This window comes from Euprymna scolopes, chromosome 11 (assembly GCF_053919585.1).
Source record: "Euprymna scolopes isolate OS-2025 chromosome 11, ASM5391958v1, whole genome shotgun sequence".
NCBI classification, from domain to species: domain Eukaryota; kingdom Metazoa; phylum Mollusca; class Cephalopoda; order Sepiida; family Sepiolidae; genus Euprymna; species Euprymna scolopes.
The window spans coordinates 101,506,205-101,578,293 of record NC_136492.1 but is presented as its reverse complement, the minus strand read 5'-3'; the positions used below and the strand labels follow the sequence as shown (position 1 = coordinate 101,578,293).

General features: G+C 35.7%; 2 protein-coding genes across 3 annotated transcripts in view; both read left to right on the top strand.

The window, feature by feature from the left end:
• The window catches only part of LOC145288012 (quinone oxidoreductase PIG3-like), a 34,427-nt gene extending 32,300 nt beyond the window's left edge, over positions 1 to 2,127 (top strand). For both annotated transcript variants that reach the window (XM_080136016.1, XM_080136015.1), the window contains one exon: positions 1,733 to 2,127. In XM_080136016.1, coding sequence (XP_079992142.1) covers positions 1,733 to 1,945 — 213 coding nt within the window. In that variant the 3' untranslated portion in view covers positions 1,946 to 2,127. The remainder of the gene's footprint in view (positions 1 to 1,732) is intronic.
• Positions 2,128 to 29,615: 27,488 nt separating this feature from the next.
• On the top strand, positions 29,616 to 43,051 carry LOC145288015 (uncharacterized). The gene is made up of 3 exons (XM_080136019.1): positions 29,616 to 29,771; positions 39,298 to 39,470; positions 42,686 to 43,051. The coding sequence occupies exons 1-3, from the start codon at positions 29,747 to 29,749 to the stop codon at positions 42,905 to 42,907; spliced, it is 420 nt and encodes a 139-aa protein (XP_079992145.1). The 5' UTR covers positions 29,616 to 29,746; the 3' UTR covers positions 42,908 to 43,051.
• The last annotated feature ends 29,038 nt before the right edge of the window (positions 43,052 to 72,089 follow it).

Genomic DNA, 72,089 nt, shown 5'->3' with positions numbered 1-72,089 from the left:
TCAAACCCTTCTTCCTCCTCCCTATGTTAAGAATGGCTTCCTAAATTTGCACAGATGATTAAATTTTTAAAAATAAAACTACTGGATGAACTTGTAAATTTTAGTATACATTTTTTTTTTCTTTAAACCTAACAGGTATGCTATTGCTACTACTATCACTGCCCACTTATTGTCACATGTTCCCCGAGTTTGAGGGTTGAACATTTGGGTTCTCTAGTTGGTTGAGTGGCTTATCTCCACTTGATTCAATCTATTGCCAATGATTTTGTTAACATGTGATGTTTCAGGTCCTGCTTAATATTATCACTCCACCTCTTCCTAAGCTGATCTCTTGGACAGGCTCCAGGGACATCAAAGTTTATTATTCTTTTTGGCTACTTGCCGACTACCATGCATTGGATGTGGCTAAACCATCTTAATCGATTCCAACATAGTCTCTTCTACTAAACTGAGGTTGAGCTTGGATCTCTGCTCATTTAGAGAGGTTCTATCAGCAGGTTTTGCAGAGCATAATTTAGGCTGGCAATGTTCTATGTATATAATAGTTTTGTGCAATTATAATTTTTAAATATTGGGGTAAAACTAGAGAAGCACCAAATTTCGTTCTTTATTCAATCAGCAGTGGATATTTTTATGAAAAATGTTTGATTTAACAAGGTCAACAGAGAAAATTATTTGCTTGATCAAAAAATGTTTTAAAATCTTTATTTTAACTAGCTGTGTCTGAAAAGAATTGAGATTATAATCAATCGATGCCTCTGTTCATTCTCAAGAGATGGACACCCCTGTAAGGGTAACTGTGCATGTGATTGTGAGGCAAGAGTTGCACAATCAATAATCACACCTTTTCTGAATCTGCACTGTTTGGGTCCAGTGGCAAGAAGAGGCATAAGACTTCTTGGAAACAATGCCAAGATAAGTAGAGAGCACATGGAATTCCCAAATCGTCACTCATTTTAATATTGACCAGACTCGACGTTGCTTAACTTCAGTGATCTGACAAGAACCAGTGTGTCAATGTGATTATGCTGTAAAGATATTGTAATAAGTAGGTAATAACTGAGGCTATGACAACAGCATATTATCGTTTTGACTCTAAAGTACAGAACTCAAATTTACACATGTTAAGGCCCAAAACTGCACCGTTTGTTCATTTTCACCAGGATTTGACGTCCTCTGGAAATTTTTTGGGCTAAATAGGGGTGGGGAGATGCTGAACTTGGTCATTTTTATTTTTTAATTCTAAAATATTGTTCTATAAAATCTTAAGCAGATTTAATGAATATGTTGTCTCTGCTAATTTTGTTAGATCTTTTGGTACTTGTCCAGAATTCTCTTTATATAAAGAAAATTTTATAATACGTGTACCCATAACAAAAATAGATTGTATTCTAAAAATCATGTAAGTTGATCAAGCAGTTCTATTTTTATAAAGAAATCATTAAGTGACTTTGAGGGGGGGGGGGGGTTCCAATGTTTCCCTTATGTTAAGAATGGCTTTCTAAAATCTTGCAAATTGAAATTATTTCAAGTTAGCCATAAAATTTGACTTTTTTTTTTTTTAAATTGATCAAGTAATTTTATTTTTATGCGATTTTATGTATATTTTTTTTTCCATCATGGGTACACACATACAGACTCTTTCTGTCTTTTAACATAGGAAAAATTCTGGACGAGTGTTAAACTTTTGTATTTTATTTTTAATTTAATGTTTTAATTTTTTATTTTACAGTATAAAAGTGAACTTGTTGAAGATTTTTCAAAGAAAATCTTGCCACACATAATCAATGGTGATGTGAAACCTATTGTTGACAGCACGTTTTCTCTGAGTGAATTATCAGCTGCTCATGACAGAATGGAAGGCAACCAAAATATTGGAAAGATTGTGATTATAGTTAAAGAAGAAGATCCTAAGGAAGGGGGAAAGGCTGGACTTTCTTATTAATTTCATTTGGAACCATTACCTTCAGACAATCAAATGAATCCAGATAACCGAATAATTTTCTACCTCAAAAAAAAAAAAAATTACTAAAATCAATTTTATAAATCAAGGTTTTTAAGGTTTGATTTGTTTTTGGATTAGTTTCTTAAATTTGATATGTTAGTATTATAAAATTATAAATCTTATCTTGTGTTTGGGTTAATTTTATCCAAATGAAATAAATTTTTGTAAAGTTTTTGATTAAACGTTAGCAAATGAAATTTGGAAATTGAAAAAACATGTTTACATTTTATCTATGGTTGAAAACGTGCAACTGGTTTCAGTGTGAAAAAAAATATTGCTAAAATCAACTTCACTAATCAAGATTTTTAAGATCCAATTTGTTCCTTAAATTGGATATGTTACTAAGATTTAAACATTTCCTAAAAGTTACTGGTACTGTTGCATCTTATGCACCAGATTCTCACAAATGCCTGTTAAAGCTCGACCAGAAGCTGACGTAAACTGACTGAATATGCCGAGCAATGATAAAGTTGATCAGCCAATCAAAAAGTGATGATAAATGCAATTCTCCCTCGATACTAGCACACAAATACATGTATTTGGTGACTTTAATGTCCACCACAGTAATTAGCTGTGATTCTCTAATCACACAGACGTAGCTGGTAGCACAACACCTAGCTTCTCTATATCCCATTCCCTATTCCAGATGGTTACATTTCCGACATGTTTCCCAGACCAGCAAGATCAACATGCCTCCCTTCTAGATCTTTCTGACAACGGTTCCCGATGATTGTACAATAAATGCCCACAGCCCACTCGGGAATGCTGACCATGCTGTGATAATGGTAGAAATCAGCCTAAATTCTCGCCCTAAAACTGAAGACCCACTCCTCAAAACAACAAGGTATTACAAAAAGGCTGATTGGGAAGCCATCATGGAACTCATCAGAGATGCCCCATGGCAAAATATCTTTACTCTTCCAGCAGAACAGTGTGCAAATGAGACCACTGAATGGTTCAAAACTGCAATTGAATCGCATGTTCCAGCACGGAAATTCTATAGCAAGCTCCACTCTCCCCAATGGTTTATTTCTGCTTGTGCAGCTGCAATTTGTCAAAGGCAGCATGCATCTCAAATAAACAGAAGTATATAGAAGCTAGAAATAATTGTAAGAGTGTTAAAGACAGCTAAGACAGATTACTCTGAAGCCACCAGAAAATGCATCGAAGCACAGAAATTAGGAACCCGTGATTTTTGGAAAATCTACAACAGCGTAGTAAATAATGGGCAGTCAACTATTCCCCCACTATCAAACAATCATGAGGTTACTTGCACGGCAACTGACAAGGCTAATCTGCTTGCCAGTCGGTTTGTCTCAAACTCCACACTGGACCCGGTACACCACTCCCTCCCTGATTTTCCTTTGCGAACAGACGCCACACTAGACGATTTGAAAATCACCCCTTTTCAGGTACATGCTATTATAAAAAACCTAGACACCTCAAAAGCATGTGGACCAGATCTCATCCCGGCTGTGCTATTAAAAAAAATGCTCTGCCGAGGTTGCTCCAGTTCTCTCCAAACTTTACAATAAATGCCTTAACGAATCTTGCTTTCCCGACTGCTGAAAAACCGCTTCTGTGGTACTAGTCTTCAAGAATTCTGGTGAAAGAACTGACCCACTAAATTATCGCCCCATTAACATCCTCCCACTTTTCGCCAAAATATTTGAGTCCTTAGTTAATCAAGCCCTAGTCCAGCACCTAACAGCCGCTAACCTCCTGACTGACAAACAATATGGATTCAGGCAAGCCCGTTCAACAGCAGATATCTTAACTGTAGTTTCTGAACGTATATACCGTTCATTGGACAAAACAGGGGAGGGTAGAGCGGTAGCCCTTGATATATCTAAGGCTTTTGAGAGGGTATGGCACAATGGTCTTCTAAGGAAAATTAGATCATATGGAATCACTGGAAGAATTCATAATGTAATTAAATCCTTAAGAGAAAAATCCAAGTTGTCCTCGACGGTCGTACATCTAAACAATATGACATAAATGTGGGAGTACCTCAGGGGTCTATCCTTGGACCTCTATTCCTGATATTCATAAATGACCTCCCTGATAAAATTGTTTCGGAGATGGGTATATTTGCCGATGACACCACTCTCTATAACAGATGAGGGGAAAACAAATGAACACATATGTAAGGAAATGGCAGAAACACTAGAGGATGACCTCCAATCTGTAGTGGAATGTGGACAAAAATGGATGGTCACATTCAATGCTGCCAAGACTAAGCTTGTTTCCTTCAATAATTACAAGAAACCTTCTCTACCACCAATAGCAATGGCCAAGAACACATTGCCTGAAAGTACTTCTTTTAAACTCCTCAGCCTAACGTTTACAGGGAATATGAACTGGAATAGATACATTGAGAGCATTGCCAAGGCTGCTGCAAGGAAGGTTGGCTCCCTCTACCATGCTAGAAAACTACTTATGCCTGAAAGTATCCTGTACCTCTATAAGGCCACCATTCGCCCATGTATGGAGTACTGATGTCACATCTGGGCTGGTGCATCTGCTGCTTGTCTTTCGCTCATGGACAGGGTTCAAAAGAGTTGCCAACCTGATAGGTCCTGAACTGTCATCTAGGCTTCAGCCTCTGTCCCATCGACGAGATGTTGCATCCCTCTGCCTGTTCTACAAATACTTTAATGGTGAATGCTCTGACGAACTGCAAACACTTGTACCTCCTCGACGTAACTACCCCTGACAAACCCGACAAGCTACTAAGTCTCATCCCTTCACAGTAGAGATCCCTAGGTGCAAGAAAGCCTTTTACTCCAATAGTTTCTTCACCAGAACTGCAGGTCTTTGGAACTCCCTTCCGGGATTATGCTTTCCCAACTGTACTGATATGCAGAAGTTCAAGTGTAATGTGAACAAACATCTTTCTACTCCTCTCCCTTCATAATGCCCCTGCAAATTAAGTCCCTGATAGTAGCCCCTTGCTTCAAAGTGGCACTGTGCCTTGTTTGAGGTGAAAATAAAATAAAAAAAAAATTTTTTTTTAAATTAGCCAATAAAAAGCAAAGCAGATGATCAATAAATTGGAAGAAGTGCTTACTTTATAATAAGTAATACAGTTATAACAAAGCACATAACGATGAATTTAATGAGTTTAGATAAAATATTAGGCGCCAGAGTATTTTCTAAAATATTGTGAAAACGAATTAATACCATCGGAATTGAGGTGCAGGACATGTGGTAGGAAGTGCAGTAAAAGAAAAAAAGTTAGCCCCCCCCCCCTCAAAAAAAAAATAACTGGTGCTTAAGGTGGAATAGTACTTTTTATTTTTTTAATTGTGCAAACAAGTTTCTACTTGTTTGCACAAAAAATAAAATATTTATTCATGAAACTTATGGTAGGTTGTTATATTTTATTTTATTGTTTTTCCACTTTTTTGTGTGCAATTAGTATCTGATAAATGTTATTTTCCGTTTTCTAGTTTTTTTTTTATTGGTTCCCCAATAAAGGAGGGATTGAATTTAGTAATTGACTCCCATTCATTTGTTTGCACTTTCCTCAATAACCGTGCCTTGAATTTTTTTAATTTTGCACTAACATTAGTCAAGGTGAAAGTAAATTTTTCACTTGTGGAGGGGGACCCCACATGCTCGGCTTGTTTTGATTGGAGGTCAGTTTATTCCAGCCGTTTACGTATGCTTCTGGTCAGACCTGAATGAACAGTGACAAGAATCTGATGTGTAAGGGGCAACAATATCAACTTAACATTTGTTGACATCTTATTACCTGTGATATTAATAGATCCGGTATTGTTTTGGTGTAAAATATGCTGACATATTTTATGTGTTTGAGATCAGAATTGACTATTTGAATGATTTGGATTATTCTGGCCGCTGTTTTTATCTTGAGTGCTTTCAGTGTTTTGGTCTTTCAAGTGTATCTTGTCAAATTCAGGAATCGGAATTTCAAACGGATCTTTTTATTTATAGCATGCTCTTGTTCAGTTAGCCATGACCAAATGAGAATCTGGAGTAATTAGCAATTGTATGCTGAGTATTGCCTGTGCTGAAGATTGAGCTTTCAATCACCAAAAGAGTGTCATTTCCTACTGAACTTTTATCTAGTATTTTATCCATTATGCCATGGTCTGTGTGGCATTAATGAATTCGTCATTGTAGGTGTAAAATATGTTGACAGATTTATTTTAACATTTATGAAGGTCATCTGTTTATTATACATACATGAAACTACATGAATTAAATTCTTCAAAATCCTCTACAATAGCAGATTTTATCACAAATTCTTAAATTGAACAAATGGAACACCTTTGGATTCCTCATAGAATATGACCTTAGAGAAATTGTTTGAATTGTGGACTGTATATGCATGTTCACAAATAACTGAAACCTGACAACATAATTTTAGACAGTTGTTTGTTTTTGATGACTGTTTTCAATCGTATTATCAAATTATATATAGATTAGTATTTAATAATTGATAGGATTATGTAGGGATCAGAATTTCAACAGGTGATTATATTTGTATAAGTTGACTTGAATCAAATTGTTAATCTCTATTTGTCAACAAGGTCAGTCTAATGTCTTTATTCAAATTTTCTATTTTTTTCTTTTTTCTATTATGGAAATCACTCCAGACAAGGCATGAAACCACTTAATGTAAGAAGCTAAAAAAAAAAAACTAACTACAAGACCAAAAACTAAGCAATAATAACTGTTATCTGAATAGATTTCAACTAGAAAACAATTCTTCTCCTTTTGTCAGAAACCTTGCTGATGGAATGTGAGGACAAAATAAGAGAAGCAAGAATCATGAGGTTGATGAAAATTAATCCAAGGTTCTCTTTCTACTTCCATCTATTTGAAAGCTTATTTTCACATCCACAATGTAGCAGAATTTTGGAATAGTGAAACTGCCACTTTTTCAACTTCGAAGATTGTTGATTTAACTTGTTAATTTCATTTAACACGATAGATGAATTTTTTTTTTTTTTTTTTTTTTTTTCATTAACTCCTTACCAAAGATCTTTTGTAAATACAATATTATCATCTTAATGATACAATACAATGTAACACCTTAATTCAATATTATTGCCTTAATGAATTTTGGTTTTCTGGCTGCTGGAAAACTGCTTCTCTGGTACGATTTTACAAGAACTCTGGCAAAAGAACTGACCTATTAAATTATCGCCTCATTAGCCTCCTCCCTTTTTTCACCAAAATCTTAGAGTCTATAATTAATCAAGCTCCAGTCCACCACCTTACAGCTGTTAAACTTCTATCCGACCAACAATATGGATTTAGGCAAGCTCGTTCTACTGCAGATATCCTAACTGTAATCTCTGAACGTATATACCATGCACTGGATAAAATAAGGGAGGTAGGGCAGTAGTTCTAGATATATCTAAGGCTTTTGACAAGGTATGGCACAATGGTTTTCTCAAAATCAGATCATATGGTATTACTGGATGAATACTTAACATAATAAATCCTTGTTTTATCGTTATTTTCATGGCAGGTACTTGTCTGAACTCCAATCTCTGGTCCCCCTCGCCAATCTTTCACGAAAAACACCCGTCTAGCTGAATCCACTGTGAAAAATTTCCCCCACTCTATATCTGTGCCTAAATCAAAACGTGGATTCCATGAACAAAGCTTCTTTCTTAGAACTGCACGCCTGTGGAACTCTGTTCCGTCTGCCTGCTTCCCTCCGGACTACAACTTGGATGTCTTCAAGTCCAATGTTAACAAATTCCTAATGAACCGCCCCCTTAATTAAACACTTCATCAAATCTCCACACTAACGTAATGTACTTGCAATAACCCTTATCCCTGAGTGCCTTCCGGGCCTTGATAAGTGGTGATCACTGTAAAAAAAAATCCTTCTTAAATAAAAGAATCAAGGTTATCTTCGATGGTCATATATCAAAACAATGATATAAATGTGGGTGTACCTCAGGTATCAGTCCTTGGACCTTTTTATTATTCCTGATATTCATAAATGACCTCCCTGATAATAGTCTCTGAGATGGGTATATTTGCTGATGAAACCATGCTCTATAACGGGCACAAGAGGAAAACGAATGAACACGTATCCAAGGTAATGGCGGAAACCCTAGAGGAATACCTCCTGTCTGTAGTGAAATGGGGTCTAAAATGGATGGTAAGATTTAATGCTCCAAGACTAAGCTTCTTTCCTTTAATAACTAACCTGGGTGCCCGGGTGTTTGGAGGTGTGTTCAGCAAAAGTGGTCGTAGGCAGGCAGGCTCAAACCCGTGCCGCGAAGGTAGAAAAGAAAGTGAAAGAAAATTTGACGCGGCCGGAAGTCAAGTGTTGAAATTAACCAGTCAATCCAACGATGACTTGCTAAAATGTCGGCGAAAATGACCCCTCCTTGTACAAAACGGCCGAGTTTAGGGTGAAGGAATATTTTTGGCCAATTTTTCGATATTTGTCGTCCAAGACAAGCTTCAAAATGATGCCAAGCTTGTGAAAATCTCTTGCCTCTGTTGAAAGTTTTAGCGAGACATACAAACATACATACATTTAAACAGAGGTGAGACTTATTATAGATTACAAGAAACCTTCTCAACCATCAATAGTTATCGCTAATGATAGATTACGTGAAAGTACTTCGTTCACAGGGAATACGAGTTGGAACCGATACATTGAGGGCATTGCCATGTCTGCTGCGAAGGTTGACGCTCTCTACCATGCTAAAATGTTAAGCTTGAAAGTATCTTGTACCTCTACAAAGCCATTTGTCCATGCATGGAGTATTGTCACATTTGGGTTGGTGCATCTGCTACTAGTCTCTCCCTCCTGGACAAGGTTCAAGAGTTGCCAACCTAATAGGTCCTGAACTATCAGCTAGGCCTCTGTCCCATCAATGAAATGTTGCATCACTCTGCCGGTTTTACAAGTATTTTAATGGTCAATACTCTGACGAACTACAAGTTCTTGTAGCCCCTTAACATAAATATCCCTGATAAACCCGACAAGCAGCAAAATCCCACCTCTACACAGATGCTAGAAAGCCTTCTACTTATAATTTCTTCCCCCAGAACTGCTAGAATTTGGAATTCCCTTCTGGATTTCTGCTTCCCCGATTGTACTTTGTACTGACATGCAGAAGTTTAAGTGTAATGTAAACGGACATCTTGCTGCTCCACTCCCTACATCTGCAATATATGTCCCAGATAGTAAGCCCACTACATTAAAACGGTACTGTGCCATGTTTAGGATGAAAATGCAATTAAAAGGAAAAAAAACATTGAGCAAAATTACTGTGTGTGTGTGTGTGTGTAAAAAAAAAAAAAAAAAAAAAAAAAAAAAAAAAATTGGTTATAAGGAAGCAAAAATGTTTTATTTAAATAGATGAAATGGACTGTATATTTCCACTCTGGATGTTTGCATTTTATACTGAAAAGTGAGACATACTCTTGCCAATATTCATTAGATAGTATGTGTGATATTTCAAAGACCCTCGAATCTTTATCTATATGAAGTTGAGTTTTTTGGGGCATCTAAATTGATATTAAAAGCCTACTTTTTCTATTTAAAAATTAAAACGAACTTAATATACTCAGTCATGAATATGCGAACTATTAAATAAAGGTAAACTAATTTACATATCCTTTACAAAACTATAATTATTCATTTTTTTATGGTTTATTATTAGATGATTGGTTTTCATTTAACTATTACGCTGTTCCATTTATGCATATTTTCTACATTGTGCACTATTGTGTAGTATTCAGGATGAGAAAGTTCTAGCACACACACATATATATATAAGTGACTTTGAGTGTGTGGAAAGTCTTTAACAAACTCCTCTCTGAATTTTTGGTCTAAAGATTTGAAACTTGATATATGGGGGATTTGGATCTGTGGAACAATTTCAGTTTTGTTTTTAGTCTGTGATAATGGTTGCAATGGGGTCAAAATTAAGAAAAAAAAAAAAAACAGTTGACCTTGGCAGGGGAAGTCGAATAAAGCTGTTACTTCTGCTGTTATTTTTGTGCATGCACAAAATTAAACCTTCATAACTCAAGTTTCTTAATTTTAAACCTTTCGCATTTATCTGTCAGTAACTCAAATAACTAAAGGTGGAGTGCTAAACGTTTTGGTTTCAATTCTAGTGAATAGCACTCTGTTTACTATATATTGGATAATAATAAATACAAAAATTAAAATATTTATGCATATTTTGCGATCAGATAATACCTGTCGTCCTGCTAGTGATTAACTAAAGATCTCTCTGAAATGTGGTTAATTATTCTTCTGGCTCTAGTAAAAAAAAAAAACATTGGGCGCCAATGAGTTAAAGATTTTTTTTTAGATGATACTTTTGGTGTATTTGTGAAACTCCATCGCATGTCTCTTCACCTCTTTCTAGTTATCTCTAATATACCTCTTAAACTCTTCCATCTATATACTGCAGCAACGTTAATCGTTTCAATTGCCATTTTCAAACAATTCTTTACATCATACTAATAAATATATCCAAGTTTTGATTCAAGAAACCTACATGCTTTGAACATTTTTCTGATTAGAAGAGACAGAATTTGCATATATGGGACTTTGTCTTGTGAGAATTCCTCTGAAAACTAGATCGTTTTTCTATAAATTCTTGCTCCAAAAGCAGCCATGTGTGTGTGTGTGTTTTTTTTTTTTGTTTTTTTTTCAGGCAAAACTTGTATAGTCACATTTTTAGTCCAAGTTGTAAGTCAACTCTTTTGCTCTAATTCTACCGATAATTTTAATACACAATTGTTTGACTCTTTACTTTTTTTCTTCTTATTCTAAATTTAATGGAAAGAAATTAGTCTGTTTTGTTTTGCTTTAATTTTGTCTTAAAATTCTAAAAACGATTGTTTTACATAAAATGTAATGAAATTTTATTAAATCCTTAACATCTCTAAAATTACTTTTATCAAATCAACATGAAGTGAATATGTTGACACTGTAGACTATATATTTTTGAGATGAAATATATAACCTGTACATCCAGATTATTTTGATTTTTCTGAGGTCAATCCTGAGCAAAGGCAGGAGGACAATTAATAAGTTACAAAACCTGGAGACTGGAATGCGAAGAGTTTATCCCCAAGGCTCCAAGTAATACGCTAGGTTAAAAATTCTATGACAGTCACTGAGTTTGATACAGAAGGAACTTAAAAGCTGGAAGGCAAAACGATGGAAACATTTTGATAAGAATCTGAATGGTGAAACAAGTTTAAAAATTATAATTTTACATTATATATATATATATATATATATAATATATATTTTTGATATTGTACAAATAAAGATTTTAATAAATTGCATTCTTTACTTTTCCTTCTTATTGAAGGCATCTCTTAGATTTAAATAAGTTTCCAGACTTTTTATATCGGCAGTTTTGATAGTACACGCATGAAACTTTATTCCCTTCGAAGCAATCTCCTCCAGTTGCAATGCACTTGTTTTACCATTCCAATAACTTCTGGAAGGCTGCAGAAAAGCCCTCTTGTGTGAACGTGTCGATGGCACTCATCACAGCCTCTTTCATATCTTCAATTGTCTTATGACAGCCTCTGAGGTTTTCTTTAAGCTTAGGGAATAACCAAAAGTCACAGGGAGCAATGTCTGGATTATAGAGAAGGTGAGGAACTGTCTTGATACCCATTTTGGTCAAATAGTCTGTAACAAGGACTGAGCACAACTTTGCACAAATCTTCTGCATCTTCAGTTCCTTGTAAATAACTGTGTACATAGTTCCCACACCGATATCAAACTGCACTTATTGTCTCATGAAAATATGACGGTCCTTATCCATGAAATTCTTTATTTGGTCAATCAACTTTGGTGTTCTAACTTCCTTACTCCTCTCATCATTCTGCACCGACTTCCTGCCTTCCTTATGTCACTCAAAAACTGATGCTTCATTCATGCAAGATGGTCCAAAAGTAATCTGATGCATTCTGTTTCTGAGGCTTTTTTTTTTTTTTTTTTTTTTTTTTTTTTTTTACATGGAGGTCATACATTGAGAGCATTGCCAAGGCTGCTGCAAAGAAGGTGGGTTGTCTCTACCATGCTAGAAAACTATAGAAGCCACTCGGGGATAAGGGTTATTGTGCGTACAGTAATCAATGGGATAGTATCGTAGTAATAGTATTGGAGATTTGATAAAGTGTCATTACTTAAGGGAGCAGTTCATCAGGAATTTGTGGACTTGAAGACATCCAAGTTGAAATCAGGAGGGAAACAGGCAAGCGGCAGGGAGTTCCACAGGCACGCAGTTCTAAGAAAGAAGCTTTGTTCATGGAATCTATATTTTGATTTAGGCACAGAAAAAGTGGGGAAAATTGACAGTGGTTTCAACTAGACGGGTGTTTTTTGTGAAAGATTGGCAAGGAGGGGACCGGAGATTGGAGCTCAGACGAGCACTTGCCATGAAAATAACGATAAAACAAAGATAGGCTTTCAACGTCTTTTCTGTGGGAGAGAGGTTGCAGGGAAGAGAAAAGGGCATCGCCCACAAAGTCTATTTTGTACTCTGTCTAGGCAGGATAGGCTGTTTTGAGCAGCTCCTGCCCAGATGTGGCAGCAGTACTCCATCCTTGGACGTACTTGGCTTTTATATAGAGAATTGTATCTGCAGTGAGATATCTTCTGGAGCGGTAGAAGGATCCCACCATTTTCCAAGATCAGATTTTTTTTTTTTAATCAGATTTTATCAATACTTATCAAAAATTCTGATACAAAAACCTAAGAACACTGCAAGATATGTAAAGTACATTTGTGTGAAAGTTATAAAAAAAAACAAAGGGAACAAACACAAAGTTCCTTTTAAATTATAGTAGTAGAGATTTGAACCCAAACTAACAATTCTTTTTTATAAGAGCATATTTTATTAAAGTATAACAAAGTTGCGACAGTTATCTTCTGTTCATACATAAATAATCATGGTATACATAATACTTTGAACGTATATACCGTTCACTGGAAAAAACAGGTAGAGCAGTAGCCCTCGATATATCTAAGGCTTTTGACAGGGTATGGCACGATGGTCTTCTAAGGAAAATTAGATCAGTGGTATCACTGGAAGAATACATAATGTAATTAAATCCTTCTTAAGTAAGAGAAAAATCCAAGATGTCTTCAACGGTCATACGTCTAAACAATATGATATAAATGCAGGAGTACCTCAGGAGTCCAACCTTGATAAAATTGTTTTGGAGATGGGTATATTTGCTGATGACACCACTCTCTATAACAGATATGAGGGGAAAACAAATGAACACATATGTAAGGAAATGGCAGAAATACTAGAGGATGACCTCCAATCTGTAGTTGAATGGGGACAAAAATGGATGGTCACATTCAATGCTGCCAAGACTAAGCTTGTTTCCTTCAATAATTACAAGAAACCTTCTCTACCACCAATAGCAATGGCCAACCAAGACCACATTACCTGAAAGTACTTCCTTTAAACTCCTCGGCCTAATATTTACGGGGAACATGAACTGGAATAGATACATTGAGAGCATTGCCAAGGCTGCTGCAAGGAAGGTGGGTTGTTTCTACCATGCTAGAAAACTACTGAAAGTATCCTGTACCTTTTTAAGGCCACCATTCGTCCATGTATGGAGTACTGTTGTCACATTTGGGCTGGTGCATCTGCTGCTTGTCTCTTACTCCTGGACAGGGTTGAAAAAAGAGTCTCCAACCTGATAGGTCCTGAACTGTCATCTAAGCTTCAGCCTCTGTCCCACCAACGAAATGTTGCATCCCTCTGCCTGTTCTACAAGTACTTTAATGGTGAATGATCTGACAAACTACAAGCACTTGTACCCAGTCGACGTGACTACACCCGACAAGCAGCTAAGTCCCACTCCTTCACAGTAGAGATCCCTAGGTGTAAGAAAGCCTTTTACTCCAGTAGTTTCTTCACCAGAACTTCTAGACTTTGGAACTCCCTTCCAGGATTCTGCTTTCCCAACTGTACTGACATGCAGAAGTTCAAGTGTAATGTGAACAAACATCTTGCTACTCATCTTCCTTCATAATGCCACTGCAACTTATGTCTCCGATAGTAGCCCCCTACGTCAAAGTGGCACTGTGCCTTGTTTGAGGTGAAAATATAGATTTTTTTTTTTTTTTTTTTTTTTTTTTTTTAAAGAAACAAATTGCAGAATGTAACGAGTCTTCTGTGTGTGGTCTTTTATTGATTCTCCAACAACTACTGGCTTGGAAAATAGTATGCTTTTATATAGAAGAAAAATTGAATTTGTAAGAAAGTTGAAAGTAACAAAGAAATGTATTTACAATATTAGCAAAAGAGGCTTATGGTTAAATTTAACTCTTTACCACCAAATTGTACTTTCAAGTCCCCTTTCAAAAAAAAAAACGCCTGTATAGGAAATATTTCTTACTCTTATGGCTGTCAGTACAGGTCTGCATGGTTCAACAAGTGAATGAGAGGTTTGTTTATTTTTGTGCTTCAGTTTCATGCTAACACTTCCATCACGTGTGGGTTTCGTGATTAAAAAAATGTATTGCATAAAACATTCTGGCAGCAAAGGGTTAAGCAGCATAGGGAGACATGTGCAGAACAGAAGACTTTGATCATATGATCACATTGAAAAAATGGATGAGAGTTTTCGAGTCAGGTCAAGTTAACAGAGGAAGGCCAAGGAAAACATAGAGGAAATGATAAAGAGAAAGCTGGGGGGGGGGTAAATAAAAACCTGGCCAAAGGATTAAACGAAATGAGTCATTTCGTACATCAATCCACAACTGAAGTCAAGTCAACTTCTAGCTGCATATTTCAACCGATTCGAGGGAGATAGACAAAACAGTAACACCAGAATAGAGAGATATCAGCAGCATAGATGTCAATTTTCTGAATAATAGTCACTGAAAGATTATCAATATAGAGAAGAAATAGCTGCTCCTAAAATGGAGCCCTGGAGAACACCGGCATTGATATGAAAAATAATGAAAAGGTATATCCAGAGTTATTTGTAAGCTTCAATCAAAATTAAAAGACCTTATAATGTCAAGAACCTTACCACCGATACCATAACCTTGAAGTTTGTGCAGAAGACCAGAATGACACACTGACAAAAGTCTTTGAAATGCCAAGTGTAATGGCCCTGCTCTCTTCCAAATTATTCATAAATCAAGAGATCCACTCCGTTACAACAATTAAAAGATCAGTAGTTGAATGAAAATCACAGAAACAATACATACTGAACATCACTTTTTAGAAAATGGATAAGCTTACTGTTAACTAACCTTTCAAAAACGTTGCTCATAACAGTAAGGAGATTAACAGAACGATACTTAGTTGGGTCAGACTGATCGCTAGCATTTTTAAAGATAGGGACTCTTTCCAACAAGAAGGACAATAGGATTGTGACAAACAAATTGAATAATTTCAAACAGAAGAAGGTTCAGGAATACGTTTGTGAACAGCAACAGGAATTGAATCAGGACCAGAAGACTTAAACTGGTCAAAATCAGAAAGAATCTCAGCAAACAGCTTCAGAATGATAATTACAGAGTGAAGAGAGACAGTTTTAAAAGGAAAAATGGCACCAGAATCAGCAAGAGAAGAATTGCCAGCAAAGGGCAAGCAAAGAGATCAGATTCATCCTTAAAAGATGTAATAATGTGAAGCCCGTTGAAAGGAGGAATAGCAGACTTACTACTAGAGTAGATTTCCTTTTCTTATATTTTATTTCAATAAATCGCTTCACAATAGAAATACTGAAGAACAATAAAAGTGAAGGAACTAATTTGCCTTGTCACCACTTCCAGTAGTAACCACGCTGGAAGTGAGGAAATACGTTTGCTAACTATAACCAACAAAATAAAATGTTGTTTGTCTTGTTTGAAGTGTAAAATGTTGTTTGTCTTGTTTGAAGTGTAAAGACAAGTGAAGTAATCTGTTAATGCTGGTTTGGGGAATGTTGGAGTTTTCTTTATTTGGGGAGACTTTCATCTCAGTCATTTACTCACTTGTCTTTTTCCTTGGTTCAGATTTCTTTGTGTTGCACTCTCTAATAAATTAGTTCGTTTATGGACAACTTTCATCTTATGCAGCTATTTTGGTTGGCTAGTCGTCCATATATTAGTTTTGTATTTTTCTATTTTACGATTGGTTGGTCAATCAATCAAACCGTTCTATGCTAGTAAAAGGGCTAGACCACAATAACATGCCTTTTAATTTTTCACAGGTAAGCTTGATTATCTGATATGAGCTGGTGTCACCAGTGATCATATCAATTATAAACACACATTAAAAAACAATTATTTTGAAGAATTCCACACGATTTTCAATATTATTTTGATAATTCGACTTAGTATTTCATGGATGCAAACTTTATTGCAATTGTGCTGTGATACTATGACAATAATCTTGGTAATAATCGTCGATCCCAACACTATTCCTGTGATCTTCTTCTCCTTCATGTTCTTTTCAGGCCACATAATTGTTCATAGGTATAAAAAATAATACAAGAGAAAATAGAGACAACATAAATGCTGTAGATATCAGTTGGCCTCTGGATGCATGTGAGACACGATTGTGGGAAACGACCCTCTAAATACTAACGTCCAAAATTTAATCATTTATCGAGGCATCTTTGTCGTCAGTTGATGTTAGCTCATCTTGGTCTCCTAAGGTTCTCTCGATCTGGTCCAAGCCACAACTTGCCTTCAGTTGTCTCCAACTAGAAACTGTCCTCAATTGTCACAAACTCAAAACTCTCCATTAACTGTTCCTAACTGCTGTAAACTGACGCAAAACTAACTTTATATATATCAGCCTCTACACCTGGTCTTTTGTCCTAGTCACTGCCATACCTTGATTAACAATTCTATTTGAACTACCTTTGTGTTCCTTGGTGAACAACCTCCTCTCCATTGAATTTCTACTAACCTCACTCTCTGTAACCTTTTGTTCTGCTGATCAACTTATTTCCGCTTTTTGTTATAGTTTTTCCTCTTTTGTTTTCACTTCCTAACACTTTGGGGGGAGGGGGTGTTCATGGTATCACAGTGCAATCGATATGAACTCTCCCAGTTTTATAAACAAAGTTGAAACTTGAATAATTCGTTTCAAATGATAAAACTGAAAATAATGTTTCGTCTACGCTACTCTGTCAAAGGAGTGTTGATCCATTTTCTTTTAATACATTAATTCCGTAATTTAAACTAATTTTAATTAACAAAACTAATATTGCTAGTCAACCTTTGTTACTAGTAATCAAGTTTGTTAAGAAGTTTGCAGCACCATCTAAAACACACTTAGACAACTTGCTGTATCAATTTATGAGTTAATAGAATCAATCGCCTGTTTGTACATAATCAAATATGCATACAATATAGTGGCTTGTCTATTTTGATGAATGGCTTCATTATCCATCATTGGACAATAAACTCAGTGACCCGGTTAAAGCATCGTTTTTGTTCAGAAGTAAAGTTAATTTTGTTTTTTATTTCTGTTTTGTAATTTCAATATTATTTGGTATTGTAAACCTGCTTGTGACCACTAATAGTCTTTATATTTTTCATGAACACATTTTGAATTCTAATGCCTATGATTCATTAGAAAAAGAACAAAAATATTCTTTCACCATTCATTAATGAGAGCCATTGTCATGATAAACCTGAAGAAAGTAGGCAGTTACATCGGCAAAAATGCTGTGATGTAACAAAGCCGTAAACACATATGTAGCAGCAGTAATATCTCAACGTATACAAATGACCAAGCCATGGTGCGAGTTGACGTCACAACAGAGGAAAAGAAAAGTGGGCAGAGAGTTTTTTGGAACCATGTGGCAGTGACAGCATGAGAAGATGTGTAACTCCGTGACAGCATGAGAGACGGGAAAAGACATGCCGAGATGGCAGAATTTTGTTAACCATATGGCAGACGAGAGGAACTGTAAAAATACAAGATGAAGGTGTGGTTAATAAATGCCTTTTGTTTCCTTTGTTCCTTTGCGACTGTCACAGTGTGAATAACAACCAAGATGAGAACAGTAGTCAAAAGAAGCCAAAATAATGCATATTATAAATCCTCATCTCAAAAATTCAGAAACAAGATTTGATATGTCTTGGAGAATCAATTGTTTTCCAAGTTGTCATTTCTAGTGCGATATTATTTCATATTGCTTCTTATGCTGTTCTTTATTTTGTTTGTTTGTTGTTGTTTTTATATAATATAAGAATCTGCTGATGGTAGGGGCTTCTCTTTCACCTGATTGTATTTAGTTGACGTTTTTCATGTTGATATCAACTGGATCGTTGTTGTTTGGTTAGAATTTTTTGTTTTTTTAATTTATCATGTTTCCTACTAAACAAATGGGGTTAGTATTTAGTTCTCTTCCACCTTGGAAAGATGAGGTACAAAGTTTGAAAGGATAGAAAGGCTAACACTCAAGAGGTAGAAGTTTTTATTTAACGCTTGTATACACTGGCCAATTAGAACACTTTATGCATGCACCCCTTTTCTCATTCCTACCCAAACCGTTTGGCACCCAAATATAAACACTTCCAGCCGAAATGGCAACATGAATAGACATATATTTCCTTTCCTGGCTCACATCTTGTCAAAGTCATATGACTAAAGACCTAAATTCAGTTTTATTTTTCTAAAATACATGTTTATCATTTGAACCGACCGGTCTTATATCCTTGTGTTTCTGTGCAGAGTAAACTTGAATAAAGTTATTATAAATCATAGAGAAATTGTTAGTTTTTTTTAACTGAAACTCCTTTTTATTTCTTCTTCATCTACAGCATGACCAATCAGATGATTATAGCCTTTATGTCCAATTCCTTTTCTCTAATAGATACCGTCCTAACCAATGTGTCTTATATTCTTGCGTCCCTGAGTTAATAAAACTGTTAAAGTTAATATAATAGAAAGTGCATGCAAAAAATACCTGGGCAGCTCTGCTGGCATTCACTATTAGAGATACAACAATAAATCAATAAACAGCCTGAAAGGGTAGCCTTCCTAGAGCTTTACCTCAGCCAGACAAAAAAAGAAAAAGACCACCTGATTGAATGTGTGGTGATTGAATTGCAAAGTGATTCTTATGGGAATTGTCTACGCTCTTTCGTTCTTTGTTTCATTGGAATTCACTTTCTTCGTCACTCTCCAAAGCTAGTAATTTTGACATAGATATGTGAACTCAAAAATATTTTCAGCAAATGGAAATCTTTCCAAATCTCAAAAGTAACACCTATACATGAATGTAGTAAGCCAATGTAAACTTAGAAATTCCTTTATGACCTGGTCAAAATCAGTTAAAAGAGAATCCACCACCTGATCAAACAAAGGGAACCCAACTCAACACCCAACGCGGCCTTTGGCCAGGATGGAAAGGCAAAAGAATTCAATGATTCAGTGGATTCACGTATGAAGCCTTTCATCACTCATGTACATCTACACACGCACAACAAGAACAACGAGCATATATGTGATGATCGGTGTAGTAATTAATCAATTCTTGCTAAATATCGATTATTACTGTCAAGAGGTTGAGGGATGGATAACAATTAAGGAGAGAGAGAGAAAAACGAACACCCGAAATCGTGTTTGGTAAATATACAGACTGACGATCCTCAGATGTTACTAAGGGCCGTAACTCCCGTGACAGCAGAGGTTGGTTATCTCCCTTTATTGTTTAAGGCATTACAATGCTTTTTTGTTTTTTTGCTTTTTATATATATATATATATATATATATATATATATATATATATATATATATATATATATATATATATATATATATATATATATCAAAGAGCTTATTCAAGCATGATGTGTCTGGAGTACTTGCGCCGATGGGTCCGACTTCTGTGGAAGGGGAGATCTGTCAACCTAAGTGAAGAAAATGATAATTATGAATTATTATGTACAGAAGTGTTTGGGCATTTAGTAATCAATTTTTTGGGGTGGCCGTTTTATCCGGACTGAACGCCTGAGGTTTGAAGTGTGTTGTCCTTGGTTGTCTTTAGGTTTTGGTGGTATTGTCGCTTGTGTGGGTCCCTCATCCTCAGATGAGGAGTATTCGGGTTGGTTATGTGTAGGGTTTGTTAGTGGCTTGGGGATTTTTTTGAAGAAGCTGGCATTTCTTGTAATTTGGTTACCCTTGTGTGTAGTAGTGATCATAGATCCCTTTTTCTTTGTTATAGTCAGTGGGTGAGGTTGGTAGGGTGTGAGTGCCTTTGAGATGAGGTCGCTTTTTATGATGACTGTGTCACCCACACTCCGGTTATTAGGCTTTACATATATTTTTCTGTCAGCGTATTTCTTTATTGTTTCCTTGGCGTGGGTGTCACGTTCCCTAATGCTACGGTCTCCAGCTATAGGTGTAACTAAGTGTGTCCAGCTAAATAGGATTGAGGCTGGGGAAACGCCTGTGGTAAAGTGTGGTGTTGTCCAGTAGTCTAATAGGAATTTGAATAACTCTTGCCTCCAGTTTTGACCTTTGATTAGGGCAGCTTTGATGGATTTTTTACAGTGTGCATAAAGCGTTCTGTTTCAGTATTAACCTGGGGTCTTAGAGGTGTTATCTCCCTGTTTCTGAATCCGGTGATGGAGGCGTATGCTTTGAAATCATAGCTGTTGAAGGGTAGGCCATTGTCTGTTTTGAGAAATACTGGTACCTCAAATTCAGCAAATGTCTTATCCAAACGGGGTATGACTGAGTTTGTTGAGATGGAGTCCAGGATGTCGACAACAACGTAGCATGAGTACTCATCTGTGAGAACAAGAAGATACTTTCCATTCTGGAGGTGTACAAAGTCAGCACTGACTTTTGTCCATGGGGCTGCTGGCAGCGGAGACATTTTCTGTGGCTCCCTTGACGTTTTGTGGGTGCTGATCTGGCAGGTGTGGCAGTTCCTGATATTTTCTTCTACCAAAGGCTGCATGTTTTTGAACCAGACCTTTTCCCAGAGGAGGGCCATGGATTTCACGATGCCCTGATGACCGGTATGTGCGATTTTGGCACCTCTGTCTTGTAGAGCCTCAGGTAGTACTATCTGGCGCCCCTTCAGAATGATGCTGTCCTTGTATGCTAGTGATAGTTCATCATGGTTGGCGTGTAAGGTGTGAAATGTGACTTTGTTTATGCCATCAATGTCACCATGCCATTTGTTGGTGAGAATAGCTTCAATGACGGTGTTGAGTGTCTTATCTTTTGCAGTTTCCACTGCAACTTCATCGATTGTTATTGCTTTGGGAGTTGAAGTTGAGAGAATGTAGTTTATATATTCCTCCGCGATTTTCTGTTCCCTGTTGCTTGGTGGCAGATGCATTGGATGGAGGTTGAGATAGTCAGCTGGGTTGTCATGTCCTGGTCGGTATATGACAGTCATATTGTATGGTTGTGTTCTCAAAACCCAATGTTCAATGCGTGCTGATAGTTGGGAGCATGTGTTGTTGAAGATTGATGTTAATGGCTTATGATCCGTATGGACCGTAAATGGGGCTCCAAAAATATATATGTGAAAGTGTTCACATGCCCATGTGATGGCAAGTGCCTCACATTCTGTTTAGGAGTACCTTTGTTCGACTGTGGATAGTGCCCGGCTTGCGAATTGTACCACCCGTCCATCTTGTGATAATACATCAGATATACCTACGGGACTGACATCAGTATGAATTTTGGTGTGTTTATTGGGATCGAAGTAGGCAAGTAAGCATGTTTTACTCAAGGCCTCCTTGAGGTTTTGTAAACATTCAGCATGGCGTTCAGTCCAGGACCACTGGGTGTTCTTTTTTGTTAATTGACGTAGTTCATGGGTCAGGTTTGCGTAGTTTGGAATGAACGGTGCACCACAAAAGTTATTCATCCCCAACAAACTTCTGACTTCTGATGCGTTTTTGGGGTCTGGTATTCCAAGGATTGTTTTTATATTAAAGTTGCTTGGGCTGATACCTTCATTACCGAAGGTGTGCCCGAAGAATTCCAGTGACCTTTTGTTGTACTCACATTTACTGCCATTCAGGGTGAGGCCTTTTTCGCATAATCATTGGAATATTTTGTGGAGATTCTGGTCGTGATCTTGCTGGTCTAATTCAAAGCAAAGGATGTCATCACTGATGTTGATGGCTCCCTCAATCCCTGCAAGTGCTTGGCTAATTTCTTCCTGAAATATCTCACTGGCAGAGTTGGCACCAAAAAATAGCCTCTTGTACCTATATAGCCCTAGGTGTGTTGCAAATGTGGTTATGTATCAGGACTCCTCAGCTAGTTCCAACTGGTTGCAGTCCTGCTTGAGGTCTAACTTGCTGAATACGTTGGCTTCTGATAGAATGGCTTTCAGCTCATCAAGTGTGGGGGTTGGGTGGCGTTCCCTTTTGATGGCTTTGTTTGCTGCTCTCATATCGATTTTTTAGATACCACCACAATAAGAAATATCCACGGTCCTTCTACTTTTTCAATCACTCCCAGTTCCTCATCTTTGCGTAGTACTTCTCCTATGTCCTTCCTTATGTGAAAGGGGACTCTGTGGTATCTCTGAGAGACGGGTGGTATATTCCCATCTATGTGTCGATGAACTTTTTTTTCTGTAAGTCTGCTTAAGCCATTGAACAGGTCTGCGTAGTCCTCCAGAAGCTTATGGGTTGACTGTGGGGTTTGTGTCTCTGAGTTGCTGATGTAGTTGGCTGGGAGTTTATTTGCTGATAATAATTTGAGCCTTTTACATGTTTCCCAGCCGATTGTGAGTTTTTCTGGGCTCTTGAATACGTGTATATCAGCTTGGCAGGAGATGCCCCCAAACTCTAAGAGAGTACTGAATTGACCTAGAACTGAAGTAGTTTGTTTAACACCAAATCCAGATATCTCAGTTTTTGTGGGTTGGAGATAGGGTGTGGGTCTTATACGCTTGAAGTCTGCCTCAGACAAAATGTTGATAGTGGCTCCTGAGTCAGTTAACACATTGAACATTTGGTGGCCATTGCCAAAAGACACATCAAAGCAGGGAATGTTTTTCACCTTACCTGTATGGAATACATATTCCGTGTCACTACCACTGGTTGAGTTCTGTTGGTCATCTTCAATGCGGTTCATCGGCCGGCGACTGGTTTGGGCTTGTGGACGTGAAGGACGATTTGTTCTCTGTTGTCTATTCTCGTCGTTTAGTTTCCTGAAACAGACACAGGTGAAATGTCCCCATCTCTGGCAGTAAGCACATTGGTTCTGGAATGTAGGGCAAGACATCGGTCTTTGTTCGTGTGAGTATTTCCCGTTGCAATTCCTGCATCGAATCTGCCGGGGATAGTCATGTTGCTGCCGCTGCTTGTATGCGACTTTGTTTACTACTGCGGCAGTAGTTTGTTTTGTAACGTCCTCTACGTGCATTTGTTGGAGGTGCGCTGTTATTGTTTCTGTAGTCCTGGCATAGTTCATCAGATCGTGTAGTGACATGTCTGAGTTTATTAAACCCTTTTGGCGAACCTTTTCTGATAAACAACCTGTTATCAGTTGTGATTTTATCTCAGTGTTCGTGTCTGCCAAGTGGCACGTAGCTGCTGCTTCTTTTAATTTTCGGTAAAAATCCTCTACATTAGGTGTAGTTTGTTTGATGTTACAAAATACGAACCGGTTATATTCTGTGGGTTAAAATGATCCTGCACAGCTGAGATGAATTTGTCAAAGTGAGTTTCGCTTTCGCCCGGTGTGGTCTTTTAGGGAAATTTCCCTAATAAAATAAAATAACACAATTCTATGAACAAATGACAAACAACTTCTTCAACTTAACAAGGGAAAGGCTTATTCGCAAAGCGTACTTTAGAAAGAAAGGAAGGAAGAAAGTAGAGTCGGGTCTCCACTGCCTTACGAGATATTTATAGCCCGTGGCTGTCGTCGATACCTTTAGTAGGGGCAGCGAAGCGAACAGACGTCTAGCACCGTCGAAGGCTGGTAGCGTAAGAGCGAGAGTTTTCTTCTGGGACCGAAAGCTGTCTGGTCCCTAGGGGTTAATTCGTATTCATGTGCAAGTCCTCAGATTGGACAGTTTAAGGCCACATCACTCACTCAGAGGAAGCGAATGCACGAGAAGAAAAGGGGTCTATTTGTGTCTGCTAAAGTCTGTTCGGCTGGCAATTCATCAATGAGGTTTTTCACCCACAAACGTTAGCAGAATTGCTTTTTGTCTTTTATCACTTTCTATGTCATGGGCGATGAAATAGTTCCTTAATCTGCTGATGTATTTTGTCCATCTTGCTGATTTGGCTTCTGACTTGCAGTCGAATTCCAGATAGTGTGGTAAAGTAGCCATATTTGTTTTGTAACATGTGGGACTGGGACACTGTTTTTTTTTTTATGTTTTCTTGTCTTTTTTTTTTTTCTGAGTAGGTAACTCTGTCCTCGTCGCCAATGTGATGATCAGTGTAGTAAGCGATACTTGCTAAATATCGATTATTACTGTCGTGAGGGATGGATAGCAATTAAGGAGAGAGAGAAAAACGAACACCCGAAATCGTGCTTGGTAAATATACAGACTGACTATCCCCAGATGTTACACTAGGGCCTGTAATTCCTGTGATACCAGAGGTTATCTCCCTTTATTGTTTAAGACATTACAATATGTAATGCCACCAAATATTCAAATACGCACATATTCATACAGTGAACATTTTGATTTGTAACTACTCACTCAACTGTTTTACACAAACATGTGTTAAACTATGAACATTTATTAGCAGTAAAGTAACTTTTATATTCTTATTTCTTATATCAAAATGTTTTCTTATAAACTTATATTTCTCACTTTTCATTCATAAAACTCTGTTTATGTTTTAGCTAGCGTTTGTTATTTGGTGACTCTTCTATTATTTCAATGTTTCATTTTATTCCATTTTTATTATGCATGCTTGTATATATATATATATATATATATATATATATATATATATATATATATATATATATATATATATATATTCATCCACATACAGTACTGTTTCGCTGTTTCACAGCTCATATATATACACACACAGAGTGGAATGATAAAATTGTCCCCCCCACCCAAAAAAAAAACAACACTACAGCTTTATTTTTTAAACTTTTATTGAAAAATTAAATTTAAGTAACTTGATTATGGAGTAGAGCTGACATGTATTCAATGTAGCCGCCTTCAGCCTCAATCACCGCCTCAATATGGGCCCGGAACTGAGAGCATGCCTTTTTCACAAGCACTGGCGGGAGCTTGGTGAATACTCGGCGGATGGCGACAATCAGGCTGGCTTTGGTGTTGTGGGAGGTCATGTTGGTGATGTTCTCGACATATGATTAAACAAAGTAGTCCAGCAGGTTCAGGTTGAAGGACGGTTAGAGGCAGTGAGAGGAGGGTACAAAGTTGTAGCACTCCTTCTGAAGCCAACTCTGGGTCTCTTTGGACTTGTGGGCCAGCGCTGAGTCTTGTTGCCACACCTAGGGTCTACCAGCGGCCACCTGTGCTGACTTTCAAGCTGACTTCAAAGATATGAGGTGGCATGATGTGGCCTACTTGAACCCACACTATCCTGGCCGAAAACTTTGTTTTCGTCATCCTGGGCATGTGCCTGTTATTGAGATTTGCATTTTGAGGGTGGTCGCAATGATCCTGTTGTCATAGCTTGGATTTGTAGAGAGCATATCTCCAATCTCGCTCATTGAACATTGTGTCACTTTCAGACATGATAGAAGGCTCCTATCACACTTGAGATCTGTACACAACTGCCCAACTGATACATCCTAAGGTGGCCTATTAATTCGGACAATCAAAGATAAAGGATTCCATGAAAGGAATAAATAAATATACACTGTGGTTTGAATACTGAAAGAGAAGTTTATTTATGTATTTACATAGAGACAAATAAAGCATGTTAATCTTTGTCTCTTTTCAGTGAAACCGGTGACTCAGTTCCTTATGTAGAATGTTCCGGGTTGATTACCTATCTCCACATAACACCTACCCCCAAACCAATTTCTCCTTGGAGAATTTTGCTTAATACCGTTTGTTTTTAAGTCTGGAGCTCAGTCGGTTAACTTTTCTTTTCACCCTTGTACTTTTTCTCCTCAATACCGTTTCAGGGGGTGGAGCTGGTGGTGAAACTGGTACTCTTTGACCTGGAGTAGAAGATACTACTCTCGGAGTAGGTTGTGCTATAGGTAGAGGAATATTAAAAGAGTCATACAATACCTCTAAGGACAGTTCATTATCTTCTGCCTGTTTGTAGTCATCAGTGTGTCAAGGTCTTATCTGATTCATATGCCTGCAACAGTCAAATTTACTACTTCTTACCGAATATAGCATGTGCCCAATTCTTTTCATAATCATCCTCTCTTCCCAAAAGCTTTTCCCAGTCCTATAGTTCAAAAAGAACATTTTGTCACCAGGTTTGTAGAACCTTGTCAAATGATTTTCTTTCATTGCTGTTGTCTTGGTTGCATTTGGTAAAATTCTGTCAAACGCGGATCTGATTTTCCGTGTGAACATTAGTTCAGCTGGTGACAAACCGGCATTCGTGTTTGAGTTAGGAGTGATCCTGTATACAGGCCAAAAATTCTCAAGACTCTTCTTATCAGTGTCCATGCCTTGGTATTTCATTAAAGTGTGTTGAAATTGAATAAATCGTTATATGGACTAAAACAAAGTGCACACAATTGGAATTTAACACTCCATAATTATTTAATAGAACAGGAATTTGAGCAATGTCCCATAGACGCGTGCATGTAAACCAAAAACGTAGGTAATAAATTGTTGATTTTGTTTTTTTGGGTTGATGATATATTACTCGCCTCAAACTGTGATAACACTTTAAAAGATGTTAAAAATGAATTAAATAAAAAATTTAAAATGGCCGATCTTGGACGATTCTCATGGTTCCTCAGTACAAAATTTACCTATGAAAATGAAACTATAACTATGAACCAATCACGATACATTGAAAAAATTCTGCTCAAGTTAGGAATGCAAAATTGCAAACCACGTAAAACTCCCGTCGAAATGGACATAAATAAAAATATAAAGACCGAAACAAAATTCATAGATAATCGATTATACAGAGAAATGGTTGGGAGCCTCATTTATTTGATGACCGCAACTAGGCCTGACATATGTTACATTGTAACAAATCTATCTTAAAACTTATCGGGACCAACAATTAAGGACCTTACTTGTGCAAAACAAATCTTTCGTTATCTAAAAGCAACCAAGGAACAATCTTTCATATTTAAAAAGTCTACATATCCTCTAAATTTAGAAGGATTTTCAGATTCAGATTGGGGTAACTCTGAGAATAGAAAAAGTATAACGGAGTATTGTTTCAGACTAAAAAGCAACAAATTGTTGCCCTTTCTACTTGTGAAGCAGAATATGTGGCCCTTACCCATTCCACAAAGGAGGCAATTTTTCTGAACACCCTTCTAAAATCTATTTTAAAACCTGATCTAAGTAAAAAAAAAACTATAGTAATTCACTGTGACAATCAGAGCAGTATCTTATTAGCAACTAATTCTATGATTCATCAAAGGTCGAAGCATATTGATATCAGATATCATTTTATAAGGGATGAAATAAGTAAAAAATCTATTACTCTTAGTTATGTGACATCTGAAAATAATATAGCCGACATTTTCACTAAATCTATAAAAAGAATAAAATTAAAACCTTTTATAACCGAACTTTTTAGAATCTAATTATGAATAAACCTCTTTTCAGAAACCCAAAAAGAGAAGCATGAACAGTCGAAATCACACCAAAAAAAAAAAAAAAAAAATTGTAAATTGTCCCGGGCACGACGTTAAACTGCGACCATTTCTATCTTACTAACCAAATTAACCAACTAATACCTAACATAATGTTTCCAGTTTTTGTTTAAAAAAAAAAGTCACTTTCTTTGCAAATTTTCTTTTCAAAAAAGTCACCTTTTCTTTGCAAATTTTCTTTTTTTCAAATAATTTTTTGTATCATTTTTTTTTCTTTTGGCAAACATTTGTTAAAAACAAAACAAAACAAGATGTATATTTGTGAATTTTTGTGCATATGTTTATATGTATTTGAAAAGTATTCTATTTGTATGTATATATATATTTGAAAAGTGTTTATTTTTATATGTATCAAAAAAAAAACTCAATGTGATTTACAAAAAAAAAATGGCTTCTTTTTGCACACATTATACCAATATATTAACAATTCCTTTTAACCAATGATAATAAAGACAAATTCCTCAAAAAAAAAAAAAAAAATTATTTTATTGTCAAAAATTCCCCCAAAATAATTTTTAAAAGATTAAAGCGATTAAAATTCCATTATTTCAAAATGTTCCGTTACAACATAGATTTTTAATTAATTATGTTTGAATTTTTTTTTTTAAATATCAAGTTTTTACATAAACATGGCTCTTGTCAGCTATTTTATCGCCAGATTAAAACCGATTTGAAAATATTATTGCACAAATAATTAAGCAGTTTGTAGCCCCCCCCCCTCATTTTTGTTCGTCTCTTTTTACCCGAACAAAATATGGAAGCCCGTAGGTAACCAAAAGAACATTCAGTAAAACCGTATTTCATATTTAATATAGAAATGTTTATAATGTTATTAATGATTAAATTGTGTAAATCTTAAAACCTAACAAAATTATAACAAAGATGAATTATTAATTGCAGTTTGAAGAAGATAAACAAAGGTTTTAAAAAATCGTTAAGTCGCTTCTGCTTTTCCATGGTTAGTATAGTTAACACAAGTCTGACGTCTCGGGAACATGCACTTCGTTTTTCACATTGTTTTGGGGATACCTAACACTCACATATATAGAACTAGTCGCTTTGCTCTGAATATATTTTAAGAAGCATTCTGCTTGTATTCCTATGTTAAGGAATTATATTGGTTGACGTAGGAATATAGTTACTGTTGTAACCCTCATAACCTCATTCGGTTCTAGTCCAGAATCCCGCCTACATTAAAATAAAAACAAAAATAAAGAATAATCTGTGTGATATACGTATCCGTGCCGAAAAAATATCATATTCCAAAAACCACATAAATTGATTAAGTAGTTTTATTTTTATAAAGAAAATCATTTTAAACGATTAATGAGAATTCGTAGGCATTGCAACATAAATCTAGTATGAATTATTGTTGAGTTATCTTTCTTTGTTTCTTGAAAATTTTGTTCAAAATGGCGGACAAGACAGCCACTACTTGAATACTTATAAAATTTTATTTTCTTATTTAAAAATAAAACTACTCGATCAATTTACGTAATATTTGGAATATGATATTTTCGTTTCATCACGGGTACATACATCATACAGTTTTTTTTTTTTTTTTAATTTTTGTTTTTTAATATAAGGGAGAATTCTGGACAAGTACCCGTTCATTTGATCATTGGCCAGAATTTTACGTAAAGATTCATACAGTTTTGGGTTTTCCATTTTAAAAAATAATTTTGTCATTGTTTCTTTCCATTAACATCAACGATAACATTAAAAGTTTTATTTTCTTATCTTGAACTTTATCCATATTAAAAGAATCGATTATAAAAACAAAATCAAAGTGTGTCATGCTGTTTATGTGAATAACAATTGCCTATCCTTCAGGATCAAGGTTCAACGATTTGCATCAACGCCAAACAATCGGTATTCGGTGAGATGGCGTCACTTCATATTGACTACAGTACATAAATCTTCTTGATTCTGTTTTCGCTTTTTATAATTAGAAAAGTTACCAACATCTGAAAGAGAAATGAATCCTTACTACCCAAATCAAAGTAAGTGACAGCAATTTCTAAAATTATGAAAGTTGAGCTTTTATATAAAAAAAGGTTCAGTTCAGTCAGTTTTTCTTAAGTTCATTTTCAAAATAATTGTTAAAATAGATTTTTCTAGAAAATTGTTTGAGGCGAGTAGAAAGTGGTCATTGTGTTTATTGTTAACAGTCTCAAAACTCTTGCTTTTCTTATTTTGTCCTTTAGTCCTCACATTTAGCAGTGTTTCTGACAAATAGGGAAAATTGCTTGTTTTCTGGGTCAAATTCTACCTATCTAACACTTATTGCTGATTGTTCTTGAAGTAGTATTTTTGAAATCCCTACATTAAGTAGCTTCATGCCTTGTCTGGGGGGCGATTTCCATAAAAAAGAACCATGAAGTTTTTTATTCTGTATTTTTATAAAGTTAGGTATGTGTATATATTTATATATCAGTATGTTCAAGATTCACTCCTAAACTAATTAACCGAGACTTATGAATTTTGGAACATGACTGCGAAGTGTAAAGAATCCAAATGTGGGCTATATTTAGCTTAATTTAGCTTTAGTTTTATGCAAAAGAAGTAAAAAGGGATGAAATTTTAGCAATAGATATTAGACATCAATAAAAAAAAATATATATATATATATATATATATATATATATATATAACTACTTAATTTACTCACATAAAATTAATATACGAAAGTATAGATTTATGCATAAACTTTAAGTATTTACTTCAAAAGTGCTCAATATGTAGGTAGAGCTAGTTAGTAATTTATAAAATATATATGGCGATTAAGCTATACTGAATATTCCGCGTTTCAACCACTCTAGGACTCATAAGCCTGAAGAGTCCTAGAGTGGATGAAACACGGAATATTCAGTGTAGCTTAATCGCCATATATATTTTATAAATTACTATATATATATATATATATATATATATAATTCGTATTCCTGTCTATTGGTGTGTTTGTTCACAATTTGATTAATATATAAAAACGTGTCTTACTTTAATCTTTCATTTATTTCTATATATAGTACGATACTTGGAAAATATACAATTAAGAGATCGCCTTATTTGCATATGACATTAAGAAAAATTGATTTTACTAAATAGCGGTATCTTAGTTAATGTTTTTAGTGAGAGAATTATTTTAAGTGTTCTACTTAAAATTGTTATTTAATAAATTTCAAACAGCAATTATATTGATAATATATTAAATTTAATTTATTTTGGAATTAATATTTCCAACAGCGACCTTCTTTTAAAATTTTTTTTAGAGTTATTTGTCCCTATTTGCTATCCATAAATAAAAAAGACGTTTACCAAATATCATTTGGTAATTTCATTAAGTTTCTAGCTGGAAAAATAATTCCGTGTAGATAGAAAAAATGTTTAGCTTTTATTGTTTTTTATTAAATATTAAAAGAAAAAAACACTTACAAAAAAAACTAAAAAGATTTCATTTGTTTGTTTTATTTTATTCCTTACAGCAATAAAGAAATCGGTAAATTTTTACCAAGTAATTCAGCGTCGTTTAATACCTAAAAAAATGAAGATCTACTGCCCCCCCCCTCTAAATTCCACAATTTACACTTTTTTTTATTCGTTTTTTGCGTTAATTTCATCGATTACAAACTTAATTTTCTAATTAAAAAGGTAACTTTATATGACGTGACCCAGCGGCGTTTAACCCCTAAAAAAATGGAGATCTACTTTTTTTCTGCCTAATATATTTAAACATCCTTCATAAATATTATGAGAGAAGAAATTTTGAAAAAAATAAAAATAAAAAATAACATGTTAGAGTAAGGGTGATCACTTTTCTATATAAATTTAACGTAAAATGAGCACCCACTTTTTGGCCACCAAGTGTTCAACGAGACATGTTACCTCTAGCAGTTTTTTAAAGTTTGGCGATTGAAGGTGGGGGCAAAATCTGGGGAGGAAGATTACATTGGAAACATAAAATAACGATAAATTTAATTATTTTATGAAACCATTCTCTACTTTCACCTAACAATTTAATAAACAAAAGAAAGCCTAAAATATGACAAATTCAATTTTTTTCTTGGGGGGAGATTATATTAGAAATATAAAACGACAAATAAAAAGCAAATCGAAAATTTCCTTTAGTTACAAAAAAAAAAGCCAGTAAAAAAGAGCCCTTACAAAAAATAAAGACAAATATGTAGTTTAGCGGCGTAAATTATTTGACAGACAAAAAAATTATAAAAGCTATTTATTTTTATATAAAACATTATTAGACCCAAAGGCTGAAATAAAACAAAAATAAATTCATTTTTATGTTTTTATTATCATTTTTTATTCGACTAAATATGCACGCCTTACATGTTTAAAATTTGGCTATTTTTAGGTTTAGCAGATTGGCTTTTTTAAGGCCAAATTTGGTCTTTTTACGCTCTTTCATTACAAAAAAAATATGGCAGCCAAAGACATAGTTCATGATAGAGTTTAAAAAGGCCAATCTGCCAAACCTTAAAAAGGCCAAATTTTAAAAGCAATATAGCGGCCTCGAATAATAAATATAAATGATAAAAAAATAATAAAAATGAAATTTTTTTCTGGTTTTATTTCAGCCTTTGGATCTTACAATGTGTTTTATATAAAAATAAATAGTTTTTATATTTTTTTGTCTAGCAAATAATTTATGCCCTTAAACTACACATTTACCAAAATAAAAAATAAACGCACACATTAATGTTTATAAACGTTATTTTTTTAGGTTCACAAAATCGTGATCCCTTCTGCCGAAATATCTGGTGGAGAGGGTATCAGATACTTCTTTTAGGGAGCGATTACATTTGCATGTTTTTATCCGTTCTTTTATTTTTTAAATTGTTGTGGGGGTATCCACGTTACCCATGATGAAAATAATTAGTATAGCAGGTGTGTTCCAAACGGAACTTCATCTCAACCCAGGCAATGGCGGGTAGCTATGCTAGTATATATATATATATATATATATATATATATATATATATATATATATATATATATATATATATATAATATGTAATATATATATATAACACAGCTAAACTACACATTTACCTTTATTTTTTGTGAGGTCACTTTTTTTACTGGCTTTTTTTTTGTATTAAAGGAAATTTTAGATTTGCTTTTTGTAGGGTGGGGGGTTCGATTTGCTTTTTATTCGTCGTTTTATGTTTCTAATGTAATCCTCCTCCCCCCCCCCCCAAGAAAAAAATTGAATTTGTCATATTTTGGGCATTGTTTTGTTTATTAAATTGTTAGGTGAAAGTAGAGAATGGTTTCATAAAAAATAATTAAATTTATCGTTATTTTATGTTTCCAATGTAATCCCCCCCCCCAGATTTTGCACCACCACCCTACACTTATGCGCCAAACTTTAAAAACTTCTAGAGGTAACATGTCTCATTGAACACTTGGTGGCCAAAAAGTGGATGCTCATTTTACGTTTAATGTATATAGAAAAGTGATCCCCCCCTCTACCATGTTATTCTATTTTTTTTTTCAAAATTTCTTCTCTCATAATATTTATAAAGGCTGTTTAAATGTATTAGGCAGAAAAAAAGTAGATCTCCATTTTTTTAGGGGTTAAACGCCGCTGGGTTATGTCATATAAAGTTACCTTTTTAATTAAAAAATTAAGTTTGTAATCGATCAAATTAACGCGAAAAACGAAAACAATAAAGTGTAAATTGTGGAATTTAGAGGAGGGGGCAGTAGATCTTCATTTTTTTAGGTATTAAACGACGCTGAATTACTTGGTAAAAATTTACCGATTTCTTTATTGCTGTAAGGAATAAAATAAAACAAACAAATGAAATCTTTTCAGTTTTTTTCGTAAGTGTTTTTTCTTTAATATTTAAAAAATAAACAATAAAAGCCAAACATTTTTTCTATCGACACGGAATTATTTTTCCAGCTGGAAACTTTATGAAATTACCAAATGATATTTGGTAAACGTCTTTTTTTATGGATAGCATATAGGGACAAATAACTCTAAAAAAAATTTTAAAAGAAGGTCGCTGTTGGAAATATTAATTCCAAAATAAATTAAATTAAATATATTATCAATATAATTGCTGTTTAAAATTTATTAAATAACAATTTTAAATAGAATACTTAAAATAATTCTCTCACTGAAAACATTAACTAAGATACCGCTATTTAGTAAAATCAATTTTTCTTAATATCATATGCAAATAAGGTGATCTCTTAATTGTATATTTTCCAAGTATCGTTCTATATATAGAAATAAATGAAAGATTAAAGTAAGACACGTTTTTATATATTAATCAAATTGTGAACAAACACACCAACAGACAGGAATACGAATTCATATGTATAGATATATATAAATATAATATGTATATATATATATGTTATTTGAGGTGGAAAACCGAGAATTAATAAAATAGTGATCAATGTTTCGTCCCTATTTCTGGGGACGTCATCAGGATTTCCTAGGAAAAATGTAGAAGAAAACGATTACAGACCACATACGTTTGAAAAAGGAAAATTCCTAAAGTCCTTCCCATTCTGGGCAGAAACTATAAATATACGTGTGGAAAGGTTGTATTATTCTATGCTTATTACACACATTAAAATGTTATTCATATACATATGTACATGCACATTTATTTTCTTTAATTTTTTTTTTTTATCTTATTTATTTTGTTGAAATTATATGAGGAGAGACGGTTAAGGACATATAGACCCAGTATCTGTATTCATATTTTGCTCTCTGATTATTATATTTCCTATTATAGGGGCTAAATTGTAGAAATCTTTTCTTTGCATGATGATGTTAGTATTTGAAATAAGTGCTGATTCTAGAAGTCTTAGTTTAGCTCTGTCTATAACGAATTTGATAATTTTTGCATGATCAAAGTCAAACGAGTGATCATGTTTAACTCAAGGGCAGAAAAGTGCATTTAAGGAGTTTCCATTCTTTATGTCTCTTCTATGTTCATCAAGCCTTATTTTTAACTTACGTTGTTTCTCCTATATATATTTGGTGGCAGTCATTACAAGGGATAGAGTATATGTGAGGGTTTTGGGGGAGTGCTTAGTGGTTTTTAATGTTTGTTTTATTGTTGAAGAAGTTGTTTGCATCATATTTTCCACGGAGCATATTACAGATCCTGGGTAATCAGTCTATATGTCCTTAACCATCTCTCCTCATATAATTTCAACAAAATAAATAAGATAAAAAAAAAAAATTAAAGAAAATAAATGTGCATGTACATATGTATATGAATAACATTTTAATGTGCATATATAAGCATAGAATAATCTAACCTTTCCACACGTACATTTATAGTTTCTGCTCAGAATGGGAAGGACTTTAGGAATTTTTCCTTTTTCAAACGCATTTGATCTGTAATCGTTTTCTTCTACATTTTTCCTAGGAAATCCTGATGATGTCCCCAGAAATAGGGACGAAACGTTGATTACTATTTTATTAATTCTCGGTTTTCCTTCTCAAATAACATAACGTCAACCATCGCTTGTACTTTTATTTTATTTTTACTCATAGATAGATAGATAGATAGATAGATAGATAGATAGATAGACAGATAGATAGATAGATAGATAGATAGATAGATAGATAGATACTGTTCACTGTAAATAAATATGTATTTGTACTTGATCTTAATTTCCTTTATTATTCGTTTTTATAATAATTATGTGAGGTTAAATAACATTTAAATTTGTCATAAAATATTTTATTAAATTATTGAAATTATTTTTTCTTCTTTATCTTTCTGAGACTTCCGGTGTAAGACATCTTTTTCAAAGAAGATTGTTGTTTTTTAATTTTTTTTCTTCATTTTTTTTTTTTTTTGTTTTTGTTTTTGGTGGTATTAACGGTCTCGTTTCAAATTGTAAAAACTGGACATCAGTTTTAACTATTTCACTCTATTGAATATAATAGCAATAAAAAAGAGAAATAAAAGATTTAACGTGCAAACAAAAAGCATTTTGTAATAAATAAGTTATGAGGAGTTTGGTCACATCTTTGAAAATGTTCTTTCGTGAGGTTAATTGGAAAATTTTAGAAAATCAAATAATGTTATCAAATATTTTATTAAATAATTAAAATCGTTTTTTTTATTTTTTATTTCTGTAACTTTCGGTGTAAGACACCTTTTTCAAAGACGACTGTTGGTGTTTTATTTTTTTAGTTTTTCATTTTTTTTGAAAGTATTAACCACAAGGGGTCAACCCCTCGTGAAAAGAGAAAAGGATATGTTCAGTCTTATTGATGGTTGTTGTCAGTCTGAAGCGACGCGCATGTTTGCGTGGATGGCGCAAATTTTAAATAGAACGAGTTTGATCACATCTTTGAAAACATTATTTCGTAAGGTTAATTTGGAAATTGTAGAAAATCAAATAATGTTATAAAATATCTTATTAAATGATTAAATTCTTTCTTTTTTTTTTCTGAGACTCTCGGTGCATGACACTCAACAAATTATGGACAAATCTTGAAGACGCCTAGGACATTTTCTCCCAAATCTCAAATTCTTCCTGACAATATCGACAGCAAGCTGCTAGCCAGGGAAATTAAATCTAACTGCTTGCCTATGCAGAGTCTCCACATTTACATCACAGTTCTTAGGCATGACTCTCACTAAGCCGAACTTACCAGTACTCTCAGCAATTGGATATTCGAGCTTAAGAGTGAAAATTTTGACCGGTATAATCGCTGGAGTATCAAAAAGCATTAGGATGCTGACAAAATCTAGTTAAATTGTCTATAGCTTCCATTACCTCTTCTCTGACTATATCGATATATTGAAGTTGTCCAGAATTTTTGTTGCCTCATTATTTTTCTTTGGGGCACAAGAAGGAGCTTGTATTGTGTAATATCAAGAGTTAGAAGTGGATAGAGTAATTCAGGGATCTTCTGCTATTATTAATCAATTGCTTTTTTATTTGTGTCTTAGAAGCATTGTCCATGGAATTTATGGGGGTTTCCCCGGAAGAGATGCTGTTTGCTAATTATTTAGTGCTTGCCTGTGAAATAATAAAGGTTTTGTTTGTTAAGTTAAAAATAGGAGGAATGCTATGAAAAGTAAAGGTTTGAAAGTGAATGTTACCAAGATCAAAGTGATGATCAGTGGTTGTAGTATTGGAAAGCTCCAAGAAAGAAGAAAATTCCCTTGCTCAGTTTGTGAAAAGATATTCAAGTGCAACTCAAACTTTTGTGGTACTTATAAGCATTGGGTACACAAGAAGTGCAGTAAAATTAACAGTAGGTTGAGCGATGATAACCAGACTGTGTGTAATAGATGCAAGACGATGGAGACGAATGAGAACTCAAATGTGGACAAAGTATATTTGGATGGCATTTGATGCTTCAGAGATTTTCTTTCCTTGATGATATCATTGGAATACAGGAAGGAACAGTTGCTAGTTTGATTGTAAGAGTTAGGACGGATAGAGTAAGTTCAGGGATCTTCCATCAGTATAAACCAGTAGAGTGTTACGACTGTTAACCAAGCAAAGAGTCTATCAGATATATGTATGCCATGTGATGATGTATGGTAGTGAAAACTGTTCAGGAAAGATTGAGGATATGTGTTGCATGAAGAGAAATGATGATATGAGAATGATACAATGGATGTGCAGTGTGAGTCTTAAAAACAAGATTCGGATCTGATGACATCAGAGGAAAAGTAAATCTGGGCAGTATACAGAACAAGATACTTTGTTGGTATAGTCACCTTGAAAAAATAGATGAGGGTTAGGAGGCTACTAAATGTTGGCAGGGGAAGGCCAACGAAAGCAGTTAATGATAAGGCTGAACTTGAGAGAAAGGGCTATATATAAAGACCCCTTCCCCTTATCATTTTCTTCAATGTTTTTCTTAGCCTTATCCTGTCAACTGACTTTGCTATCTAAACTGTTATGCATCTATAACTCAAGCACTTTCATCTATTCTTATAATGTGACCAAATCAACAAAGTCTCCTGTTCTGCACGCATAACTTCAATAAATTTCAATGAAGTATATGATGGTCTGATTAAGGGGAACAGGAAATGTTCATTTCCTTTGTTTCTTTTCCTGTAATGTTTTAATTACTTGAAAACCTCTTTATACCTTATATAGCATTGTCCGGTCATAAAATATACTTAAATATATTTTAATTTACACAGATTTCGTATTTATTATTATAGAGCCTATAATTATCTATCTATCTATTGATTATTATAATGTATTATAATGTATTCAATATATAATAGTCATTTCAAAAGTTTTTTTTAAATATGACTTGGGTGCCATCAGCTAGAATCAAAACCAAAACATATAGCTCTCCAGCATTATTCATTCATCTGCACTAAGGTTATACGGATATAAAAACTTTGAAATAATGTTGTTAAAGGCATAAATGTATATTTGTGCATGTGCAGAAGTAACACATTTAATCGACTGCCAAGTTCCATTTTTTTCAATTTTGACCTCTTAACAACTATTTTTACCAGTCAAAAAATCATAGGTCCAAGTTCCCTTTATATCAAGTTTCATGTCTGTAGACTAAAAATTGACAGTGTAGTTGGGTAGAGACTGTTACGCACACAGGCAGACAAGTTTACTTTATATATATATATATATATATATATATATATATATATATATATATATATATTATTTTGGTTAATTTCTTTTACGGTCTCTATTTATTTTTTTTAAATGGTCAAACGACTAACTCAAATATCTCTAATACTTATAACGCATGAATTACTTTTTTCTCACTGTCTCTCTTCTTCTTCATTGTTGCCGCAGTTTCATCTCATGATTATAGCATTAATTCTTTCATCTTCCTCGTCTGCATGACCGTGATTCATCGTCCATAAAGTTATACAAATACAGCTTTTTAATTTATACAGGGAAGTTTAGTTGGGAATTTTAGTTTTAAGTTTGTTTTGTAGAGAAATAAATCACACGTGAGAAAGAGAGACTAGTATTCTCTTAGCTAATTATTTACCTTAATTAATTAACTATTTTATTAAAGATACATGGGTACACACAGCAAACAAAGATTTTAGGGAAGTATTTCACTCTTGGTGATTATCAAAGTTTTCCGTTCAGTTATCAATACATTATTGGTGATGTGTCCCATGCACATTCTATAGATCAATTGTTTCTTTGTCGACCTCAATATCCATGGCATCATGCATCATGTTGTCTAATGTGTCTTTCTTTTTACATTAGTTTGACCTATTTAACCTCCCCTAACCTTAAGGTTATCTCTCCCGGTTATCTTTTATGGAAACTAGTTGATTTCCCAAAGTTCCTGTCACTTCAATTTGCACTTAGTTTGATTCTTGTCAAGATAAACATGTAATCACTATTCCACATAGGGCTATACAATATGTAGCAAACTGTATTAGAAAAAATATCTGTTTATGTATACATAAATTTTTAAATGTTTTCTTTTTTGGCCGAGTTTGCCCTTTTCTCATAATCCATTTTATTTCCTTTCTCATACAAAATCCATTCCTCCTCACTTTTCAGCTGTCAATAACACACCAGCACCATCTGCTCTACCACCAAGCTATTATCCAACACCACCATCGATGAGCTATCCCAGTCATCCTCCAGCGTACCCAGCTGTTCCAAATGCTGGCTACTACCCACCACCACGGCCAATTCCATCTGCACCGCAGCCACCAACTGTTATCATAGAGGTAAGAAGATATTCCCAAATCAACGCCCACATTTTTGAATTGGCTTCCAATCTAGAATTTGTTGACGTTTCCATTAAGTAACACTTTATGATGAATTCAGTCGTAGTATTTATTTGGAATTAGCCTGGGTGCCTGGTGTTGCCCGGGTGTTTGGAAGTGTGTGTTGAGCAAAAAAAAAAAAAAAAAGTTGTAGTAGGTAGGCAGGCTCGAACCCGTAGAAGGAGGAAACAAATATGAAAAAAAGTGACGTTTTTGCCGTTGCGTCCATCGCCAAACTGGAAGTGGCGAAGGTTTAAATTAAGGCTAGTCAATCGAAGGGCTGAGCTTCAAAATGATATCAATCTCATGAAAATCAATCGCCTCTATCGAAAGTAATCAAAACAAAAAACGCAAAAAAACTAACGTAAGGCAAACGAACGATGTTAAATGTAAAATTCTGAATAACAAAACTTTTGAAAAATAAAAACCAAAAAAAAAAAAAACACGTGAAAAATGGCTTAAATAAGCCTGTTTCAATATTAAAATTTTAAAAATCGGTAGGTACCCGGGTGTTGTCGGTCGGGAGTGGGGGTGTTAATGAAAACCTAAGAATAGCGGAGTAAAAAAAAAACAGAAAATTAAACTTTACGTGAAAAATAGCTTAAATAACCCTGCTTCAATATTAAAATTTTAAAAATCGAAAAAAAAAAACATCTCACACCACGAATCGAACCCAAAACGTTTAGATAATGACCAAAAGCTTTAACCAACTGAGCTAACACGACGTACATGAAATTGTGTCAGTTCTTCAAATATTTAAACTAAATCAGGTTATGACGTCATCTGACGCATGTGTAGAACTGATCTCGTTATGAGAGGACGGTTTTTGCTGACCCCCCCCCTGTAGAAAAGTGTTAATTTCAGGGGGGGGTACCCGGCGTTGCCCGAGTGTTTGGAGGTGTGTGTGGTCGGTCGGGGTTGGGGGGTGTTAATGAAAACCTAAGAATAAACGAAGTAAAAAAAAAAGAAAACAGAAAAACGAACGTTAAAACTTATCTGGAAATAAAGTGTGTGTGTGGGTGGGGGGGGGGGGGTACCCGGGCGATGGGGGGGGGGATAATCAAAACATAAGAATAACCGAAGTAAAAAAAAAACACAAAAAAACTAACGTAAGGCAAACGAACGATGTTAAATGTTAAAATCTGAAAAACAAAAACAAAAAAGAAAACAGAAAATCGAACGTTAAAACTTTTGAAAAATAACCCCCCCCCCCCAAAAAAAAAAAACACGTGAAAAATGGCTTAAATAAGCCTCGGTGAGTACCTGGGTGTTTTTGGGCGTGTGCGTGGGGGTGGGTGGGGGGGTAATGAAACCCTGAGAATAAGCGAAGTAAAAAAAAAGAAAAACGAACGCTTAATGGCTTAAATAACACTGCTTCAATATTAAAATTTAAAAAATCGAAAAAAAAAAGACATCTCACACCACGATTCGAACCCAAAACGTTTAGATAATGACCAAATACTCTAAATAACTGACCTAACACGACGTACATCAAATTTTGTCAGTTCTTCAAATATTTAAACTAAATCAGGTCATGACGTCGTCTGACGCATGCGTAGAACTGATCTCATAATGAGAGGACGGTTTTTGCTGACCCCCCCCCCCATGTTGATTTCAGGGTGAAAAAATTAACGTTTTTGGCCAATTTTTCAATATTTGTCGGGCGAAGGATGGAGCTTTCATAATGAGACCAAGTTTATCAATTTTTGTTCTGTCTGTCGAAAGTTTTTAGCAGGCACACTAACATACACACATACATACATACATTTTCGCTTTTATATATATAGATTAAGGGATTTTGCAATAATATTGTAGTGATCAGAATTTATAAATAGCAAAGACAATGTTTCATTTTATTCAACTGGGGATAGCATAAAAAATACTTTCTTTTCTTCAAGCTGGGATGAAACTTTTAATGTCTGTATTTCATACAAACGGAGACCACGCAACCATTTCTTCAAAAGGAAAATCTTAATTTGATTTTAAAATGAGTACAAAAAAGGTATGCGCAACAAGAAAAAGAAAAAAAGGAACACCACGTGGTCGAGAGAAGCAAAGTGTGCGCTGAGGAAAATGGACGTGTAAAGTTGAAGGTGAGAAATGGCTGGCTCATACCAGCATGAGGTTGGAAAAGAAAGAAAAACACCATTCAGGTGAGATAGACGTGTGGCCCTACAGAGGCAATGAGAGACTTTTTAAGCTGGTGTTGAGATAGCAAGGTTTCGTTAATCTCATGGCTGATGAAATGAACAGTCAGAAAAAACAACAGGCATTGTTTGGAAAGTAATGTTAATAAATGCCTTTTGCTAAAACAGAAAGAAAAACTGAATCGGATTTATTTATTTTTGTTTTTGTTCCTTTTTGACACTGTCGGGCGGTAGAGGGGGGGCAAGAGAGATTTGAAGTGTAACGAACATGGTTCAAGCATAATGGCCATGTTACATGCCTTCATCCTAAATATGTATGCAAAGTATGCTTAATATGTATCATATTCTCTCATTTTTTAAAGTTCGAGATGGGCTATTTTCAACCAAAGGTTATTAGCATGGTTCACCCCAAAACTGTTCAATTTGAAATAAATAAATAAACGTTACACTGAATACAAACAATCTGACAAAATGTTGTCATTTTGTTTAAAAAATAAAAACCTGGGAAAAGTTTTATCAAAATTTGATGCACTCATGAACTCGACAAACAGCGAAATCACACCCCTTCACTGTTGAGATTCCTAGATGCTGAAAAGCCTTCTAATTTAATAGTTTTTTGGGGGGGTTTTCCTTGGACAGCCAGACTTTGTAATTCCCTCTGTTTCCTGTTTCCCTGACTGTATTGATATGCAAAAGTTTAAATATAATGTGAACAGACATCTCGCTACTCTAAACTCGCCACAATCCCCTGTCAGACATGATCTCAATTACATTCAAGTGGCAATACGCATTGTTTAGGGCGAAAAAGAGTAAAAAGAAAAAAAAATCGCACTAAAACAAAATTTGAAATTTTACTCCCAATTTATCAACGTGTTTTGGGTTGCATCGTTTTTCTTAACTTTTTCCATTTATCTTGATGATAGAAATGTCTTTAAAGTAAACAAGTCACAAAGGAATCATCGTTTTAATTGTTTTCGAAATGAAGATTTCCACAACTGCTTATTTGTCTTTTTCTTTTCTTCATTTCAGGATCACCACCACCACCACCACCACCACCATCAGAGAGAGTCAGGCGATGAAATTGCACATGCTGTGCATGACTTCATCTTTGGTCATGATCATGATCATCACCATGAGCATCATCACCCTGGGCATCATCACCATGGGCATCATCACCATGAACACCCTCAATATCACTCGTACCCATACCCGTCCCACCATCACCATCACGGACACCACGACCATAGTTGATTTTAATTAAAACTTGTATAAACTATATTTAAGCGTTTTGCATATATATATACTAGCTGTACCCTGCCACGCGTTGCTGTGGCTCAAATTGGCGCAATGGAAAAAGTTCCAAAATGAGAAAAAGCATGTTTCTTATAGGTTTAATTTTCCATTTTGCATGGGTACACAGTTTTTGTTGTTCCATTTTCTTAGCTGATATAGAGATTTTCCGGTTTGGTGACTCTTGAATACGTAATATAAATTGTCCATGTGAAAAAACAGTCAGTGTGTAACTGTAAGGCCCACAATTGTAAAGATTGTTCCCTGTGCTTTGTTGATGGTTATTGCAAATGACAATAAAATTGGAAAGTTCAATTTCTTAAAGTGTAATGATGTATCCGGTGGAATCATAGGAATGCATGGAATGAAGATATATTCATCTGTGAAAGGTCCTGTTAAGATTGTTGTTTCTATGATATAGTTTGTTAATTTTTTTTTTACTGCAAGCTATGTGCAATTGCAAAGCTTGGATTGGTTTATATTTCACAACATGATAATTAGTACACCAAATTTCAGTTGCAATACATGTGGTGGCATCCCTGGCAAATATAGCTGTTGGATAATTAACCACTTTATCTGCTTTCACAACAGTGTCGATGGATTTGTATTTGACTACCTCACTTGGAATTTTACATTGAATAATAGCGTTAAGTTCATGGGAATCTTTGTATTGACCTGCAAGAATAGCTCATTCACTCAATCAAATGGAATTCTTATAATTTGAATATCTGCAAAAACCTTTTAAACTAACTATTCTTTTGATGAAATAAAATTTCAGAAATACAGAAGTTAAAAGTCAAAGAATTTTGCCCTTAACTCTGATCAGCTGGCACTTCTTCATACCCAATTTCCCACAAGTGATGCAAAAGTTTTTTGTGCGAATCGAACAGTCTGCAACTGGATATGCATATTTTGAGTTAAGTTTAATGTCTTCACATGGAACAAAAAAGTAGAGTATTTGAGGCAAGCATTTATTTCATCTGCTGGTGTTGATTGAAGAATAACAGGTAACATTTGTCTGAAATCTCCTGCAAGCAATATTACTGCATTCCCAAATGGTCTGACATTGCCACACAAATCTTGCAAGGATCGACCAAGAGCCTCAAGTGATTTTTTGCGTACCATTGTGCATTCATCCTAAATAATAAGTTTGCATTTCTGCAATATTTTTCCCCATATTGGATGTTTTGGAGATGTCGACATGAGATTTTTGAAAAATTGAATGTTTTAAAGTAGAATAAATAATTCTTCTACTTGGCAGCAAGGTCACAGGTATTCCTCATGCAGCAAGGGCTAAGGCTATGTCATTTTGTTACCAAATGGCTGCCAAAATCAATTTAATTAGAAAGGTTTTACCAGTTACTTCTGGTGCTGTTCAAGGTAGCAGTAATTTCCAAATAACTTCTATTCTTACAGTCAATAAATTAGGTGACTAAAATAGGATTTATCCATGTTTTGACAATGCCTTATTCACTGTAATTAATTTAGGAGACTAAAATAGGATGAGGGATTAGAGATGGACAGATAGAGAGGAAGATATATAGATAGAAAAGAGAAAGTGAGAGGAAAATAGAGAAAGAGAAGGAGATAGAGAGATAAAGGGATTGATAGATAAACAGAGAGAGGGGGAGAGTTAGAAACAGAGAGGGATGAGACAGGGGAAAGTAGAGAGATAGAGGGATTTAGAGAGAGAAAGGGGCTCAAAGAGAGATGGAGACGGTGATATAGACAGAAAGATAGATTGAGAGAGGGAAAGGGAGAGATGGATAGAGAGAGATATTAAGAGAGGAAGAGAGAGGGGGAGAGAAACAGAAGGTGAACTACACTTCACCGTTTGTTTCCTCGTTCAGTAGAGAAGAAATCTTTCGAGACTGAGGCAATTTTAATGTTTTGTTATTATCTAGAGTACCCCTTTTTTTTGGAGGTGGGGGGCTAGATTTTCCTCACATTAGAAACCGACTGGGTTATCTGTACTTTCACTTAACAAATTAATAAAAGAAAAACATATTGTAAAATTTGAATTTAACATGAAAATACTATTTTAAAGAATAGCACGATAACATAAGTGCATAAGTGCCACTTTAGGTACTCCTTGGGCGTTGAGTTCCATGGCGACCAGCATAATTATTTAATGGTCGCTCCCTTAGCCCCCCCCCTAGTCAAGGCTAATGCATGCGCACGTAACATTTTTTTTATTTACTGACGTTGGCTTAGTAACTAAACGATTTATTGATAATTTCGTAACCCTTAAACGCATGGCGGAAGATTTAAATTGGTTCATTATTGTTGTAATGAAAAAAAAAAAGTTTCATTCAACACAAAACCAAAAACACATATTAATGATAAATGATATATTATTCTATTCATTGAAATTTACTAATTTTTAAATAAAAAAAGTAAAAAAAAAAGTTAATAAAAAAAATAGTTGCTTATATGCGCATAAAAAACTTTTTTTTTTTTTGTTTTTTTTAGATTAGGTCCACCTTGGAATCACTCCCCTCCCCAACCTCCTCATCTTAAGAACAGCTTCCGGAATAAACACCACTTTTGGAAGGGGGGGAGCTATTTGCAAAATTTAACTGATATTTGTTTTCAACATACCCACCTGAAAATACTATTAAAAAAAAAAAGGAGGGGTTCAGTGCCCGTGGCAGAGAAGTAGATTTATTTATCAATAAAAGTTGCAGAGAAGTAAATTTTGCGTACCATTGTGCATTCATCCTAAACAATAAGTTTGCATTTCTGCAATATTTTCCCCCAATATTGGATGTTTTGGAGATGTCGAACATGAGATTTTTGAAAAATTGAATGTTTTAAAGTAGAATAAATAATTCTTCTACTTGGCAGCAAGGTCGCAGGTATTCCTCATGCAGCAAGGGCTAAGGCTATGTCATTTTGTTACCAAATGGCTGCCAGAATCAATTTAATTAGAAAGGTTTTACCAGTTACTTCTGGTGCTGTTCAAGGTAGCAGTAATTTCCAAATAACTTCTATTCTCACAGTCAATAAATTAGGTGACTAAAATAGGATTTATCCATGTTTTGACAATGCCTTATTCACTGTAATTAATTTAGGAGACTAAAATAGGATGAGGGATTAGAGATGGACAGATAGAGAGGAAGATATATAGATAGAAAAGAGAAAGTGAGAGGAAAATAGAGAAAGAGAAGGAGATAGAGAGATAAAGGGATTGATAGATAAACAGAGAGAGGGGGAGAGTTAGAAACAGAGAGGGATGAGACAGAGGAAAGTAGAGAGATAGAGGGAGTTAGAGAGAGAAAGGGGCTCAAAGAGAGATGGAGAGGGTGATATAGACAGAAAGATAGATTGAGAGAGGGAAAGGGAGAGATGGATAGAGAGAGATATTAAGGGAGGAAGAGAGAGGGGGAGAGAAACAGAAGGTGAACTACACTTCACCGTTTGTTTCCTCGTTCAGTAGAAAAGAAATCTTTCGAGACTGAGGCAATTTTAATGTTTTGTTATTATCTAGAGTACCCCTTATTTTTTTTTTTGGAGGTGGGGGGCTAGACTTTCCTCACATTAGAAACCGACCGGGTTATCTGTACTTTCACTTAACAAATTAATAAAAGAAAAACATATTGTAAAATTTGAATTTAACATGAAAATACTATTTTAAAGAATAGCACGATAACATAAGTGCATAAGTGCCACTTTAGGTACTCCTTGGGCGTTGAGTTCCATGGCGACCAGCATAATTATTTAATGGTCGCTCCCTTAGCCCCCCCCCCTAGTCAAGGCTAATGCATGCACACGTAACATTTTTGTATTTACTGACGTTGGCTTAGTAACTAAACGATTTATTGATAATTTCGTAACCCTTAAACGCATGGCGGAAGATTTAAATTGGTTCATTATTGTTGTAATGAAAAAAGAAAAAGTTTCATTCAACACAAAACCAAAAACACATATTAATGATAAATGATTTACTATTCTATTCATTGAAATTTACTAATTTTTAAATAAAAAAGTAAAAAAAAAAGTTAATAAAAAAGTAGTTGCTTATGTGCGCATAAAAAACTTGTTGTTTTTTTTTGTTTTTTTTTAGATTAGGTCCACCTTGGAATCACCCCCCCCCCCAACCTTCTCATCTTAAGAACAGCTTCCGGAATAAACACCACTTTTTGTTGTCAGCATACCCACCTGAAAATACTATTAAAAAAAAAAAAAGGAGGGGTTCAGTGCCCGTGGCAGAGAAGTAGATTTATTTATCAATAAAAGTTGCGGAGAAGTAAATTTATTTATCAATAAAAGTCGTCATTTAAAAAAGAAAATTGTGGAGGTAGGCCTAAATGTAAATATTTACCCAAAAAATTATCCCGAAGTTTATTGCAACAACGTTTTGTTTTCGCACTATTCAACAATTTGTTCATCCGCGCATGTAAATTAAAAAATATTTGTAAAAGTGAGAAGTTATCAGTAAATGATTTAGTTTTTTTTTTAAATTTATTTATTTTATTTGTTTTTTTTTTACATTAGGTCCACCTCCACAAATGTTAAGAACGGCTTTCAGAATAAACACCCTCAACCTCTCCATGTTAACAACGGATTTCGGAATAAACCCCATTTGGGGGGGGGGATATTTAAAAAAAAAAAAGTCGATAAAAGTCGTCATTTAAAAAGAAATTTAAAATCAAATGTTTGTAAAAGTGAGAAATTATTAATAAATGCTTAGTAACATTTTTCGGTGCTAATGCAGAGTGTGATCCGCGCTATTTTTTAAATCGTGTTTTTTTTTTATTCAATTGCAAGGTTAAAGTACAGAATAGGTACAAAACACCCTCCCCTCCCCATGTTAAGAATGGCTTTTTAAATAATAACGTTATTATTTCAGCATGGATCACTCTCTGCATGAGTACCCATTTTTCTTCTAATATTCATAAAAAGTAAAACTTTTTTCAAAATAAATAAATAAATAAATGTTTGTAAATGTGACAAATAATCGTTTAGTCAGTCAGTAAATAAAATATGTTACGTGCGGGGTGAGGTGGGGGACTAAGGGAGCGACTATTATTTTTTTCTGCTGGTCGCCATGGAACTCAACGCCCAAGGAGTACCAAAATGTAATTTTTTTTTGTCAAATAAATAAATTTCAAGCAATTTTTGCAATAAATAATAGATAGCAACTTCGTTAATTTTACGACTCGCCCCAGCATATTATAAACACCCTAACTTCCTCATGTTAAAACGGCTTTCGGAATGAACACCATTTAAAATTTAATTAAAAATAGTAGAAAGAGTCTTACATTATTCTGTTTTCTATATGATAAAATTCAGGGTTTTATCTTTCTGGAAAAAAAAAGTTACTCAGAAATAATGGATTTTAATAAATGTAATTTCGTTTGAAAAAACAACAACAACTTGATTTTTCGGCCATTTTTGGCGGTGCAACAAAAAAAAACTCAAAAAGCAATCGACAAACTTTTTTTTTTTGGCCTTATATAATAAAGAAAAAATGTGTAAATTAAAAAATTTGGAAGATAAACAAATGAATTATGTTTTTTTTTGTTTTTTTTTTTACTTATCGAGTTAACAGAAAATGAAATCTTTTGTCAATTCGTGGCTGTGAAATGAATCGAACCGGAAGTTCAGTTTTATCAACAGAACAGATTCGCAGTAACGGTTAAAAAAATATATTTATCTTATTTAATATTTTAATATTTTAATAATTCGTGAGGTAAATTCATTCTAATAACATAAAAATATACCTCGACTCTAAAGATGGGTTGTCTGAAAATTTCAAATAAATTGGTAACGTAGAAATATGGTTTTATTCGTTTAGAACGAACCAACTTTACATTTTTATATATATAGATATATATATATAACTACTATTCTATAAAAGTCATTCTGTGTGTGTGTGTGTGTGTGTGTGTGTGTGTGTGTGTGTGTGTGTGTGTGTGTGTGTGTGTGTGTGTGATGGAATTAGGCAGCATTTGATTATTTAAGAGGATGGCTCAACAAGAATTTGTTCACATTAGACTTGAAAACGACCATGTAGTAGTCACATGGAAAGGCCCTGCAGTATTATGTTCCAGAAACGGGTAGTTTTGCAAAAGAAACTTTGGTTATGAAAGTTTCGCTCGGCTTTACGCATTAAAAATAGAAAAAAGGAAATTATTGACAGTAACTGTAACATGATGAGTATTTGTTTTAGGAGGATCATAGCTTCAAGCTCAGTCAAGCACATACGATGAATATAACGATGCAGTAGAGAAAGACTACCAACCAGTCTTATGTGAGAAAGAGGCTGTAGGGAAAAGAAGATGACATCTCTTACTGGATTTCGAAGTCGGCTTTGTACTCTGTCAGAATAAGAAAGAGTGCTTTATTTTAGGACGCTACACATTCATGAGCATGTTTCCATCTGCCAGTTACTAGTAACTAGAGACCTCTTTGAGCGATATTGCTTATACAAAAGCTTATCATCTGAAGAGTAACTGACTGACCAAAACATGGTCATGAATGTGTAGCGACATATCAATGCTTATGTAATACAAATAAAAAGTATACCTTGCCCTACTTTGGTATTGAGCACTCTTGTTAAAAGTGCATTGATTAATTTACCTCTGGAATATATATATATATATATATATATATATATATATATATATATATATATATTATATTATATTTGTTTGAAATTTACATTGAAATTCATCAATATATTTCGAAGGAAACCTTCATATATATATATATATATATATATATATATATATATATATATATATTTGTGTGGGTGTATATGTGTGTGTGTATATAAATGTGTCAATTTATCTAATATATACAGTAAAGTCAGAGTTTTTATAATTTCTTCATCATTGTTAACTTTCTTTCCTACAAAATAATTATTTAATTGTGGTTCACCAGTTTTTGTGAACCGTTGCAGCTAGTCAGGTTCCTAATGGCACAATTTTAACGTTTGTGGGAACTTTTTGGAGATTTGCAAATCTATACATTTTTGGAAAGGTTATTGTCTAAGGAATCAGAAAACCAATGTTTGCATTTGCCCAGATGCCTATATGGCGGCCATATTGGATTTACAAAATGGCCGCCGTAAAATGTACGTTTTGTAATATCTTGGCTTCTAAATACGCTGGAACACTGATTTTAACTGCTAAACCTACATTTTCAGGGTCCAGGAAGCCACTGGTGGTAGTTATAAAATTTTCCCATATGTATATATGGCAGCCATATTAGAATTTTACAAAATGGCTGCCGTCAAATGTATGTTTTGTAATACCGCGGCCTCTAAATAAGTTGGAACAATGATTTTAACTGCTAAACCTACATTTTCAGTGTCAAGGAAGTCAATGGTCCACGTTATCATTTTATCTTTTGTACCCCACCCCCCTTTTGAAACACATAATCCAACATATGAGTAAAAAACTTAACAACCCTGGCAGTTAGTCAGAAAATTATTTTTATTGAAATGCCTTTTAACTGTAAACTTTGAATGTTTGTGCAACCATCTTAAACATAATTAGATGTTTGATCATAGTCTATGTATAATAATCATCATCAACATCATCATCAACATCACTTTCATACATCACAGCTTGGGAATCTTCATCGTTTTCGCACTAGCTGCTGCACCGACACATATCAGTACAAGCTAAGTCTTTAGACCTGCAGGAGCATCTGCCAGAAGAACAGTCAAATATACATTTGCATGTGATCATCTCAAGAATGGCCTTAGGGGCTGGGAGGACCTCTGTTGGTTTTAGGATGCCATCCAAATCTTTGAAGTACCCATTTTCCAGGGGATCCAGTTGTGAAATCTGCAGAGCAATGGTTGCTTGTGCCCATACCCTTGCTTGGACATGGACTCTTAAAATATGCTGCTTTAGAGCTCCAGGTGTTGGAGGGAGCCTGTCACTTTCTGCCCTATGCTTGCAGAACAGATGCCATCGCAGTTCAGGGATTGTTTTTATGTTGATCCCTTTTGGCGAGTAAGCTGCACATACAAAGGATTCCAGTTTTGACAGCATTCCATCTGTCACTTCTGCTTCATCCATAAGCATTTGCAGAGCATTGACAACATCTGAGTCTTCTTTGAGGTAGATCTGTAGCCAGGTTGTCTTGCATATACGAGAGAACCTCCCTGTGTTGTCGGTCCCAGTGAACGCATGGAAGGCTGGCAAAGCCTTTGCTCTTTCTTTACCTAGAGCTCGCCACAGTGGTTCAATTTGTATAACACAAGAGGACATAGAAATGGACGTGTTTTTCAGCAATAGGTCATAGTTTGCTGTGACTAGCACTAAAACGTCCGTATCTGGAGAGAAAAATACTAACTGTGCATCAAGTGGGTTTCGCTGTGAAGCCAGCACAGCCTGGTGGATAAGCAGCGTGTCTGCTTCCTCATGGTTATTTACTTCAAAGACAAGGTCTCTGTTGCTCTTAGTGTATCCAAAAGCAGATATGATGATCAGCTTGGATGATCCCTTGTTATACTCTAGAGTTTGGGCAGCAAGATAGTCAGTCAGATCAGCCTTCGTCTTGTCATGGGAGAGGAACCTCCTCATTGGGATGTGTTTGATGTTAGTGTCATCTCTGACTTGATACTGAACAGAAGCTTTTCCTTGTCTTCGTTTTTCTCTGGTTGCACTTTTCAGAGAATCTGCTCGGTATGTGTCAAAAACGAGGATGATTTCATCATAATCTCGTGTTAGTTGCATCAATCTGTCATTGAAGCAGCTACTCAGATCCTTGAGTGTCACTAGAGTCGCTGGTTTCTTGCTCAGCTTCTGCACAAGCACCATGCCATCCACCAGTGCTATCTTCCGACTTGGCTGATCAGTAGATGTGGGCTCTGTAAATCCTGTATACGTTGCATCTTGGTGGGTAGAATTTCCAGCTTGAGGTGACTGGTCTTCATGGGGCATGTCTTCTCTTGTCAGCTTCTCAAGTAGATGGATTAACTTGGACTTGTTGTAGCATGGCAGCATTGTTCCATCAGGGGCAAACAGTGCTCTTGGTGTCAGAGTAAATTCATGGTTTCCTATGGCCTCTTTCTGGTTGATGTCTCGGCTTGACCTGGCAAGTACCATCAGCTTTGCAAACAGGTCTTTGGTCTCCTTCAGATCCACAGTATTGTCTCTGAGTTTCACTGTAATCTTCTTGTTCCCAGAAAGGAACATCTTGTTGTTCTCTTTCTTCACAGGGGCTCAGAGGCTGACACCTCCATTGATCCGTTCTGACACGTAATTCTTATACAACTTCTGTCCAGTGACATCAATATTCAAGATATGTGGTACATACTCATCTGGGATGTAGGCATTAGTAATCACATTGTACAGCTTTTCCACTTTAGTGGTAAAGGGGTTTCCATGGCTGAGCAAGGCTTCCTTGATCTTGTCGAATGTACCATGTGCCCTCTTGACTGCACTTGGTCCAAGCTCATGATGCTCTGTGATTCTGTCAGCTTCCATGCCAAACTGACTCTTGAACTCTTTTGACAGACGTGAAAGTTCTGGTGTGGCCAGAAAAAATCTCTGTCTGGCATTGGCATTGTTGGAGATGCCTATTATGCCAGAGCTATTCTTCATCAGTTTTTTCAGGTGTTCACATGCATGGTCTGCCCCAACAGACACGAAGGGAATGACACTTTCCGTGACTGATATATTGCTTGCTCGTAATTCCTCCCATGTATGAGGGTGATTGCTTCTCAAGTCATGCATATCTGCAATGTATCTTGGCCAGAGTCACTTATACTTGATGCGGTCCATGGCAAAGAACAGTTTGCTAAGTGCTTCTCCAGCTTGCAGATGGAGTTCCAGGTCAGCATTTCGAGTTGCTGCTACAAAGAACAGAATTGCTTCCACCCAATATAGGTACCTCATCATGGCCTTGAACATTGCATTCTGGGATTTCTGTTCTTTCCATTTTTTAAATGCTGTGATGACCTCAGCAGTGGTCAAGGCTTCCTGAAGGGTGATGTTTGCTTGCTTCACGGATTCAGCCTTCGTGTCTTTATCCTCAGAGCAGGCAGCTTCTACTCCTTCTGCTGCCGTCAGGCACACATCTTTCAATTGTGGGTTGTCCTTGAAGAACACCTCCAGAGCCATTTCATAGAGTGCTATGTATGAGTAGATATGGGCATGAAGAGCTCGCTTGTAGTGTGTGCATTTCAGGATTTGCCTTGTTGTGGCAGGACCATACACACCTGCTTCCACCCAGGCATCATCTATGCCTGAGTTCTCCATGGAGGCACCAAGCGCTCTGGGGGCAGCCATTATGACATGCAGTTCACCCAGTCTGGGAACAACCATTTGTTTCAAGTAAGATCTGGCATCTAGGAGCTGCACCACCTTCTCATAAAGAGCCATGTCAAAGGTAATGACTGTGGGGTGATCTTCCCCAACTGCCAACTTTCTCAGCTTATTTGCTTGTACAATCACAGTTAGTAGAGTTGACCACTCGTGTGCCACCTCAGGGAGTAGTGGCAAGGCTCCAACCTGTGTCAAGGGAAGGCTTTCAGACAGCAGTGAGTTGTATCCTGCCCAGCCTGGAATCTTGCTGGAGGTTTCTCGAGGTTTCATTCTGGATAAAGCAGATGCAACAACCCATCCAAGCTGTGTCAGCTGATAGGATTCTGAGATCCCCTGGCCAATGGCAAACTGTTCTGACCTCTTGGTAGCCTGTGGTTTGGGCTTATTACAGTGAAGCATGTCTACATGATAGGGTGTGACTGATATACTCTTTGCATCACCTATAATCAAAGGTTCTGCAACAGGTTCTTTAGAAGGGTCAACTTTCTGGTACACTGCTGTGATGGTTCCGTGGGTGGTTCCCTTCCCATCAGGAGTATCCTCTGCAAAATCTGTGTTATCTACGGCGAAAAACACAAAGGTCCCCTTCTTCAGGAATGGTGTTACATAGAGGCCTTGGTATGCTCTGGTGTTTTCTACAACAGCATTTGCCAGAGCAGTTTCCATGAGAAGGACACGGCGATGTGAAATAGTGTAGCCATGAGCATTGAGAAGATTCAACAGCTTCTTGTTGCATGTGTCGTGGTGGACAGTCAGTGCCAGTCCCAGAACCTGAGAATTCCCTCGTGAACGGGGTGACTTAAATGCTGATTCATTGCTTGGCTTGTACCTTACCTGTTTACTGGATTTGAACCCATACATGATATTCTGGCTCACCGTCAGTGTTGCTCGGTCAACATCTTTAGTTCTCTTTACAGTTTCCAGCTTTTCAGCAGGCCCAACCATTATCCAATGGATTAAGGTGTATAATTCAGCTGGAACATCATTATTGTCACTAGATACCTGCATGACATTTCTTTCCTTGGGATCTTTGAAGGTTACAATGCTTTTCCTTATCACCTGTGCTGCTTTGTAGATTGTCTTCATGCTGTTCTCCTCCTTACCAGTTGTCATTGAGGTATTAACCATGTCCTCTTCACATGCATCTGGGGAGTAGAGGACAGTTGGCTTCCTTATGTTTGGGCGAACAGACTTCAGGTGTGGCAAATAAGTAAGGATCCTTTCTTTCAGCCATTTTCTACTGAATACAGGTACATGACCTTCAAAAACTTCCGAACCAAGCATATTAACATAAGTCGTTTCAATATCATCCATCCCAAGGTATGCTTTGTTTTTTGTTTCTACATCAATAAGATTTATCAGCTCAAGCAGACTCGCCTTTTGTAGAAAGGGTTCTTCAGCAGTTTTTCTTGTGTTAGTATCTCGAAGAGCATGGAACACATTTTGGGTCCAGCAAGCTTTGTGGTATAGGGCATCAATTGCATGTGCATCACCTGGTGATATGCAGGTGTTCAGCCTAGTTTTCAGTGCAGGATTATGGGACCTTTCCACAGCATCTTTGAGAGTTTTACCTGCATTCTCAGTCCTGATCTGGTACAGTTGTTGGCCATTGTCCTGTTGGCAGAAGAAGCACTCTTTCTTATCCAGTGGACTTGTATGTGATCGTGTGAATGGCAATGCAGAACCAGATGTAGAGGTGTCTGGAACAGCCTCTTCTGTAATTCCTCTTTTCTGCCCAGGCTTTTTGGCAGTGTAGTGTCCTGTAGCTAAAGCGTGTGCGATGCGATCTCTTGCACGTTGTATTTCAACTTTGTTAGTTGCACTCGAATGACATGAACGATGCCAGACCGCCCTCTCTTCACACAATGTTTCTGGTGTGCAGTTCTGCAATCGCCTTTGGATTTGGATATAGTCCCCATCATTCAAACTAGCCCTCTCTAGAATTACTTGCAGTACGAGCCCATAGGACTCTAATCGAGGATGTTGCACCAAGACTTTCTTTTTATCATCAGACTGGCAGAGAATGCACTGCTTCCAGTTAATGGACTCCTTGGTTTGACATGCTTCCTTTCTACTTTGCGACTCATCACTCATGCCTCACCTACAAATAACAGTAATGTTAGAATAGCAATACAAAAACTACAAGTTCTCAAAGTATCAGAGGTAAATTAACAATTTGAATTAGTGATATAAAAGCAAGATTTTTTAGGAACAGCTGAAATATGAATTTATAAATGATACATATTTTTTATTACAAAGATATTGCAATAAAACAACACCACATCAGTTTGAACCCAGTTATGCATCTAAAGGTTAATGTTAAAGATGTTGTTGCTTTATAACTACCACCATTGGATTCTATGACCCTGAAAATGTAGGTTTAGCAGTTAAAATCAGTGTGCCGACTTATTTAGAGGCGAAGATATTAAAAAAACGTACATTTTACAGCGGCCATTTTGTAAATTCCAATATGGCTGCCATATACACATCTGGGAAAATTTTATAACCACCGCCATTGGTTTCCCTGGCCCTGAAAATGTAGGTTTAGCAGTTAAAATCAGTTTTTCAGCTTATTTAGAAGCCGCGATATTCAAAAACGTACATCTTCTGGCGGCCATTTTGTAAATCCAATATGGCCGCCATATACGCATCTGGGCAAATGCAAACATTGGTTTTCTGATTCCTGAGACCAAAACCTTTCCAAAAATGTATAGATTTGCAAATCTCCAAAAAGTTCCCACAAAATTACATTAGGAACCTGACTAAGCAGGTTGTAAAGAAGAATAAAATGTCATTTGACCAATTCCTTCCAGAAAATACTTTGTTCGGGTCAGAATCATTTTGAAATGGCCACCATCTTAAAACAGTGGTGTAACTCTGTATTCGTCTGAATAGAGGTACTTCCCTTTGATTGGAATGAAAAAATATCTTCAAAAACAGCTAGTGAATAATAATTACAAGGAGAATTAGGTTTGAAATTTAGAGATATGTTTTTCTTGGCCTTTTGACTAAGAACAAAGTATAGTATCTGTTCTGATACTACACTTCATCTTTTCTGTTCTCAGTCAGTGAGGGAGAAATCCTTCTAGACTGAGGCAATTGTCATCATTGTTCCAATCCAGAGTGGCACTCTTTGAAGTGCTAAATTTTTCTCACGTTAAAAACTGACCTTGTGTTAAACTCTGCTCTTGTGGGGCAGACAAATAAATAGCGAAAAGCACCCAACTTAATGATGAAAGTATAAATATAATTATGTATTAAAAATAATAAAAACACAAGAAAATTGTAGTTTAATTCATTAATATACGTGTTTTTATATCAAACTTGCAGGACCTATGTTCTGACGTTGCCTGGAGAAAATATGAAATATTGATTTAATTAAAAATAAATAAATATTAAAAAACAGAAATAACAATAAAAGAGGTAATTGTAATTGGGAGATAACTTCATTTAAGTAAGAAAATAACCATTTAATGGAAAGAGAATTTGGGATGGTGGAAATGTACACAATGATAGTTATTGAGTGTGTAATATTTTTTCACCTACATATTTAAAAGCTTACTACAATTTATGAACTGATTTGTTATTTCTATTTTTTAACAAAAAAAAAGATACAGAATGTGAATTAATAGACAAAACCTTTAACAATGAAGCAATTGTTAATCAACAAGTAACAAATAGAAAACTTGGTGAAATGAAAATATTGAAATTTTTTTTTTTTTTACAAGGAAGTCACCACTTATCAAGGCCCAGAAGCCACTCGGGGATAACAGTTATTTTGTGTACAGTACGTTAGTGTTGGAGATTTGATAAAGTGTCTTACTTAAGGAAGCAGTTCATCAGGAATTTGTTTACATTGGACTTGAAGACCTCCAGGTTGTAGTCAGGTGGGAAACAGGCAACCAGAACAGAGTTTCACAGGCGTGTACTTCTAAGAAAGAAGCTTTGTTCATGGAATCTACGTTTTGATTTTGGCACAGATAAGGAGAGGGAAAATTTTTGGCAGTGGTTTCAGCTAGGCGGATGCTTATCGTGAAAGATTGGCGATGGGGGAACAGAGATTGGAGTTCAGACGAGCACCTGCTATGGTAGTAATGATAAAACAAAGACAGGCTCACAAAGTCTCTCCTGTGGGAGAGAGGTTGCAGGGAAGAGAAAACAGCATTACCCACTAGGCCACAAAGCCTATTTTGTACTCTGTCAAGGCAGGATAGGCTGTTTTTAGCAGCTCCTGCCCAGATGTGGCAGCAGTACTCCATCCTTGGGCGTACTTGGCTTTTATACAGATAGAGAATTGCATCAGGAGTGAGATATCTTCTGGAGCGGTAGAAGGATCCTACCATTTTTCCGGCGACCTTGGCAACTGACTTGATGTATGCATTCTATTTCAGGTCAGGAGTAAAGGTCAAGCCCAGAAGTTTATCAAAACATCGAGCTTCCCCTAGACGAGAGCCATCCATTACAATTGATGCCAGATAGGGATCAAAGCATTGATGATGTAAAGATAGGAGCTTGGTTTTAGATGCATTAAAAGTAACCAGCCACCTCCTCCCCCACTGAACCACGCACTCAAGATCAGAGGAGAGAGAATCTGAGAGAACTTTGTAATTTACAGCCTTTGATGTGTTGCCGTAGATGGTCATGTCATCAGCATAGATGTCAACGAATGATTTAAGTATGTGTTTTGGGAGATCATTGATGTATATCAGGTAGAGAGTTGGGCCTAGGATGGACCCCTGAGGGACTCCAGCATTAATATTGAGGGCCTCTGATTTCTGCCCATCAACCACTACTCTTATGAGCCTATCGGAGAGAAATGATTTAATGATAGAGAAAACATTTCCAGTTATACCGTAGCTGGAAATCTTGTGAAGTAGGCCCTTATGCCATACCTTATCAAAGGCCTTTGATATGTCAAGAGCAATTGCCCTAGAAAGGAAGCCTTTGTCAAGAGATTTGCTAATCCTATGAGATATAACAGTTAGCACATCCGCTGTAGATCTAGCAGAACGGAAAGCATATTGCATGTCACTAAGAAGGTTATTTTTGCTGAGGTGGTTGACTACTTCTCTATTTAATATGGATTCCGGCAGCTTACTCATGACACACAGGAGACTTATTGGTCTGTACTGAGAGGGAGATGACTTATCACCTGAATTCTTAAATACAGGGCATACTGATGAGGTTTTCCAGGGTGTTGGGAAGCACTTCTCTTTAAGGCAACGCTTAAAGAGTTTTGTAAGTATGGGGGCAAGTTCTAGTTGAAGCTTTTTCAGCACAATGATTGGAATGCCGTCAGGGCCAGTTGCTTTACTGGAATCAAGGTTCTTGATTAGCTTGGCGACATCATGCACAGATATTTGTATGTTGCATAGAGTGTTGTCCGTTATAGGAGGAAATACGGGGAGTTGATGGTCTTCATTGCATAGGGTAGAATTAGCTGCAAAGTCCTTGGCAAATAGTTTGGCCTTATCTGATGCTGACGAGATGACCTCAGGTCCATTGATGATGATTGGGATAAAACACATGCTTCTGTTCAGGATCCTGTTTGCTATTTGCCAAAACTGGTGGGAACCAAGCCGCTGCTCAGCTACTTTGGATTTAACGGACTGAGCATATAGCTCTCTTACATTTTTTTTTTTTTTGGTACACAAGTGAAAGAAATTTATTATTTTTGTAGCTAATAGAAACCACCAAGTATTTGCTGATTCTAAATAAAGTATTGAATTGAAACATTTGCAAAAAGTAAATGTTTAAAAAAAAAAAAAACGTTAAAACATGTTCGTTGGTTTTCGTAAGGGGAATTCCTATTTCATTCATGTAAGTTATTCTGGGTGAAATTAGTTTCAGCATTACCCTTGAGCAACTTATTTTTACTAAAAACAAACATGTTTTACTTTGAAAAAATTTTTTTTAGGTAGGTTTTATCTGCGAGAGAAAATAGTTTGTTATGGTGACTGCTACACATTAAAGCATGTTTAAAGTAAAAACATGTCTTTATTTTTATTTATTTATTTATTTATTTATTTTTTATTAAAACATGTTTTTTATATATTTAAATAAAAAAATTAAACTGCTGTTGGGAGATTGTGCAGTTAAGAAAATAAATGACTGAGGTAAAAAAAAAAAAGAAAAAAAAACATGAATACAAATAAATAAATGCTACCATAGCCAATAAAAGCTACTTTTGGACCTTCCTGGCTCACTTTTTATGTTTTTAAGTAGTTTTAAATGTTCTTTATTTCATCTTAATTATTCGGCATTTATGAGTTGCTAGCCAACAAGATGGCTTAGATTCTTCTTCATGGGAAACAAGTTGGCCGCTATCTTGTTGGCTAACGGTTAATAAAAAAACGAATATTTGAGGTGAAATAAAGAGCATTTAAAACTATTTTAGACATACACATACAAAAATGAACCAGTTAGATAGAAAAGTACTTTTTATTGGCTTTGGTAACATTTATTTGTTGTATATTTGATTTTTTTTTTTTCATCTTTCTTTTCACTTGTTAGCTTCACTGTAAAATCCTCATTATATATAGTAGGGTATTTGTTTAGGTATATTTAGGGTTTATGTCGTTATAACGTTTACTTATATTCATTTGGGGGGATTTAGCAGAGAAGCCAACAAACGAATAAGAAAAAAAATCAAACATACAAAAAAAAAAAAAAATGAATGTTATTATAGCCAATAAAAGTTTTTTTTTTTTTTTACCTACCTGGCACCTTTTTTTGTATTTTTAAATAGTTTGTTTCCCATGAAGCGGCCATATTTAACACAATGGTTGCGATCGCATTTTGTCATTCACTGTATCAAGTCCCACCATCCTATATTATTACTATGAAACTAAGTTCCTAAATAAAATTTCTTATTAACATAATGTATTTGCCTCTGTTATTTAACAAGTTACTGGTTCCCAACCTTTTTTATATGGCGGCATGCTATTGTCTTTTTTTAAATTTTCACAGCATACCTATCACAGAAAATAAATATTTTCTACTCATAAAGTCTTTTAATAAAAAACAAAGATATATAAGGAGAATTTTTAGTCATATAAATCAACATATCGTGCATTCAATATCTGGTATCGTTTTGGTATTGAAATTGGGTCTGAATTATTCAGCTCCGATACCGATTCGTGATACTTTGAAAAACTCCTGATATTCCAATTAATCGTCCCACCACTAATATAAACTATAAAGAAAAGCTTATCAATTTGTATGTGCAAAAAGTTTAGATTCCAGAAATTTGTCGATTTTGACTGGAGCAGTGTCACCATGATTAAGAAATTAAACATCTCTATTAAACAAAGTGAAACTAAATGATATATATATAGATTATCTCTTCACAGCACACAAATAATCATTCCATGACACACTAATGCGCCACAGCACAGTGGTTGGGAACTATTGTGACAAGTAAAACTCCTTGGCTTAACGTTCACAGGCAACATGAATTCGAACAAATACATTAAGTACATTGCCAAAACTGCTGCAAAAAAGGTGGGCTCCCTCTATCGTGCTAGAAAATTACTCACACCAGAGAGTGGCCTATATCTTTATAAAGCGACCATTCACCCATGCATGAAGTATTGTTGCCACATTTAGGCTGGTGCATCTACCATTGATCTCTCACTCTTAGAGAGAATCCAAAAAGAGCCAAAAGTCTAATAGGTTTTGCACTATCGGCCAAGTTCTAACCTCTATTCCATCACCGTAGGCTTGCAACCCTGTGCCTATTTTACAAATACTTTGAAGGAATGTACTCTAATGAACTTGTAACACTTGTACCCCTGACGATACATATCGCTGACTTACCTGACAAACAGCAAATTCCCACCTCTTCACTGTTGAGGTCTCTAGATGCCGGTAAGCCTTCTACTCTAATAGTTTCTTCCCTTGGACTGGTAGACTTTGGAATTCCCTCCCTGTTTCTTGTTTCGCTGACTGTACTAACCTGTAGAAGTTTAAATGTAATGTGAACAGGCATCTTGCTGCTGAACTTCTCACAGTTCACTGCTAGACATGATCCTATATCCTCGCCCTTTACGTTCCAAGTGGCAATATGTCTTATTTGGGATGAAAAAGAGTAAAAAAAAAAGTGTTTTTAACACAGTCGCTACGAAATACAAAAGAAAATTTTTCAATAACAAATGTTGGTACACGTGACACTGTTGTACTTCATTTATGGACATGCATCTATGTACATTCACCGCATGTACAATGATCATCCGCTTGTTGTGATGGTCCCCGTATTTGAACAGTCATCAAATTTGGAAAAGCCTGAGTGAATCATAACCACATTAGAGAATCTCATACCTGTAGCAACATTATTTTTTCTTAGGCCTCTTCTCTTAGTCTGAACCCCTGTTTAAAGAGATACTTATTGTTCTCAAAGAGAAATCGAATTTTGGCTAGTGTGACGATACGTCCCGGTTGAAAAATCCCAAAAGGGAATTTATCCCCGAAGCGTATCATAAAGTAAAAAAATGAGATGTATGTGCAGCCCGTAAACTTATCACAACCCAGTAGCACTTACCCAGGTCTGGACAATACTTGCATCATGGAATGTTTTCATAAGATTCACGATTGACGAAATACCAGACAATGAATAACGGAACAACACGGATGTATATATATTATACGCATGTCATTTATTGTGCGTTAAAAATTCAATAATTAAGACGAGATATTAAGAGGAAATAATAACAAGAAGAAAACATGCAAACAGTGTCCAACGGGTCAAAAAAAAGGGGGGGGGGGCAACACTAAAGAAAACTGTTCAGTCCAGCAAGTCGACGTTTGTGAAATATGGGGGGAAGGGGGGGTTATTGATTAGTACTTAACTGTGAGGACGTGCATTCAACCAATGATTAGGTATCCGACAAAATTCAATGTTCTGATGTTATAATGTGAGGCAGTCCCATTTCACTGATGCACAAGTCAATATCCTTCAAAGTTCACTTGTCCACTTGTCTTTCCTTGTATTCCTTTCTTGCTTGTTTTCTCAATCACCGACGTTCGGCTGTGTTCTTCTCTTATCTCGAGCCAAGGTAATTTCATAGTTTTGATGAATTCCCTTTTCAGCTCCAGAGATAAGGCTCAGTTGAGAGAGTCGCCATTTGACCGCATAAGTTGCGTTGCTGCTGTTCAACACATCCTTTCCACTTGAGGATATATCCCATCCTAATGTCTCTAAGCCAAGGTGTTTTCATAGTTTTTCTGTGTTCCTTTTTTGGTTCCAAGAATGAGAATTAAGTCGGTGAACTTCCAATTTATCAAGCGAATCATGTTGACTAGTGTCTGTCACATTTTTATTATCGACATTCGTTTAACGATGTAATCAGCTCCATTCTTTTTTTAAACTGCCCCGCTGCTTTTCTTCCATGCATGCCACTCCCGCCAACAAAAGGGGTTTTTCTTCCTCTTCTTTTCCACACATTGCTTCGTTTACAGTGGAGGTGGGTTTTTTTGGATGGTTTCTCGTTGTGACCTTGGCACATGTTTTTGACGAATGACTCGGTGAAAAGGGGGAATGGTGATGGGATCTCTAACTCGCTTCCTTTTATGGGTAAACGCGTGAATATTTGGTTGTCGTATGTCTCGATAGCAATGGGGTGGTGTGGGGATGTCTGTCCGATAGATATTCAAAATGAATTTAAAAAGAGAGGGGGGAATGGTCACTTCTGTATTATGCCCTGTCTTCCTGTGACACTGGTCAAACCCTAAATCAAAGATATTTCCTGCATGATTTCAATTTTCCCAGTTAAAAATATCTCATTTGCAGCAAGTGTGTCATTCATATGCATTGCAAACATGCAGCCAAATGCATGTTTATAGATGGATCCAATATCGTGAATATCTGAAATTTTATCCAAAAACAAACAAAATGGGTTGGATAGTTAATGAGAATGAATTACAAGTCTCTGCATAAACATTTTTTCTATGAGGAGTTGAGGCCCGGTAAATACCTTCGACATAAACCGTTGCAATAAAATACAATCTTAAGCTTCTTGGAATCAATGTGTTGTGCTGGGAATAGTTGCAAAACATCAATTTTTGCGACTAGTTGTACATTGGATAGTACAAAATGATTTTCTCTAGGAAACTCTATCATTTATATTTGTCTGCTTTTTTTTTTACAAAGAGGTCACTGCTCATCAAGGCCACTCAAAGATAAGAGTTAATGAGTGTCAGATGGCCAGCGAGATCATGATCGGTCATGGTGGAACTTGGGTAGGCTTTGTTTATTTAAGAGGACGACTCAACAAGGACTTGTTTACATTAGACTTGAAAATGGCCGTGTTATAGTCACATTGTGTTTCATAGACAGGTAGTTCTAGGAAAGAAATTTTGCTCATGGAATTTATGTTTAGTTTTAGGCACAGATAAATTTTATATCGATGTGCCATTGTTTGAGGCCATATTTGATTAAGTTATTCCTAGTCTTCCTTGCATTGCCTTTCCTCACTTAACCTCAATTTGGATGTTTGTATAACCAGAGTGCCATTCAATTATTAATCTTTCTTGCGGCCCATTCCATCTCCTGTAAATCCAATGATGACGGCTTGTGCAAAATGCAGCATTGCTGCCAACATCACATCTGCAAATCCACAATTGCAAGCTTTCAAAATATTCAGGTTATGGTAACTGACTAAGGCACAGCTTAAGGAACATGATCGTTTTGTTATTTATTTCATGTTTCATTATTTTATTAGGAGCTCCACAAGCAATCTCCTAAACCCCTTTTCCAGGACATCAAAAGCAAAAAAAAAAAAAAATTCATGTTTCTGAATGTTTATGATGAGGATTTAAAATACATATTATTTTGATTAATTGAATGAGATGACATCAACTGATGAACACAGCATTGGCAGATGATTAAGACGAGGAAATTAGCATTTAGAGGATCATTTCCCACAATGGTGTTACACACACAGTCCAACTAATATCTATGAAATGTGTTGAAGTTTGTGTTTTCTGTGCTTTCAGTTTTTTGTTTTTTTTAATACTCATGAACCTGTGTTCGCCTTCTCTGTTAATGTGTGAGAGAGGACAACATGTTCAGAATCAGAAAAATGAAAGAGAAAAGGCGTTGTTGTTGGACTTCTTATCATGGATGTTATTCTCACAACATTTCGGCTAATGTAACTTTCAATCTTCTTTAAGTGTATGCTGACAATAACATTTATTGGCAGATGAGAACACTAGTATCCATTCGAGACAAGGGGCATAACTAAATATATAGAAGAAGGGCACCAAGTTTGGTAACTCCAACTTTAACATTGCTGGTGTCTTCTGGTGGCAGGTGTAAGTCAAAGTTCCAACAAAAATAAAATAAAGCAAACAAAGAAAACGGCTTATTAACACAACAAGTCTCTTAGAATTCCAATAGAGGCTTCCATCTTTGTCAAACCGTTTGCGACCTGTTTCTGTCCCCTGATCCATTCAATTTGGATTTTTTCCTTTAACAACATTTTTTTTTTTACTTTGGTCACATCAACTCTCAAACATTCGACATTTACAAGATTTGATGATTTTAAGATCTCTCCCAAAGATGCATCGTCTGTTTTGCAAAGTACTTCGGGCAACTTGGGTAGTCTGGAAAATTTTTTGCAGCATGGCAGCTATCAATATACCTGCATCAGCAGCTTCACTGAGTGCAAGAGTCTCGGTCAAGTTTTTTGATGACCAGCATATATATATAGGAGTCAGTCTATTCATCTTATCATGAAGAAAGATGATAAATCCATTCTATGAGTAACCATCCTCCAAGCTGGTGTAGATAGCATCAGAATATCAAACCACACTCAAATCTGAAGAATTTCCCAGCTGTGGAAAGGATATGGAACCTGTCTTTGATTTAAACTTTAATAGTGACTTGTTGGCTTCAAACAGTAACTTCACTTTAGGAGATTTTCCGGTACTACTCATCCTGCACACTTCAAATGATACATCAGGTATAGTCTGAGTAGATACCCACATTGTTTGGCCTGTTAGTCTTTTTAAATCTGTCTTCTTCTCTTCACTCGGCGCATCATTTTTCCTTAAGGGTCTTCCTTTTTTTATATCTATTGGAGAAATAGATGACACATAATTGTTTTGGTTTATAATGATCTCATCTTCTGTTTGTCTAAGGCACAATCCCAGAATTTGAAGGTTTCATTTTAATGCATTCCAACCTTGAATATTTTCTTTAATTCTGAAATCACATTTTTTTTTTAATAATCATTTCCACAAAATATAAAGTCATCTACATGCATCGCCAGAATACCCATTAAGTAAATTATGCCAAAGAAACTGCATTGTCATATGTACCTACTGTTCCTTTTAGTTAATTCCGGAGTAAACACATCTTTTCAGCTTCCACACTTGTGACGCTGAACATGTCTCAGATGATACTTCTCTCTTTAGCATATCACCTTGCAAAAATGCTGAGGTGAAATCAAGGTTCTCCACCTGCCAATTCTTAACGAGGGCTGTTAACATTACAAAATGCATAGCTTCACAGCTGTATGTTTGAGAGTCTATTTTTAGGTTACGTGATATGGTTTGCTATTCTGATGCTACCTATGCCAGCTTGGTTACTCATAGGGTGGATTTACCATCTTTCTTTATGATAAGATGAATAGACTGGTTTCTATATGCTGGTCATCAAAAAAACTTGACCGAGTAACAAAGAACCCATTGGCGTCTGAGACTCTTGCACTCAGCGAAGCTGCTGATGCAGGTGTATTGATAACTGCCATGCTGCAAGAAATTTTCTTCATAGCTACATGCTACAAGACGAGCCTTCATTATGTTTTTTGTTATTTTTAACTTTCTCTGTTATCACCAATCTTGTTGATGTGCATTTTTTACCTATGTTAGGGATACATTCATATGTTAGATAATGGAGAGAGAGAGAGAGAGAGAGAGAGAGAGAGAGAGAGAGAGAGAGAGAGAGAGGGGGGGGGAGTGTGAATTACAGTGTAGACACGTTGACAGGAAGTTAAGATCAGCTGATTGGATTGCGTGTGAGTCATGTGATCAGGTTAGCTGAATCGAGGAGATTTGATTTGGACTTAGAACCGAACGGACGGCTTCGCCGTTGTCTTCCCCCCTTCACTGGGGGTGGGGAACGAACGCTGACGTGGTAGAAATAAGACCTAGAAGAAGAAACCACAGGCCAAATTCACTTTCCACCCTCTGCAAGACATCTGGGAAAGTGAAATAAACTATAGAACCAATTTCTTGTCTTGGTGTGAAATAAATCTTCGTCCCCAAAAACAGGTATCAAGTCTCCCTCCCAGATGAGAATTTCCAGATGGACCAACGAAGAAGCAGAGGTATGTGAAAATGCATGTCACACACATATTCACACTTAACAGCATATGAACATATGTAATAGAAAGACCATTAGAGGATCACACACACAACATAACAATCCTTTATAAATAGACACGTTTTAATATATCATCTCCATTCCAGTTTCAACCAATATACAACAAACGCTCATTTATGATACGACAACGTAACACATACACTTCATGAGTTCTCATGTTTTTTATTTCTTTTTCTTTTGCATCAATCACATCTTTTGCTTGTTCTTGTTCAGTTGTGCGGAAAGCAACATGTTCTTCATGATCTCCTTCTGTTACTTGAGGAAGTTCTCACCAGTGATCAACCTTATCTCAATTGATATACACTGGACATTCATTTTCTGCAGCTGCTTCTATATTCCGCCAATGGCTATAATTTCCAATTGATTTGGTTACGTACTCATAATCTTTCCTTTTTTCCGCTCATTACTTCCAAGAATTTTATATTCCACTATTTTCCCTTTACTCGGCATTATTGTCTTTCAGTTGCTCCCTGTTACTATTGGAATTTTCATCATGTTGATCTTCAACTTCCTCTTCCAAGATTTCATTCATCACATTTAAGAAAATTGTATTTTCTTTATTCCTTGGCTTTCCAAGGTCTTTGTTTACCTTCATCAAGTGGCATGAATGCATAAACACAATTGCCCAATTACGTTTACACATTTATTATACACTGACAAACATTTAAACAACAATAAAACACAATACAATAGCGACAGTTCGATAAGACTCACTGACTGGTGGAAAAAGTTCTCAGAGCTCACCTCGTGGTGGAACGAAGGTTCTCCTCTTCTTGAGAGGGAAAGGCAACACGTCTGCCCGTGACCAAAGGGGGGAAAAAATAACCAGCCTTAGAGCAGGGGCAGATTACTCCTCCCCAGTGTCCTCTAATTTTTAATCCCCTACAATTTGCATAATGTCTTATATTAAATCGTAGTGCTTTCTGAATTTTTTCACTTGATTCAGCCTCCATGAATCTTTTTCTTGCAGAATTAATTTACATTTAAATTTATTCTAACCATACCACTGGTTGTTGAAGCGTCTAATGCGGGTAACTGGTCTATCAAAACTGACAGCGTATTTATGTTGGATCCAAAAACAAGCTCATTTGACCTATGTCCAGAATGACTCTGAAGAGCATTTGGTGTTTCTACACTATTGGGGCGAGATTTTGGAAATCGTAATATTGAATTCCACATGAAAACAATGGTATCTACATATTCCTCGTATTTTTAAGATAATTATATCCAAAAATTACGAAAATCGATAAGGTAGAAAATTTTTTATTAAAGAAAATAGAATTTGAAGAACACGATCATGTATGCTTATGTAAGACACAGGAGAGTCACAAGGGAAATAATTTCCTCTCGATAATTCTTGGAAAACTCGGAAAAGGTTTTTGGAATTGTCCAAATAGACTTGACGAAACTGAATTAGTGCGATATTTATTATTTTTGCTCAAATAAAATCCATATTTTTTATTTCCGGCAGTACCCAGTTGATACATAAAAAAAAAAAAAAAAAAACAATTTTAAAATCGCTTCATTGCCAATTTAACAATTGCAAAACCGTGTGTATATGTTATTTTTACGTTATTTAATTTTTAGACAAACAGTTATTTTTATATTAAACAATTATAAAAAATTCTTAAATGAAAACCAGACTCAGAAACACTGTATATATGTTATGTCTATTTTCTTGTTTTGCATTGGTCACATGAAAAATTTAGAGTTACTTCCCTTACTTATGGTTGCGTTTCGTTTCATTTTATGAAAACAAGATGACGGCAAATTTTCAACTGCTAACATGATTAAAGTTGCTTATTTTAATAATTCAGTAATATTCAGGTAATTTTGACTACATAATTTGGAAGTTATCATTGTAACTTATTAGAATTGGCAAAAAATATCAGTTGAAACCATTGTTTTTTATCTGAAAACTCCATTTATCGACTACAGAATCTTGTCCCAATAGTGCAAAAGCACTGAGCAATTTTGGCATTAATAGCCCAAGTCAAAGCTATTTCTGGTTCACATTTCTCATCTTCCAATGTTTTCTCCATTGCTTCAGCCAATATTAGATTGTGAGGTTCCACAGTGCCATTACTGAATGGACTACAGTGCAGGTTGTAATATTCAGTTTTTCATTCATTTCTCTGTAACCATCGTTATCACTCAGTAAGAGTTTGAGAACTCCAAAATATGCTATCCACATTAAAAACATGTTGCAAATAATTTCTTCACTTATCTTGATTTTAATCAGCCTGTCAGCATAGTACCTAGTGGATGCGCCAATTAAGTGTAAAATCCAACATTGGTTATGTCTGAATTCTTTAAAGTCCATACATAGTGTCATTAAACCGGTTTTCAAGAGCCAATCCCACCACCGGACGAAGAGGGGATCTTTTAAGCCTTAAACAAACCGACCACAAATCACAGGCATCCTTAATAAAAACCAGAAACTCCTTATCATAAAAGAACCTAATGTCTTTCACCAATGATACTAATTTCTCTTTTGATGCATGAGCAAACTGTTTATGTAATTTCTCAGCCTTTGTTCTTTTCTCCATTATAGAGCATTTTTTTTCAAGCTTCACAATGGAACACAAAGTTTGGTAACTTTTCACCTGCAAAAGCATATTTGTCAATGGAAGACTATACTGTTCAGAAGTTGTCTTTTGCAATTTTATAAATCTGCCTCAAATCTTACAGCTGTCATTTTTTAAATCTACTATCATGCCAGCCACTAAAAGTAGAATCAGATGTTTTTCAACATCTCTGTGACAATACTCGAAGGATCAGCTGCTTTGTTATTCTTCATTTTAGCAATGGACCCTGTTACCATACTTACAGAAATAAGAATGGATGGACCAGCAACGGGATCAGCATTAGAAAGTTTGTCAATTTGTAATAGATGTATGAAAACTAAAGCCGCTTTCAGGACTGCCAGCAACTATTGTAAGAAAGTAATAAAGAATGCAAGAGAGTTGTATGCTCTATCTGTTAAGTCCAAAGTAGCTGAGCAGCGGCTTGGTTCCCACCAGTTTTGGCAAATAGCAAACAGAATCCTGAACAGAAGCGTGTGCTCCATCCCAACTATTATCAATGGACCTGAGGTAATCTCGTCAGCATCAGACAAAGCCAGACTCTTTGTCAAGAACTTCGCAGCTAACTCTACCCTTTGCGATCAAGGCTGACAACCCCCAATATTTCCTCCTGTATCAGAAAACACGCTATGTGATATACATATATCTGTACGTGATGTTGCCAAGCTAATCAAAAACCTTGATTCCAGTAAAGCAACTGGCCCTGACGGTATTCCAATTATAGTACTCAAAAAACTTCAACCTGAACTAGCGCCCATACTTACAAAACTGTTTAAACGTTGTCTTAAAGAGAATAGTTTCCCATCTCCCTGGAAAATTTCATCAGTATGCCCTGTATTTAAGAATTCAGGTGATCGCTCATCCCCCTCTCAGTACAGGCCAATAAGTCTCCTGTGCGTCATGATTAAGTTGCTGGAATCTGTATTAAATACAGAAGTAATCAACCATCTCAACAAAAATAACCTTCTTAGTGACACTCAATATGGTTTCCGTTCTGCTAGATCTACAGCAGATGTGCTTACAGTTATATCTCATAGGATTAGCAAATCTCTCGACGGAGGCAACCTTTCTAGGGCAATTGCTCTTGACATATCTAAGGCCTTTGATAGGGTATGGCATAAAGGTTTACTTCATAAGATCTCTAGCTATGGTATTGCTGGAAATGTCTTCTCAATTATTAAATCATTTCTTTCTGATAGGTTCATAAGAGTAGTAGTTGAGGGGCAAAAATCAGAAGCTCACAGTATTAATGCCGGTGTCCCTCAGGGGTCCATCCTGGGCCCAACTCTTTTCCTGATCTACATTAATGATCTTCCAAATCACATCCTTACATCATTTGTAGACATTTATGCTGACGACACTACCATTTATGATAGCACATCTAAGACAGTAAACGACCAAGTTCTCTCCAATTCTCTCTCCTCTGATCTTGAGCACGTAGTACAATGGGGTAAAGAATGGCTGGTTACTTTTAATGCATCTAAAACCAAGCTTCTCTCTTTACATCATCAACATTCTGATCCACATCTGACATCAATTGAAATGAATGGCTCTCATCTTCAGGAGGCCTCAAGTTTTGACAAACTTCTTGGCTTGACCATTACTCCTGATCTTAAATGGAACACGTACATCAAATCTGTTGCCAAGGCCGCTGGAAAAATGGTGGGATCTTTCTATCGATCCGGTAGATATCTCACTGCTGATGCTATTCTCTATCTATATAAGAGCCAGGTATGTCCAAGGATGGAATACTGTTGCCACATCTGGGCAGGAGCTGCTAGAAAGGACTTGTCCTGCCTTGATAGAGTTCAAAATAGACTTCGTAGCCTCATAGGAGATGTCCTTTTCTCTTCCTTACAACCTTTATCTCACAGAAGAGATGTTGCGAGTTTGTCTCTGATGTATCGTTATTTTCATGGAAAGTGTTCGAATGAGCTTCAATCTATGGTCCCCCCTCGCCAAACTTTCACAAGAAACACTCGTCTAGCTGTAAACACTATCAATAATTCCCCCCACTCTTTATCTGTGCCTAAACCTAAACGTAGATTCCATGAACAAAGCTTTTTTCTTAGAACTGCACGCCTATGGAATTGTCTTCCGTTTTCCTGCTTTCCGGCTGACTACAATATGGTTGTCTTCAAGTCTAACGTAAATAAGTTCTTGATGAGCTGTTCCATATAAGTTATCAACTTTATCAAATTTTCATTACTAATGATTACTATAATGTCCAATTTCTACTGTACACTCTTTAACCCTTATCCTTGAGTGGCCTCTTGGCCTTGATAATGTGATGATGCCTATGTAAAAAAAAAAAAAAACTTCCCAAGAAACTCTTCATTAACCTTGTTTTCTCTTATATTTAAGATGAAAAAGTAATTTAAATTTTAAAAGAGTTATGTCCCTTGCACCTTGCTTTGCTGAATTAGAAAGGAAAACGATTTGTAGAGTGATCCCATTTGAACCTCAGATTTACTTCCCTTTAACCCTTTCTTCTAAAAGGGGAATATTTTAGCTGGACACTGAACCGAACCGGTAAACCGGTGGCTTAAAAATATCAAGCATGAAAATCGTTGCATCGGCAGAAGCAAACGATATATAAAACTTTTCTATTGTGACATTTCAGAATATTTCGCATTCCAAAACATTTATCTGTCCCTATTTCTGAACTTTGTTGACTATTATCTCCGTTGGAATTATGAAATTATTTTCTCCTTCCGCGTGTCTACTTATCGTTCTCTCTCTCTCTCTCTCTCTCTCTCTCTCTCTCTCTCTCTCTCTCTCTCTCTCTCTCTCTCTCTCTCTCCTTTTTCTTCCTTTTCAGTTTTTACTTTCTCCTTGAATAAATATACCCGTTGACGTGATGTTATTTTCAGAGTTGTTATTTT

Excerpts from the sequence above, each read along its gene's own strand:
- LOC145288015 (XM_080136019.1), top strand. The coding sequence starts at position 29,747 with ATGAATCCTTACTACCCAAATCAAA. Across the intron at positions 29,772-39,297 it reads TCCTTACTACCCAAATCAAA|CTGTCAATAACACACCAGCA; the intron begins GTAAGTGACAGC and ends CTCACTTTTCAG. Across the intron at positions 39,471-42,685 it reads CACCAACTGTTATCATAGAG|GATCACCACCACCACCACCA; the intron begins GTAAGAAGATAT and ends TCTTCATTTCAG.